Source organism: Coregonus clupeaformis, chromosome 6 (genome assembly GCF_020615455.1).
Source record: "Coregonus clupeaformis isolate EN_2021a chromosome 6, ASM2061545v1, whole genome shotgun sequence".
In the NCBI taxonomy this organism is placed as follows: Eukaryota; Metazoa; Chordata; class Actinopteri; order Salmoniformes; family Salmonidae; genus Coregonus; species Coregonus clupeaformis.
The window spans coordinates 40,944,251-41,011,626 of record NC_059197.1 but is presented as its reverse complement, the minus strand read 5'-3'; the positions used below and the strand labels follow the sequence as shown (position 1 = coordinate 41,011,626).

The 67,376-nt window shown below is 45.7% G+C and overlaps 1 protein-coding gene and 2 long non-coding RNA genes across 5 annotated transcripts in view; all 3 read right to left on the bottom strand.

Annotated features, from left to right (window-relative positions):
• Positions 1–18,222: 18,222 nt before the first annotated feature.
• On the bottom strand, positions 18,223–34,569 carry LOC121567954 (transcriptional adapter 2-alpha-like). The gene is made up of 15 exons (XM_041878359.2): positions 34,434–34,569; positions 33,094–33,200; positions 32,917–32,976; positions 32,676–32,767; positions 32,331–32,488; positions 31,924–32,012; positions 31,517–31,589; positions 31,333–31,396; positions 29,155–29,198; positions 26,199–26,309; positions 25,496–25,567; positions 25,114–25,246; positions 24,628–24,671; positions 19,121–19,200; positions 18,223–18,678 (listed from the first exon to the last, which is right to left on the bottom strand). The coding sequence occupies exons 1-15, from the start codon at positions 34,456–34,458 to the stop codon at positions 18,493–18,495; spliced, it is 1,338 nt and encodes a 445-aa protein (XP_041734293.1). The 5' UTR covers positions 34,459–34,569; the 3' UTR covers positions 18,223–18,492.
• A 26,036-nt stretch (positions 34,570–60,605) lies between these two features.
• LOC121568383 lies at positions 60,606–63,862 on the bottom strand. The gene is made up of 5 exons (XR_006001245.1): positions 63,657–63,862; positions 62,838–62,930; positions 62,596–62,690; positions 62,155–62,300; positions 60,606–61,805 (listed from the first exon to the last, which is right to left on the bottom strand). It is a non-coding gene; the product is annotated as an uncharacterized LOC121568383 (long non-coding RNA).
• A 1,009-nt stretch (positions 63,863–64,871) lies between these two features.
• The window catches only part of LOC121568382, a 6,614-nt gene continuing 4,109 nt past the window's right edge, over positions 64,872–67,376 (bottom strand). For 2 of the 3 annotated variants that reach the window (XR_006001242.1, XR_006001244.1), the window contains 2 exons: positions 65,820–65,866; positions 64,872–65,620 (listed from right to left, as the gene is read on the bottom strand). This is a non-coding gene — a long non-coding RNA (uncharacterized LOC121568382). The remainder of the gene's footprint in view (positions 65,621–65,819; positions 65,867–67,376) is intronic. The other variant, XR_006001243.1, reaches the window with a different exon arrangement.

The window sequence follows — 67,376 nt, the reverse complement described above, 5'->3', positions numbered from 1 at the left end:
CTCTGAGACCTGGCAGAACAGCTGCCCCAGTAGGGCTTTCCATAAAGCCACTGTGATATACACTGTCTTCATTACATCCATACACAGCCATTATCAGGGCTGCTGCATGCCAAAGTCTGCATCCCATGTGGCACCGTCATTCCAATAAAGTGCACTACTTTTGACCAGAGCCCTATTGGTGAAGTAGTGCACTATGTAGGGAATAGGGTGCCATTTGGGATGCAGACAAAGTCAATGTTATTTAAAGAGATCCTGAGGAGGATATTATCCTACCAATAAACCCAAGCATGATGCACGCTCTGATTCATTCCTAATTACGTTCCATGATGATAATCACCAAACTCAATCAACTGTGAAACAAACAGTGGTCTGTCTACCTGGCTGTGCAGCCACAACACAACACAACACTGGTGATTTAGAGCTGAAAAGTGAAAAGCTTTGTGTGTCCCATATGGAGCCCTATTCCCTATGGGCCCTGGTCAAAAGTATTGCACTATATAGGGAATAGGGTGCAATTTGGGACACACACAGGGAGTGGAAAGCTAGTCATACATTGTTCCTCTTTCTATATTGTCATGTCATATTTTACTGAACAGGACAGGACAAGGTGTAGTAGACAGATATTAGCTCATGCTACATGTCAGTGCTTATCAAAGAATCACAGGATAAATGCATAGGGAGGGGAGCAAATTGTGACAGCAGAGCAAATAGTAATGTCCGCCAATAGAATGAAGGAGATAAAAGCCAGCAGTAAGATGTAATAAGGAGTGTTGGGACATAGGGTGAGGGCAACACTGAAAAAAGATTGAGGGGAGAGCGACAGGGGATACGTCCCTAATGGCACCCTATTCCTTATGTAGTGCACTATATCAGGAATAGGGTCCCATTTGGGACACAGACAGACAGTCACAGAGAGGAGAGCATGTGTGAGTGCTGGAGGCTGCAGGGAGAGGGAGACGGAAATGTCAGATGAGTCACAGGCATTCCGGTGAGATGGTTTAATATGGTTCCAGAGCCTCCTGCGATGGAGGCTGAAAATGTACACTCACTGTCACCCAAAAACAACAAGCACCTGCAGCCTCATTTTAGTGGAGCTGTCTGGTCCGAATGGGTGGGTACCACTGCCCGCTACTCAGAGAGGTGCTCAGATGAGGGTGCAGGGTGCACTAGGGCCACAATGACTTGACTGAGGCTGCCTATATAACAGAGTTTGTTTGTAGCAGACTTGTGGACGCAAAGCTATTAAGCAAGCACAGTGACATCTGTCACACCTACTACTGGAGTGTCAAACACTGCACACACAGGCATCTTTCACATAACATTGTAGTATGTACAGTCGTGGTCAAAAGTTTTGAGAATGACACAAATATTAATTTTCACAAATCTGCTGCCTCAGTTTTGATGATGGCAATTTGCATATACTCCAGAATGTTATGAAGAGTGATCAGATGCATTGCAATTAATTGCAAAGTCCCTCTTTGCCATGAAAATGAACTTAATCCCAAAAATTCATTTCCACTGCATTTCAGCCCTGCCACAAAAGGACCAGCTGACATCATGTCAGTGATTCTCTCGTTAACACAGGTGAGAGTGTTGACGAGGACAAGGCTGGAGATCACTGTCATGCTGATTGAGTTAGAATAACAGACTGGAAGCTTTAAAAGGAGGGTGGTGCTTGAAATCATTGTTATTCCTCTGTTAACCATGGTTACCTGCAAGGTCATTGCTTTGCACAAAAAGGGCTTCATAGGCAAGGATATTGCTGCTAGTAAGATTGCACCTAAATCAACCATTTATCGGATTATCAAGAACTTCAAGGAGAGAGATTCAATTGTTGTGAAGATGGCTTCAGGGCGCCCAAGAAAGTCCAGCAAGCGCCAGGACCGTCTCCTAATGTTGATTCAGCTGCAGGATCGGGGCACCACCAGTGCAGAGCTTGCTCAGGAATGGCAGCAGGCAGGTGTGAGTGCATCTGCACGCACAGTGAGGCGAAGACTTTTGGAGGATGGCCTGGTGTCAAGAAGGGCAGCGAGGAAGCCACTTCTCTCCAGGAAAAACATCAGGGACAGACTGATATTCTGCAAAAGGTACAGGGATTGGACTGCTGAGGACTGGGGTAAAGTCATTTTCTCTGATGAATCCCCTTTCCAAGTGTTTGGGGCATCCGGAAAAAAGCTAGTCCGGAGAACACAAGGTGAGCGCTACCATCAGTCCTGTGTCATGCCAACAGTAAAGCATCCTGAGACCATTCATATGTGGGGTTGCTTCTCAGCCAAGGGAGTGGGCTCACTCACAATTTTGCCTAAGAACACAGCCATGAATAAAGAATGGTACCAACACATCCTCCGAGAGCAACTTCTCCCAACCATCCAATAACAGTTTGGTGACGAACACTGCCTTTTACAGCATGATGGAGCACCTTGCCATAAGGCACAAGTGATAACTAAGTGGCTTGGGGAACAAAACATCGACATTTTCGGTCCATGGCCAGGAAACTCCCCAGACCTTAATCCCATTGAGAACTTGTGGTCAATCCTCAAGAGGCAGGTGGACAAACAAAAACCCACAAATTCTGACAAACTCCAAGCATTGATTATGCAAGAATGGGCTGCCATCAGTCAGGATGTGGCCCAGAAGTTAATTGACAGCATGCCAGGGCGGATTGCAGAGGTCTTGAAAAAGAAGAGTCAACACTGCAAATATTGACTCTTTGCATAAACTTAATGTAATTGTCAATAAAAGCCTTTGACACTTATGGAATGCTTGTAATTATACTTCAGTATACCATAGTAACTGAAGCAGCAAACTTTGTGAAGACAATACTTGTGTCATTCTCAAAACTTTTGCCCACGACTGTAGTTTCTAAATAATGAAGACTGGTGGGGTATAACTACTAGATAACAACTCAGTTTGTTTCTCTATGGCTTGTCAATGGCGCCTATAGAGAACCTTGAATCCCACTAATAAATCAAGAACATTAAAACATAGCACGAGAGCTAGATTCTAATGAAATCATTTAGGAAGAATGCTGGATGTGACAGCTAACCCATTTTAGTGTCCCAGTGAGAGAGAGCGCTACAGTAGAAATAGAAGTGCTGCGGCAGAAGCATTGGCAGGGGCTAAGAGAGACCTGCCCCACAAGAGACGTTGGTACACTCTTATAAAAAAGAGTTCCAAAAGGGTTCTTCGGTTGTCCCCATAGGAGCACCCTTTTTGTTTCCAGGTAGAACCCTTTTGGGTTCCAAGTAGAAATCTATGTGGAAAAGGTTCTACCTGGGACCAAAAAGGGTTCTTCAAAGGGTTCTCCTATGGGGACAGCTGAAGAACCGTTTTAGGTTCTAGATAGCACCTTTTTTTTTCTAAAAGTGTACTGCTCTCTCCCAGAACCCTCCACACCCTCCATGCCAGGAGGCCCCTTCAGCTGAGTGGCTTTCCCAGAAAGAGAGACTTCCAGGGGGGTTAGCGTGAGAGGGGACTGGCCTTGGGTTAGGGGGTCAGCCAGGGAGCTTCAATGGTTTAGGTGGGCATGTCTCTAGACAGCATGGCATCTTTCCACATAATTATATGTCGGTACAGTACAGTCTCTATAGTGGAATAAAGGCCTGTGTAAAGACGGCTTAGTAGGACAAAGTTCAGACAGGACCTGATACTCTCCTCTGATAATATGATTAATGATGATGTCTGAGAAAATAAACTAAATCAACAGCCGCACAGTCTGATCCACCCTGATCCTCTGCTCTGTCACATAGCCTTGCTGCAACACTATCCCAACCAAAAGGGAAGAGCCACTTGCGGATTGTTCTGCCATTTATTTTGGGACTGCCATTGACGCATTCTCCCCCTTGGCAGGGAGGTGGTAAGACGAGGCGTGTGGAAAGTGTTTTGTGGTCAGTGATGGAGAGTAGATGTGCTGGACCTGGCTGGCGGTCTAAATTAAGCCCTGGCTGCTGCCATTGATCCCGCAGGCGCCTCCCTCCCTGCATCGCTCCAGCTGTGACCGCAGTAAATAGACCTGGGATCGTAAATGTTTGCAGTGGCAACATGTGAGCAGGAGAGGCTGGGCTCAGCATGGTGACTCCCTGTCACTTTGACCAGGACTACTCCCACATCAAATAACACATTTAGCAGCTTCTAGCTACTGCAAAGAAATAATGTAGAACCTGTGATGCCAGAGCATCAAAGACCTCTAAAGGAGGGAGGTTGCACGCTTCGATGTTGCTCTTTATCTTGATAGGATAAGGATTTAACTGATAATTAATATGCCACTTGGGAGTAAATGTCTGCAATAAGCGTGCCTCATTGAGTGTAAAAACACAGTGTTATTGTGTTAAATGGAATGCAGCTGCTTGCTCTTCGGCTTTCGTTACAGCGACTCAGTCAGTGATGAGCGTGAGCAAAAGGGCAAGTGAAAGAGTGTATGTGCGAGTGTGTGGCTGTCGACACATCTCCCCCCATTGCTCCTCCTTCCACCAGCCAATCCTCTTTTTCAGACTTCAGCTCTAGAATGCCTGAGACCTGGTTGCCAAGGGAACCCAGCATGTTGACAATGGCAGACAGGTTCAACTCTGTGTTAATCACTGCCTAGCAATAATGGCTGAAAGGGGCCAGGCGGAAGGGCAGGGGGATGCCAACGGCTAGAGCTTGTCCCTTCAGCAGGAGCAGGGTTATGTCCCAAATGGCACCCTATTCCCTAAATAGTGGGATATCATATAGGGTTTAGGAGCCTATTGGTCCTGGTAAAAAATAGTGCACTATATAGGGAATAGTGTGCCAAGACTGCTTGTTTATTCAACCAACTGGAAGGAAACATTTCTCTTCCCTTTTCACCGAATAACACTGCAGTTCAAGTCGAGGTTGAAAATCGATACTGAGAAAGACGAGGGATGCTTTAAAACCAAGATGTCCATTTCTTTAGGAGAGCTGTGTTTTTAACCAAGGTCTCTTCAGAGTTTACACAATACTTAGGGCTCTGTAAAATGCATCCTCACTTCAACACCGAGAACTGCACAGAACGAGATCATGTGATGGGAGACCTGACAGGCACTTAACAATGCCTTTGCAAATAAGCAGCGAATAAACATGATTTCCTGTGCATGATCCCTGAAGGGTCAATTTATCTCATCTTACAGTGTCTTGTGCTTACTGTGTATGCGTACACAACAGAGCTGTGAGTACTGTTCATTCAAATACATGTTTGTCAGATGTATTGTAGGCTATTGATTGATCATATCTCCTTGATGACTGAACATAGGCCGACAGAATTGAACTGATTGATCTGGTAGTTGTGCATTAGAAATGCTTCAGATTTGGCACAGGGTAGAGAGTACTAGAACAAGGGTACTGATGCCATCCAATGCATCTCATATATTAACAGCTGTTGTCAGCAAAAAATTAGAAACAGAAGGAGTGTGTGCTGGGGAAAATCCCAAGAGAGCTCTTAAAATCTTAACGCATGTTCCACTTGCATTCTGTGCTGTATGCGTAATGTAGAAAGTGACACTATCCCATCACATGCACTTTAAATTCAATGGATGAATAGAGGTAGAGTTTCCCCCAAAGGAAGTCAGTATCACTTCACCTTTGTAGGGAGGGATGGAGGGATGGATGGGGGAAGGGAGTGATGTTGAGTGCATCTGAACAGTGTGTGTGGGTGAGGAGAGAAATGCTACACTGTAGCTAAACACAGCCTGCTTGGTTTCAGACTGTATCTGGGCCCAGCCTGCTTGGTTCTACACTGTAGCTGAGCCCAGCCTGCTTGGTTTTACACTGTATCTGGGCCCAGCCTGCTTGGTTTTACACTGTAGCTAAACCCAGCCTGCTTGGTTTTACACTGTATCTGGGCCCAGCCTGCTTGGTTTTACACTGTAGCTGAGACCAGCCAGCTTGGTTTTACACTGTAGCTGAGCCCAGCCTGCTTGATTTTACACTGTAGCTGAGCCCAGCCTGCTTGGTTTTACACTGTATCTGGGCCCAGCCTGCTTGGTTTTACACTGTATCTGGGCCCAGCCTGCTTGGTTTTACACTGTAGCTGACCCCAGCCTGCTTGGTTTTACACAGTAGCTAAACCTAGCCAGCTTAATTTTACACTCCCCCCCATGACTAGCAATAGCTCGTTGTCAACAGCTCTTGTAATTTGAACAACTAATCTTACTGATGAGTTTTTTAATTAATCATTGCTGTGTCACGCTTATTCCAAGAAAACCATCCATCCGTTGTATACCGCATTAATCTAACTCAACTGCTGTAATAAATCCATAGAGAGAACTCTCGACAACCCAGCAAATGAACTTGTTTACCTGGCCATGAGACCCTGGTGTCAAAATGAATGTCCCAAAACTTCTTACTGCCTGAAAAATGTTTATTCTTGACCACAGAACCTGATCCTGATTTCCTCCCATGACACCTGCGCTCTGTCTACGTCCTAAATGACACCCTAGTAAATGACACCCTAGTCCCTTTATAGTGCAGTACTTTTGACCAGGGCCTATGGGCTCTGGTCAAAGTAGTGCACTTTATAGGGAATAATGTACAGTTTGGGACGCAGTCTCTCTTTCCTGTTTCACACTCCATCTTCTCACCAGGAGGTAGGCGGGTGGCAGAGTGTGTGTCCCAAATGGCACCCTGTTTCCTATATAGTGCACTACTTTTGACCAGGGCCCATTTGGAACGCAGATAGGGGCTCACGTGGCCCCACAGAGTCACATTGATTGATAGCTAAGCCATTGTACCTGGGAGGCAGCGCTTACACCAACATGCCCTGGGGTGGAAAGAAAGTTAATTAAATCCTGACACCTTTTTCAAACTGTCACATACACCTACCTCACAAGCCGTCTTGAACTGCATTGGTCTTAACGAGGTCCTGCATGGTGTACAGCAGACTGGTATTATAAGAAACTGTGCAGTTGGGGCAAAGGATACTAGTTAGGGACCACAGTAACAGACACCGGTCTTGCTGAACCATAAACAATATTCTAGTATCATAGTAAAAAAGAGGAATAACAACAATAGGCTGCAATATAGACTTCCTGACTTCTTCATCCCTGTAAGCAGAGCACATTTCCAGGCCTCCATTTCAGGAAGCAGCCTCCTCCTTATCATCAAAGGGTGGATCTGGAGCTGTAATCAGACTGTTAGCGCTGGCAGACGTGACACCGCTGCTCCACACTGCTCTGATAATGTAATCAGAGTAGTGGGAGAGGCCGCCGGGCTGGCTGGGTCTAGGTGGTAGTTAGCATTAGTCACATCTCTCACTCTCTCGCTCTCCCACGTCACACCAGGGCCTGTATTCACATAGAGTTTCAAAGTAAGAGTGCTGATCTAGGATCAGTTTTGCCTTTTAGATTTTAAAGGATAAGATTACATGGATGGGGGGGTCTGATCCTAGATCAGCACTCTTACTCTGAAACGCTTTATAAATACAGCCCCAGACCCACTCCACTGGCAGAGAAGGAATCGAATCAGAGATGGAGCCCATTATCAAACTGGGAGTCTGGGAGAGGTAGTCCCCTGTAGCTCAGTTGGTAGAGCATGGCGCTTGCAACGCCAGGGTTGTGGGTTCGTTTCCCACAGGGGGCCAGTATGAAAATGAAAATGTATGCACTCACTAACTGTAAGTCGCTCTGGATAAGAGCGTCTGCTAAATGACTGTTAGTGAATTTCTATCTCTAATTCAACCTAAGCTTGAATCATTACCAGAGGTTGTAAGGCTCTGGTTTTAATCATAAATGATTCAAGGTCCACAACCAGAAAGAATGATCTGTATTTTTATTCATGGAGAGCTCTGGTGCCAAAACCCATACACTCCTGTTTTATACCTCTTGACACACAAAGGCACTTTGCTCCGCCCACCTTTAGGAGGCTTTATTAAACAGTTTCCACCTTTCTCCTTCACCCTGGAATGTTTAGTCCCGCCCCCCTCTGTTAGTGGGTTGATAATTCTAACACAGTTTACACATTTATACTGTATTTGGGGTGAAATCCTTTAGTCATTATTCTTAAAATACAAATTAATCTAACAATCCACCCCTTTGACTAAAGGTCTTCACATTCAGGATAAATGTATTTTACAAGCATGATTAATCTCAGAGATCACGTCAGAACTAATAAACATTTCATCCAATTGCGATCTTTCAGGGTCCAAATCCTCGTCATCCACCAAGCCTGGAGGATCGTTTTTCACATTCCCCTGGTCAGAGTCTGGAGTCAGTCCATCTCTCATCATTGACTGCATTTCACCAACGCCTGACTCACCAATCCTCGGACACAGGGAACAAGACAACAACTACATAATACAAGAATACCCATACAAACACTGACCGCTCCTAAGATGGTGGCTGCTATGGTTTTCCATTTACCAAATATTTCATCAAACCACCCTATCCACGATGTACTAACTTCTGAGTTCTCAGTTCATTCTTCACTTAGTGCAGTTAATTCTGTAAGAGCTCTGGTGACTGTCCCATCCAGTGTGGTGTTGTTAGGGATAAATGTGCAACAATGGCTTATCATTCTATAGACACCGGCCCTTTCTGCCTGATCTAGAACCAACCTCTACTAAGTTATGAGCGGGATGGCGGATAATCGCTCGGAGATCCCCTTTACTGCATCTCTAGTCTGGTCAATAAATCGTTGTTGGTTATAATAGATATAATTTATCCAATCCATATTTTTGTTTATTGTCACCCACCAGAAAAATTTTGTGGTAAAACCCTCCCATATTTGATTCATAGCTTTGTATTCGTCTGGAACACCCGTGGGGATGCCTATACCATCTATCCAAATTGGGCTATTTCCTTCCTGACCTATGTTTCTCCTCCTCCTGATTATTCTTCCTGTCACTGGTCTTTGATGACTAATTCTTACAGGTTTGGACCAACAATACTGGTGCACAAGTACCCACCCATCCTTCTGGTAATGTCTGTCGAATGCTCCCTTTGTTAGTACATGCCCACCACACATCAGTCAGAGGGATGGTAAGGTTCCTAATTTTTCCCCTCCCTTCCTTATCTAAATCAGTCACATTAATTTTCTCCTTACAGCCATTAAAATCACCCAAGTTACGGGTGCCATTTCTATGTCTGTAACACTGGTATTTGCCAGGAGTTAAAGTGAATCTAGGTGGGCTGGCCGAGTAAGTCAACTTTGCCAGCCCAATCCCTGTGCAATTGGGCTCTTTTTGATTGGACCCCAGGTCTAATACACAGGGAAACATTGCCTTTGGCATTGGGGCGGTCAACATTGTCGGTCGCCCAATGGAGCATGCATTACAATTGGTGTCCCCCAAGGCCCTAGCGGTGTACTTCATCCACTTTAACCAGAGATTCTCATCAGGGACCCCCTCCACTTCCCCTTGGTTCCATTCTTGGAGGAGAAAATCTTTCATAGTGGACGGGTTAGTCGAATTGACTCCGTCATCCCTTGACTGATCTACTCGGTCTATTGCTATTAATTGATTAATGACAGTACCTGTGCCCTCCATATCTTTTGATTCCATCAAATGTAATCTTAGACAAGTATCCCGTCCGTATTCGTCCGCGCAAGCCCAGTAAATTCATGTCCTCTTTAGTGACCTTTACTACCATCTCCGTGGGGATATCGTTATACCTTCTTATCCTCCATCTGGACGTCCAGACCCCCCCCGTCTCATATCTCCGTCCCCCAGTATCTCTAAATACCTGAGCCCAGGAACAATCCGCCGAGGGAGCTGAACATAAATACAATGGGATCTTATAATCCCACGTTGCTTGCTTATCCGTCCTGATAAGATCCCTAATCCACATTTTGAATCTTACTCCCCACCCTTCTCTGACTCCTATTTTGTAGATCACTCGTCCTTGACGGTCAGTATGTCGGGTGCTAAGTGGTGCTTGTATGTGGTCTTACCTTCTTGCAGTGGGTAACATGAACCCAGGTTCCTCTCTCTGCTATTCTAATGGCAAAGGCGGTGACCAATATAACCTGATAGGGCCCTTCCCAACAGGCCTGCTTCCAGTTTTCCTTCTAGTGACTGGATGCTCACCAGTCACCTGGTTAGATAGTGGGTCACCTTCTCCTTTAGTTCACCTGTGGGGCACAAAACCTCTGACATACGGGTGTGGTTAATAAACTATCTTTACACATGTTCAGATTAATCTAACAATTTCTGACTGCATTCTCTTTCTAGACTGTATCTAAAAAAATGTTTTTTTTAAAAAGAATTTTGTCCTCTCCTTCGTATATTATTTAATCCTACAATTAGCCTCTTCTCCCCTCTTGACACATAGTTCTGCTCATGTGTCAATATTACCACCTACCTAAACAATCCCTTAGGTAATTTATCAACCAATTGCCATGCCTTTCATTTTTGAGATTGTCTTTTGCTTCTTTATTGCTCCTCCCACTTCCTTTGTCTTTATGGCGGCTAAATTCGACTTTCATTCAGTTCAGAATCAATGAGTAATCCAATCAATCAATCTCTTATCTTGTAAAAACACTTATGTTTAGTTCAAACTCTGTTCTACCCCGGCTCTCACGGGCTTGACCTGAAGACTGATTGTTGGACATGACAAGTCCCTATTTAGGTCACCTAAGTCTTCTGCCTAGCAACAAAGAATAAAAACCTCTATGTTCGTGATTAACCCAGTTATATCTAATAGCCCACCAAAAAAAACCTCATAATCTTTAAATCACGACCAATGTCATATCCCTCTTTACTCTCTACCATTTGGGTAACATCCCTGATATATGCATAAAAAGATAAGACTGTTTGGGAAGAGAGCAACAACATAAACTGTTCTTGCTTCTTAGAGTTCCAAATGATGTTACCATGGGCTGCCATTGCCTTCCCATAGATAAGATCACTTAATTTACCAGTATGCAGTACATAATAGAGTACCCAAGCTTTACAGCTGTCCATCATCACCAAAAAGCTCATCATTCTTCATCAATTTTTTTTTCCCCCCCAAAATTCCTCGAGTATCCAATGATTATTTAATTGATTACCCTAAATCTGCTACATGTGATCTCATTTCAAATGATCCATTATCAATTATTTGTTCAACCCCCTAGGAAAATCTGTCTCCCCTTCTATTGTTCCTGTCCCCTTTGTAAATGTCATATTTCAGTTTTTAGCCAATACAATCACGGTTACATCAAATGTTCCCTCAGTTAATGGTATTTTCTCCCTAATATTTCATACTCTGCTTATTTCCCTAAATGAGATTTAATCCCTTGCCTTTCCTCTACTATCCTTCTATCATTACTGAATCAATGATAATAACTGTAATAACTATCCATAATAATTGTAATAACTATTACAAATTATATTGTGCCCTTTTTCTGATAATGTTATAATTGTAGCCTATTCCATCACTTTAGTTTAAAATATAAGTTTCTTTATAACAAATCCAGAACCCACCACAGGCTGGCGCTATTCCCCCAGCACAACAGCCAATACCACTTGCTTCCCCATAACGAAAATAAATTATCGTTCTAAAATTGACCAACTATTTGTATTTTCCCGCTAACCCATTTCAGTTCGCTATTCAATCTCTTTAACCGTTCTCTCTGATTCGGCCCCAATCAATAAAACAAATACTTGATATCGTTGATAAGCATACACTTAATGACATTCCTACCATCTGAACTATGTACTGTCTCTCACCTCTCCCCCTCTCCTGCTCCTTCCTACATTAAAGGGGAGGCGCGGGACCTTCCCTACAAATCTTCCTTCTTAGGAAATAATGTCATTCGTACTTGTAACATATTTTCATAGACCTCTAGAATACTACTAAAGCTATCTAATGCAACTTTTAATACACGTAAAAACTCTCTCTCCCTACACCCATTCCCCATTGAATAAGTGCGTCTTTCTAGTTACCCCCCAACCACGCCTCAAATATTTTATTCAGCATTTAACCAACCAAATACTAAGTAGTATCCGGTTATCATTCATACCCGCCGTTGAATTCCCTCATACACACAGATTTCACCTTATGCCATTCAAATGCCCAACACAACATAATAGTTCAATGGAACCCTCTATTGGCTCTCTACTATTTATACATTACTTCTATAACCACATTAGTTATGGTCCGATTATCCATTAAACCTTATCACATAACCTTATCACCTAATCAAACAACGGCACAACCTTAAACTCATATCCGCCGGCTGGTAGCCCAGTAACCAAGAGCACCGTGTCAGTAACCGACAGGTCGCCGGCTCCAACTCCCGAGCCGACCAGGCGAAAAATCTGCCGATGTGCCCCCAAGCAAGGCACCCAACCCCCACTGCTCCTGCAAGTCGCTCCGGACCAGAGCGTCTGCCAAATGACCAAAAAATGCAAATGTAAATATTCTCTACTTTCTCACTCATGACGTACGTCTACGTTTGAGTGAGAAAGTTCATACATATGCATCGTTGAAATTTTATAGGTACCTCTCAAATAATCGCTTCGTGGTGTTTTTAGCCAATTCTTAATCGACACAAATAATTTTTTCAAACATTTTACCCGTTGAACCAAAAAAATTGACTGTCCTATCTCCGACACTGCCCTTTCCTTTACCCCTGCAGTCACGATGGTTAAATATTCCTTTGTTACCGTTAAAGCACTTCCTCTCTCCTTCGCACTTAAAAAAGACCCTCGCTGTCTCTAGCCCCTCCCCTCACTGTTTTTTCAAATCCGTTCCACAGTTTACATGCATCTGCCTAATCATAACTTCTAATTTTTCCACATCTAGATGCCCAATAAATCCATACCTCTTCTCCCAAATGAATCCATAAAACATATTTCTTCGATCTCTTCCTAACATATATCTTTCATCCCCCGTTAATTCTCGGACCTCTTTAGAAGATTTATTTCCCATGGTGGAAAAATAAGAAATCCCCCCGTTTAGTAATAATTCAATCCAGAATTATTCTCCTAGGAGCTATTATCAGTGTGTCTCTTGAGCCAATGTTATGATCTGCTTTTGTAATTAACCATTTAAAATTATTTAACCCCTAACCCAGAGTTTTTTATTTAAAACTCCGGTTTCATGAAAAGAGTCAGAACCATTTTTTCTCACGCGACTTATTTTTAGCTCCTTCCTTGAAACAATTATCACGTATTCCGATGGATTCTCAAATCTCACACAACATTATACAATCATTTGCTAAACCTATTTGTAACCTAGAGGTCGTAACTGCTCCAGTTTCATGAAACAGACAGAGTTATAGCAAATCCCCAGTTGTTTACGCGACTTTTGACCTGTTTAATGTATCCATAGCACACGACGAAAATCATCCCCTCCCTGTTTATCGTAACACTGTACCCAGTACAATCTCAATAAAAACTAGTTTACATTGGTGATGGCCAGTCACCCCGTGTCATTTCGGACTAGATTATTTTGGTAATAACTATTTACCTAGGGTCAATTACGGACCCTCCCCGTTTAGTAATAATTATTACTTCCTTTGAGATTTTGGTAACTATTCTCTGCCCTTCACAATAATTACTTATTCTTATACAAGTTCAAATCATTTCACCAAAATCCATGAATAAAAATTACTGACCTTTTCCTTGCAGTTTGGATTTAAATGCTTTTTCAAACTCGTTAACATCTTTATCGTTCATAAGAGTAATCACCGGCCTGTTTATAACCTTAACGTCGAAGGCCAGGACTATTCTCCACGGATGCAATCATCCGCCCGTGCACGGTTTCAGTGTCCTTAGAACGACAAAGACGTATTTAAGCTCCGCTCAAAGGACCACTCTGTTAGTGAATTTCTATCTCTAATTCAACCTAAGCTTGAATCATTACCAGAGGTTGTAAGGCTCAGGTTTTAATCATAAATGATTCAAGGTCCACAACCAGAAAGAATGATCTGTATTTTTATTCATGGAGAACTCTGGCGCCAAAACCCATACACTCCTGTTTTATACCTCTTGACACACAAAGGCACTTTGCTCCGCCCACCTTTAGGTTAGGGGTTAAATAATTTTAAATGGTTAATTACAAAAGCAGATCATAACATTGGCTCAAGAGACGCACTGATAATAGCTCCTAGGAGAATAATTCTGGATTGAATTATTACTAAACGGGGGGATTTCTTATTATTTAGCTGCAACAAAATGGACGCTGTGGTCTGGCTAATCATCCTGAGCTAGGCCCATCTCCCGGCTATCTACCTCTCTGTCAACCGGACGGGACCACCTAGTGTTGACACGGAGCCCCGCCGATCCTACACGACTGGTCTGCCGACGAAATCGTCTGATGTGGTTACGACGTCGACCACGAAGATTCCATCTGCTAGCCCCGGCCCGCTAGCACACGCTAGCCGTGGCCTCAAACTCGCTAGTGCTTTAGCAGCCTCCGAACTATCCTATTGCTGTTCACCGGACCTTATGATAACTCAGCTATACAGCTGATGTCTGCTGGACTGTTCCTTTTTACGGTACTACATCCTGTTTATGTTTAGCCTCAGCCCAAACATGGTTAGCTTATTGTTGTTTCGGTTATTTCTAATTGTACTATTTCACTGTAGATCCCCCAGCCCAGCTAAACCTGCCTTAGATAGCTCCTTTGTCCCACCCCCCATACACGCGGAGACCGACTCAATTGGTGCCTCCAGTGATGCTATCTTTTTCATTGTTACCCAACGCTTAGGTTTACAAATTCAGACAGCTGATGTTCTGAAAGAGCTGCAAAATCTGGACCCCTACAAATCAGCTGGGCTAGACAATCTGGACCCTTTCTTTCTAAAACTAGCCGCCGAAATTGTCGCAACCCCTATTACTAGTCTGTTCAACCTCTCTTTCATAACGTCTGAGATCCCCAGAGATTGGAAAGCTGCCGCGGTCATTCCCTTCTTCAAAGGGGGTGACACTCTAGATCCAAACTGCTACAGACCTATATCCATCCTGCCCTGCCTTTCGAAAGTATTTGAAAGCCAAGTTAACAAACAGATCACCGACCATTTCGAATACCACCGTACCTTCTCCGCTATGCAATCCGGTTTCCGAGCTGGTCATGGGTGCACTTCAGCCACGCTCAAGGTCCTAAACGATATTATAACCGCGATTGATAATAGACAGTACTGTGCAGCCGTCTTCATCGACCTGGCCAAGGCTTTCGACTCTGTCAACCACCGCATTCTTATTGGCAGACTAAATAGCCTTGGTTTCTCAAATGACTGCCTCGCCTGGTTCACCAACTACTTCTCAGATAGAGTTCAGTGTGTCAAATCGGAGGGCCTGTTGTCTGGACCTATGGCAGTCTCTATGGGGGTGCCACAGGGTTCAATTCTTGAGCCGACACTTTTCTCCGTGTATATCAATGATGTCGCTCTTGCTGCTGGTGACTCTCAGATCCACCTCTACGCAGACGACACCATTTTGTATACATCTGGCCCTTCATTGGACACTGTGTTAACAAACCTCCAAACGAGCTTCAATGCCATACAACACTCCTTCAGTAGCCTCCAACTGCTCTTAAACACTAGTAAAACTAAATGCATGCTTTTCAATCGAACGCTGCTGGCACCCGCCCACCCGACTAGAATCACCACTCTCGACGGGTCTGACCTAGAGTATGTGGACAACTACAAATACCTAGGTGTCTGGTTAGACTGTAAACTCTCCTTCCAGACTCACATAAAGAATCTCCAATCCAAAGTTAAATCTAGAATCGGCTTCCTATTTCGCAACAAAGCCTCCTTCACTCATGCTGCCAAACATGCCCTCGTAAAACTGACTATCCTACCGATCCTTGACTTCGCGATGTCATTTACAAAATAGCCTCCAACACTCTACTCAGCAAATTGGATGTAGTCTATCACAGTGCCATCCGTTTTGTCTCCAAAGCCCCATACACTACCCACCACTGTGACCTGTACGCTCTTGTTGGCTGGTCCTCACTACATGTTCGTCGTCAAACCCACTGGCTCCAGGCCATCTATAAATCACTGCTAGGCAAATCCCCACCTTATCTTAGCTCATTGGTCACCATAGCAGCACCCACCCGTAGTCTGCGCTCCAGCAGGTATATCTCACTGGTCATTCCCAAAGCCAACACCTCCTTTGGCCGCCATTCCTTCCAGTTCTCTGATGCCAATGACTGGAACGAATTGCAAAAATCTCTGAAGCTGGAGACTCTTATCTCCCTCACTAACTTTAAGCATCAGTTGTCAGAGCACCTTACCGATCACTGCACCTGTACACAGCCCATCTGAAATTAGCCCACCCAACTACCTCATCCCTATATTGTTATTTATTTTGCTCTTTTGCACCCCAGTATCTCTATTTGCACATAATCTCTTGCACATCTAGCATTCCAGTGTTAATACTATTGTAATTATTTTGCACTATAGCCTATTTATTGCCTTACCTCCATAACTTGCTACATTTGCACACACTGTATATATATTTTCTGTTGTATTTTTGACTTTGTGTTTTCTTTACCCCATATGTAACTCTGTGTTGTTTTTATTGCACTGCTTTGCTTTATCTTGGCCAGGTCGCAGTTGTAAATGAGAACTTGTTCTCAACTGGCTTACCTGGTTAAATAAAGGTAAAAAAAAATATTAAACAGTTTCCACCTTTCTCCTTCACCCTGGAATGTTTAGTCCCGCCTCCCTCTGTTAGTGGGTTGATAATTCTAACACAGTTTACACATTTATACTGTATTTGGGGTGAAATCCTTTAGTCATTATTCTTAAAATACAAATTAATCTAACAATGACTAAAATGTAAATGTAAATGTGTTGCTAACAGAACCTGCTAAGAGAAAGCAACTCAGCACCGATGCTACGATGGAAAGTTGGTTATCATGTAATAACAGCTATTACACATTAATGATAAGTAAAATACACATGTACTGTTATACTTTTTACATAAAACATTTTATTATAGGATAAATAAATACACAGTCATTTTCTTATCTGCTCCTGTGTCACTGACAATTAAAGTACTGTACAAATAGGAAGGTATGTCAGTTTGGTTAGAAGTTAGAACATGTACAAGGCAAGAGTGATGCAAAATGTAGGACCTGAAGTTGATGACAAATTTAGAGATGCACTACAAGACCAAAAGTATGTGGACACTTGCTCGTCGAACATCTCATTCCAAAATCATGGGCATTAATATGGAGTTGGTCCCCCCGTTGCTGCTATAACAGCCTCCACTCTTCTGGGAAGGCTTTCCACTAGAGGTTGGAACATTGCCGCGGGGACTTACTTCCATTCAGCCACAAGAGCATTAGTGAGGTCGGGCACTGATGTTGGGTGATTAGGCCTGGCTCGCAGTCGGCATTCCAATTCATCCCAAAGGTGTTCGATGGGGTTGAGGTCAGGGTTCTGTGCAGGCCAGTCAAGTTCTTCCACACCGATCGACAACCCATTTCTGTATGGACCTCGCTTTGTGCACAGGGGCATTGTCATGCTGAAACAGGAAAGGGCCTTCCCCAAACTGTTGCCACAAAGTTGGAAGCACAGAATCGTCTAGAATGTCATTTTTTGCTGTAGCATTAAGATTTCCCTTCACTGGAACTAATGGGTCTAGCCCGAACCATGAAAAACAGCCCCAAACCATTATTCCTCCTCCACCAAATTTACAGTTGGCGCTATGCATTCGGGCAGGTAGCGTTCTCCTGGCATCCGCCAAACCTAGATTCATCCATAGGACTGCCAGATGGTGAAGTGTGATTCATCACTCCAGAGAACGCGTTACCACTGCTCCACAGTCCAATGGCACTGAGCTTTACACCACTCCAGCTGACGCTTGGCATTGCGCATGGTGATCTTAGGCTTATGTGCTGCTGCTCGGCCATGGAAACCCAATTCATGAAGCTCCCGACGAACAATTCTTGAGGCAGTTTGGAACTCAGTAGTGAGAGTTGCAACCGAGGACAGACAATTTTTATGCACTACGCGATTCAGCACTCGCTGGTCCCGTTCTGTGAGTTTGTGTGGCCATCCAATTTGTGGCTGAGCCGTTCCTAGATGTTTTCACTTCACAATAACAGCACTTACAGTTAACCGGGGCAGCTCTAGCAGGGCAGAAATTTGACGAACTGACTTGAAAGTCACTGAGCTCTTCAGTAAGGCCATTCCACTGCCAATGTTTGTCTATGAAGATTGCATGGCTGTGTGCTCGGGTGTGGCTGAAATAGCCGAATCCACTAATGTCCACATACTTTTGTGTGTGTATATATATATATATATATATATATATATATATATATATATATATATATATATATATATATATATATATATATATAATTTGTACATTTTGTTTTTCTTTCAAACAAAGGAGGGTTATTGAAACGTAGTTCTCACAGCACGTGACAGCATCATTTCACCAAGACAACATGATTATAAAACATATCAGTTAGTGTCCAGTCCAGCCATGATCCCTGCTGTAACAGTCCTGACTCTGGGTGTGTCCCAAATGGCACCCGGCTCTGGTCAAAAGTAGTGCACTATATAGGGAATAGGGTGCCATTTGGGATACAACCTCTGTTTCAGGCTTTCCTAGGCCTTGTTGATGTAGCCCTCCTTGATCAGAAAGTCATAGATCTTGCGTGTCTTGTTGACGTCGATCTTGATGAGTGCCCGGGCCTGTGCCAGCCGTAGACCACCCTGCCGCCTGCACTCGTTCAGCAGGGCCTGCTTGTACTCCAGGTAGGCACCTGGCACCAGACGCACCACCTGGCACAGCTGCAAGCAGCCACAGGACAGAGAGAGACGCCATGTTACATCAACAAAATGCCAGTCATGACTGTGTCCCAAATGCCACTGTATTCCCAATAGAGCAGCGCTCTCCAACCCTGTTCCCTGGAGAGCTAACATCCTGTAGCTTTTTGCTACAACCCTAATCTAGGGCACCTGATTCTAATAATTAGCTGGTTGATAAGCTGAATCAGGTTAGTTACAACTGGGGTTGGAGCAAAAACCTGCAGGAGGGTAGCTCTCCAGGAACAGGGTTGGAGAGCCTTGCCATAGAGTGTACTACTTTTGACCAGGGCCTATGGGGAATAGGGTACCATTTAGGATGCACACTTTCTGTTTAGCCCTTCACGTACTGCCCTGGTGGGGCTGAGAGCCTTACATCCATAGAGATCCTAGAATTCATATGTAATAGAATGGATTCTATATGTACCTCTTTCTCCCTGTCGTTGAGCTTCTCTGTCCCTGGCAGGCCGGTCAGGTTGAGAGGAGGGGCGCTTCTCCTGCCTGTTGCTGTGGAACAATAACACACAGTTAAACAGATCTAAACACCTGACTATTCTCGTATTGTTTTAAGTGACAAACTGACAGTTTGCTAAATCAGTTTTGTTGGAAAATAAAGACAAATATTTACGACAGGCAAATGAGTGTAAATATACCCGTGTGGAAATGACATAGATGTGTCCTACTTGTGCACTTGAGGTTACTGAATGACAACGGAAACGGGGAAGATAAAGCTAGAGACAGATATGCATAGCAGTCCTGTTTGTCGAGTGTATTTCTGGATGAGCATCTCTGAGAATACATTAATGTGACTGCACCTGGGACCATGACAAGAAGAGAGGGAGCGGGGGAAGGAAGAGAGGGAGCGGGGGAGGAAGAGAGGGAGCGGGTGAGGAAGAGGAAGAGAGGGAGCGGGGGAGGAAGAGAGGAAGCGGGAGGAGGAGAGGAAGAGAGGGAGCGGGAGGAGGAGAGGAAGCGGGAGGAGGAGAGGAAGAGAGGGAGCGGGGAGGGAGAGGAAGAGAGGGAGCGGGGGAGGAAGCGGAAGAGAGGGAGCGGGTGAGGAAGAGGAAGAGAGGGAGCGGGGGAGGAAGAGGAAGAGAGGGAGCGGGGGAGGAATAGGAAGAGAGGGAGCGGGGGAGGAAGAGAGGAAGCAGGAGGAGGAGAGGAAGAGAGGGAGCGGGAGGAGGAGAGGAAGCGGGAGGAGGAGAGGAAGAGAGGGAGCGGGGGAGGGAGAGGAAGAGAGGGAGCGGGGGAGGGAGAGGAAGAGGGAAGAGGGAGGAAGGGGAAGAGATGGGAGCGGGAGGTGGAGAGGGAGCGTGGGGAGGAGAGGAAGAGAGGGAGCGGAGGGAGGAAGAGAGAGTGGGCGAAGGAAGAGAGGGAGCGGGGGGAGGTAAGGAAGAGAGGGAGTGGGGGAGGAGAAGAAGAGAGGGAGCGGGTGGAGGAGAGGAAGAGGGAGCGGGTGGAGGAGAGGAAGAGAGGGAGCGGGTGGAGGAGAGGAAGAGAGGGAGCAGGAGAAGGAAGAGGGGGAGCGGGTGGAGGAGAGGAAGAGAGGGAGAAGGAAGAGAGGGAGCGGGTGGAGGAGAGGAAGAGAGGGAGTAGGAGAAGGAAGAGAGGGAGTGGGGGAGGAGAGGAAGAGAGGGAGCGGGGGAGGAGAGGAAGAGAGGGAGCGGGGGAGGAGAGGAAGAGAGGGAGGAGGAGAGGAAGAGAGGGAGCGGGGAGGAAGAGAGGGAGCGGGGGAGGAAGAGAGGGAGTGGGGGGAGGAAAAGAGAGAGCGGGTGGAGGAGAGGAAGAGAGGCAGCGGGGGAGGAGAGGAAGAGAGGCAGCGGGGGAGGAGAGGAAGAGAGGCAGTGGGGGAGGAGAGGAAGAGAGGCAGCAGGGGGAGGAAGAGAGAGAGCGGGTGGAGGAAGAGGGAGCAGATGAAGGAGAGGAAGAGAGTGAGCGAGGGAAGGAGAGGAAGAGAGTGAGCAGGGGGAGGAGAGGAAGAGAGGGAGCGGGGGGAGGAGAGGAAGAGAGGGAGCGGGAGAGGAGAGGAAGAGAGGGAGGAGAGGAAGAGAGGCAGCGGGAGGAGGAAGAGAGAGAGCAGCGGGAGGAAGAGAGAGAGCAGGGGGAGGAAGAGGAAGCAGGTGAAGGAAGAGAGAGAGCAGGGGGAGGAAGAGGAAGCAGGTGAAGGAAGAGAGAGCAGGGGGAGGAAGAGGGAGCAGGGGGAGGAAGAGGAAGCAGGTGAAGGAAGAGAGGGAGCGGGGGAGGGGAAGAAGAGAGGGAGCAGGTGGAGGAAGAGAGGGAGCAGGCGGAGGAAGAGGAAGAGAGGGAGCGGGTGAGGACAGGAAGAGAGGCAGCGGGGAAGAGAGGGATAGAGGGAGCAGGGGAGGAGAGGAAGAGAGGGAGCGGGGGGAGGAAGAGAGGCAGCGGGGGGAGGAAGTGAGGCAGCGGGGGGAGGAAGAGAGGGAGCGGGGGGAAGGAAGAGAGGGAGCGGGAGGAGGAGAGGAAGAGAGGGAGGGGTGAGGGAGCGGGTGGAGGAGAGGAAGAGAGGGAGCGGGAGTAAGAGAGGAAGAGAGAGAGCGGGTGAGGAGAGGAAGAGAGGGAGCGGGAGAGGAGAGGAAGAGAGGGAGGAGAGGAAGAGAGGGAGGAGAGGAAGAGAGGCAGCGGGAGGAGGAAGAGAGAGAGCAGCGGGAGGAAGAGAGAGAGCAGGGGGAGGAAGAGAGAGAGCAGGGGGAGGAAGAGGAAGCAGGTGAAGGAAGAGAGAGAGCAGGGGGAGGAAGAGAGAGAGCAGGGGGAGGAAGAGGAAGCAGGTGAAGGAAGAGAGAGAGCAGGGGGAGGAAGAGAGAGAGCAGGCGGAGGAAGAGGGAGCAGGTGGAGGAAGAGAGGGAGCAGAAGGAGGAGAGGAAGAGAGGGAGCGGGGGAGGAGAGGAAGAGAGGGAGTAGGGGGAGGAGAGGAAGAGAGGGAGGGGGAGGAGAGGAAGAGAGGGAGCGGAGAGAGGAAGAGAGGGAGCGGAGAGAGGAAGAGAGGGAGCGGAGAGAGGAAGAGAGGAAGAGAGGGAGCGGAGAGAGGAAGAGAGGGAGCGGAAGGAGGAAGAGCAGGAGCGGGTGGAGGAAGAGCGGGGGAGGGTGAGGAAGAGAGGGAGCAGGGGGTCGGAGAGGAAGCGGGGGAGGAGAGGAAGAGAGAGGGGGGGAGGAAGAGAGGGAGGAAGGGGGAGCGGGTAAGGAGAGGAAGGGAGGGAGCGGGGGAGGGAGCGGGAGGAGGAGAGGAAGAGAGGGAGCGGGGGAGGAAGAGAGGGAGCGGGCGGAGGAGAGGAAGAGAGGGAGCAGGGGGAGGAGAGGAAGAGGGAGCGGGGGAGGAGAGGGAGCAGGAGGAGGAGAGGAAGAGGGAGCGGGGGAGGCGAGGAAGCAGAAGGAGGAGAGGAAGAGAGGGAGCGGGGGAGGAGAGGAAGAGAAGGAGTAGGGGGAAGAGAGGGAGCGGGAGGAGGAAGAGAGAGCGGGAGGAGGAAGAGAGAGAGCGGGGGGAGGAAGAGGAAGAGAGGGAGTGGAGAGAGGAAGAGAGGGAGCGGGAAAAGGAGGAAGAGAGGGAGCGGGTGGAGGAAGAGAGGGAGCGGGAGGAGGAAGAGCGGGAGCGGGTGGAGGAAGAGCGGGGGGAGGGTGAGGAAGAGAGGGAGAGGGGGAGGAGAGGAAGCGGGGGAGGAGAGGAAGAGAGAGGGGGAGGAAGAGAGGGAGGAAGGGGGAGCGTGGAAGGAGAGGAAGGGAGGGAGCGGGGGAGGGAGCGGGAGGAGGGAGGAAGAGAGGGAGCGGGGGTAAGAGAGGAAGAGAGGGAGCGGGAGGGGAAGAGAGGGGGCAGGTGAGGAAGAGAGGGAGTGCGGGGAGGAAGAGAGGGAGTGGGGGAGGAGAGGAAGAGAGGGAGTGGGGGGAGGAGAGGAAGAGAGAGGGAGCAGGGGGAGGGAGCTGGAGTAAGAGGAAGAGAGGGAGCGGGGGGAGGAAGAGAGGGAGCGGGGGGAGGAAGAGAGGGAGCGGGGGGAGGAAGAGAGGGAGCGGGGAAGGAGAGGAAGGGAGGGAGCGGGAGGAGGAGAGGAAGAGAGGGAGCAGGCGTAAGAGAGGAAGAGGGAGCGGGGGAGGAAGAGAGGGAGCGGGGGAGGAAGAGAGGGAGGAAGAGAGGGAGCGGGTGCAGGTGAGGAGAGGAAGAGAGGGAGTGGGTGAAGGAAGAGAGGGAGCGTGGGAGGAGAGGAAGAGAGGGAGAAGGAAGAAAGGGAGCGGGTGGAGGAGAGGACGAGAGGGAGCGGGGGGGAAGAGAGGGAGCGGGGGAAGAGAGGGAGCGGGGGAGGAGAGGAAGAGAGGGAGCGGGGGAGGAGAGGAAGAGGGAGCGGGGGAGGAGAGGAAGAGAGGGAGCGGGGGAGGAGAGGAAGAGAGGGAGCGGGGGAGGAAGAGAAGGAGCGGGGAGGAAGAGAGGGAGCAGGAGAGGAAGAGGAAGAGAGGGAGTGGGTGAAGGAAGAGAGGGAGCGTGGGAGGAGAGGAAGAGAGGGAGAAGGAGGAAAGGGAGTGGGTGGAGGAGAGGAAGAGAGGGAGCGGGTGGAGGAGAGGAAGAGAGGGAGCGGGGGGGAAGAGAGGGAGCGGTGGAGGAAGAGAGGGAGCGGGGGAGGAGAGAAAGAGAGGGATTAGGAGGAGGAGAGGAAGAGAGGGAGCGGGAGAGGAAGAGAAGGAGCGGGGGAGGAAGAGGAAGAGAGGGAGCGGGTGAGGAGAGGAAGAGAGGGAGCGGGTGAGGAGAGGAAGAGGAAGAGAGGGGGCGGGGGGAAGAGGAAGAGAGGGGGCGGGGGAGGAGAGGAAGTGAGGGAGCGGGTGAGGAGAGGAAGAGCGGGAGCAGGGGAGGAGAGGAAGAGAGGGAGTGGGGGGAGAGGGTGAAGGAAGAGAGGGAGCGGGGGAGGAGAGGAAGAGAGGGAGGAGAGGAAGAGAGGGAGCGGGGAGGAGAGGAAGAGAGGGCGGGAGGAAGAGAGGGAGCGGGAGTAAGAGAGGAATAGAGGGAGCAGGGGAGGAGAGGAAGAGAGGGAGCGGGGGGAGGAAGAGAGGCAGCGGGGGGAGGAAGAGAGGCAGCGGGGGGAGGAAGAGAGGGAGCGGGGGGAGGAAGAGAGGGAGCGGGGGAGGAAGAGAGGGAGCGGGAGGAGGAAGAGAGGGTGAGGGAGCGGGTGGAGGAGAGGAAGAGAGGGAGCGGGAGTAAGAGAGGAAGAGAGAGAGAGGGTGAGGAGAGGAAGAGGAAGAGAGGGAGCGGGTGAGGAGAGGAAAAGGAAGAGAGGGAGCGGAGGGGAGGAAGAGAGGGAGCGGAGGGGAGGAAGAGAGGGGGGCGGGGAGGGAGGAAGAGAGGGGCGGGGGGAGGAGAGGAAGAGAGGGGGCGGGCGGAGGAAGAGAGGGGGCGGGCGGAGGAAGAGAGGGGGCGGGCGGAGGAAGAGAGGGGGCGGGCGGAGGAAGAGAGGGGGCGGGCGGAGGAAGAGAGGGAGCAGGGGGAGGAAGAGAGGGAGCAGGGGAAGGAGAGGAAGAGAGGGAGCGGGAGAGGAAGAGAGGGAGCGGGAGAGGAAGAGAGGGAGCGGGGGATAGGGCGGGAGGAAGAGAGGAAGAGAGGGAGCGGGGGAGGAGAGGAAGAGGAAGAGAGGGAGCGGGTGAGGAGAGGAAGAGAGGGAGCGGGTGAAGGAAGAGAGGGAGCGGGTGGAGGAAGAGAGGGAGCAGGGGAAGGAAGAGAGGGAGCGGGAGAGGAAGAGAGGGAGCGGGAGAGGAAGAGAAGGAGTGGGAGAGGAAGAGAGTGAGGAGAGGAAGAGAGGGAGTGGGGGGAGTGAGAGAGGGAGCGGGTGAGGAGAGGAAGAGAGGGAGCGGGGGAGGAGAGAAAGAGAGGGAGCGGGGGGAGGAGAGAAAGAGAGGGAGCGGGTAGAGGAAGAGAGGGATTGGGTAGAGGAAGAGAGTCCTTACCTGATGTGGTGATGGTGGTGACAACAGGAGTGATACCAGCATCACTGTGGAGAGAGAAGTGTCACTACAGGCAGTGCACACACACAAACACACTTCTCACTCTCCGGGATCCTCGTCCACAGAGAGAATGAATCATCACACACACTAGCAGTTCTGTTTTTTTTCTTTTTCATGAAGAATAATTATCAGAACATGGAGAACACCCAAGAGTTGGGCTTAGGATAAACCACAAAACAACAAGAACAGCTCTACATAAAAAACATCAACAATCACAAGCCCACAGTAATAAACTGCAGAGGAGATGGGTGGTATCTCAGTTATAGCCCAGCGCTAGTACCCCTGATTCAAATAGTCAACTAATCATCTAGCCCTTGATTAGTGGAATCAGGTGGGCTAGTGTTGGACTTGAACATTAATGTATAACCACGTGGTCCAGAGGAATGGATTGTGGAACACTGGACTAAAGGGTAAAAGGACGGGGCTCACATGGCAGCCTGTTTGCTGAGCCACTGCTGGCAGGCCCGTCCGTCCTGAATGTACTGCAGCACATCAACTAGCATGGTCCTCTTCCTCCGCTCATCCTCCCGCACGTGCTTCACACGCTCATACACCTTGGCACCTGCAGGGGGGCACAGAGGAGGGAGGGAGGGGGTTACTGGTGCAGTCAGTCAGCCCTGGGTCCTGGCTGACACAAGGAAGTCACTAATGAGGCTCTGTCCCAAATTGCACCCTTTTCCTACAAAGTGCACTACTTTTGACCACAACTGTATGGGCTGTAATAGGGAATAGGGTGCCATTTGGGACACAGCTTCTGAGGGGGACTGTCTGAAGTAGGGGGGACAGGGTTAGATGGGTAGACTGGACTCACTGCAGAAAGACTGGATCCCTGCTCTCCTGTACTCCTGCAGCCTGCAGATCTCTCTCCTCAGCTCAAACTCCACTGAAAGACAAGGAGGACATGAGGTCAGAAAGGCCTGTCCACTCACCTCACCGGTCTGTACTGCAGAGAGGGAGACAGACAGACAGGCGGACAGACAGACAGGCGCAGAGAGATAGAGAGGGAGACAAACTCTTTATCCCTACGACAGAGAAAGCTGAACTCTTCACCCCTCAGACCTGTGCTTCCCAACATCAGAGCTGAACATCAGATCAGTGTTGTAGCCAGGGCAGGGTCTCTACCTCTACTGCTGCTCTCTCTGACACAACAAAGGAGTAACGCCATGCTATCCTGAAGCCCCAGCCCTTTAATCAGAACGAGTTGATGTCTCAGACACACACACACACAGAAACACGCCTCTCGCTCACAGGGAGTTCACACATCCAGTCATGTGACCTCCAGCAGGCCAACCATTGGGGTCTGCTGCTGCGTAAGGACAGGAGATAATCTGACAGGCTCATTACCACGGCGATGAGCTTAGTGTTACCCACAATATTAAAGACGGGATCACAGGATGTGTGACTGCTGTCTGTGTAGAACGGAGGGAGAGGAGTTGGAAGAAACTGAATTCTATTGGTGTTAACATCAAATGTCTACTGTGTGTGCATGTACAATATAGCAATGTCATACTCACATGCATGACTCTCTATGAACTTGTCGTGTTCGATGGGGCCCACCACCCTGGCGAAACGTCTCATAGCATCATACAGATCCTGTACCTCCTTAGGGTAGCGACGCTCCAGTACTGGAAGACAAAAACACAATGGTCGTGAGACGTAGCTGTTATTGTAGAGCAGGGCTGCCCAACCCTCTTCCTGGAGATCTACCGTCCTGTAGGTTCAGTCTAACCCCAACCTTACATTCAGCTAGTTAAGGTCTTGGTGAGCAGCTGATAAGTAGAATGAGGTGTGGTAAATTAGGGTTGGACTGTAAACCCAGTAGATCTCCAGGAAGAGGGTTGGGCAGCCCTGTTGTAGAGAATATGACAGCAGTGATCTGTATTGGAGATCTGTATCATATTAAATCTTGTTAGATTAGAGGCTTTTGAGGAACACCAGAGGAGGAAATGTCCAGACATTGCAAACTGAGTGACCCCCTTGCATCAGTGAGATACCCTGCTGTGGCCGTGAACGGTTTAAAAGCTCCCCTGATGGGCATTTCACCACGTACCACCCTACTCACCCCCCCTTCACAAAGTTCGCTGCTTCAGTGTTATGAGATATTTTTGTATACTATGGTATACTGAAGTATAATTACAAGCATTCCATAAGTGTCAAAGGCTTTTATTGACAATTACATTAAGTTTATGCAAAGAGTCAATATTTGCAGTGTTGACCCTTCTTTTTCAAGACCTCTGCAATCCGCCCTGGCTTGCTGTCAATTAACTTCTGGGCCACATCCTGACTGATGGCAGCCCATTCTTGCTTAATCAATGCTTGGAGTTTGTCAGAATTTGTGGGTTTTTGTTTGTCCACCGCCTCTTGAGGATCGACCACAAGTTCTCATTAAGGTCTGGGGAGTTTCCTGGCCATGGACCCAATTTCCGATGTTTTGTTCCCAGAGCCACTTAGTTATCACACATGAATGGTCTCAGGATGCTTTACTGTTGGCATGACACAGGACTGATGGTAGCGCTCACCTTGTCTTCTCCGGACAAGCTTTTATCCGGATGCCCCAAACAATCGGAAAGGGGATTCATCAGAGAAAATGACTTTACCCCAGTCCTCAGCAGTCCAATCCCTGTCCCTTTTGCAGAATATCAGTCTGTCCCTGATGTTTTTCCTGGAGAGAAGTGGCTTCTTTGCTGCCCTTCTTAACACCAGGCCATCCTCCAAACGTCTTCGCCTCACTGTGCGTGCAGATGCACTCACACCTGCCTGCTGCCATTCCTGAGCAAGCTCTGCACTGGTGGTGCCCCGATCCCGCAGCTGAATCAACATTAGGAAACGGTCCTGGCGCTTGCTGGACTTTCTTGGGCACCCTGAAGCCATCTTCACAACAATTTAATCTCTCTCCTTGAAGTTCTTGATAATCCGATAAATGGTTGATTTAGGTGCAATCTTACTAGCAGCAATATCCTTGCCTGTGAAGGCCTTTTTGTGCAAAGCAATGATGACGGCATGTGTTTCCTTGCAGGTAACCATGGTTAACAGAGGAAGAACAATCATTTCAAGCACCACCCTCCTTTTAAAGCTTCCAGTCTGTTATTCTAACTCAATCAGCATGACAGAGTGATTTCCAGCCTTGTCCTCGTCAACACTCACCTGTGTTAACGAGAGAATCACTGACATGATGGCAGCTGGTCCTTTTGTGGCAGGGCTGAAATGCAGTGGAAATGTTTTTTTGGGATTAAGTTCATTTTCATGGCAAAGAGGGACTTTGCAATTAATTGCAATTCATCTGATCACTCTTCATGACATTCTGGAGTATATGCAAATTGCCATTATCAAAACTGAGGCAGCAGACTTTGTGAAAATTAGTATTTGTGTCATTCTCAAAACTTTTGACCACTACTGTATATTGAGTGGACTCTGGTGGCTTTGCAGACATGGTGATTTCTTGGATAGTTCTATATTCTGTACACAGTGAATGTGGGGTAGTATGACAGCAGCTCAAGGCTGGCGGCCCACACATCTTTGTCTATCTGCAAGCTGGCAGCTGAGTTCCTCATTTATTTGGAGGCTGTACAGTGATAGGAACGTGTAGATAGAAGCAAAACACACACAAACACACAGGTAGAGTCAATGTCCTGTGATTTTAAACACTCCATAACAGGAATGGGCTCGATTGGTGGTCCTGAGGTACTGATGCCTATAAGGAGAGCGAGACTGGTGGTCAAACTGCCTGGAGCAACAGCATGATCAGCCCAGGCACGACACTGTGAGTCACCCAGGCTTGGACACAGCTTCCATTACCGTGTGACACACACACACTTTTCGACAGTCTCCATGACAACCAGGCTGCAGCTCCATGGCAACTCTGGGTTCTCTTCTGTCTTGAAAGACTAGCGAGATAAGAGGAGAGATGGGGAGGAGGAGGGCCGTAGTGACTGGAGGCTGGTAAATAATAAATAAAACATAAGGGTGTCCTCTTCCACCCCTAAAACTACAGCCAATTTCCCAGGGCATCACCTGGAGATAGCGCTGCACTGGGCGGTAAAGGAAAAAGAGGAACTGATTGGATAAATCTATTCAGGGAGTGTCTTGCCTTCCCATCTACCATGAATAAAAAGCGGGACATTAAAATTTATTATATTACCAAGCTAGATGAAACGCTGCCCATGGAGAGAGGATCAATAAGAGCTCATAAAGCTCCAATACAGTTGGTCATTAGGCCTGCAGTGTTCATTTCATAGGTATCTATTCATAGTGGAGCAATAATTATGCTGTGGCACTGTCTAAATTTCCATCGTAAATAAGAGCACAAGCAGTGCCTCTAGTGTCCCTAGGGTTACTGTTGATCATTATTGCAACCGTGTTGTTTACATGCAACCATGGATACATAATGCATATTCAGTCTGGGTGTTATATTAACGCCTGGTCTCCTGGTAATTCTGCAGCCCAGCTCTAATCTGTTAGGAGAGCACTTACTCTGGAACTTCCGCAGGTTGATCAGTCCATGGTCCCGGATGATCCTGTAAGACAAAACATAAAGACACCAAAGCCAAAAATATGGACACCGTCCATTGGTAAATACCAGCCAACTCTCAGGCCGGTAGAGAGAGTGAAAACAGCAGAGGGTTTAGACTGACATTTATTGAATGAGTGATTGTACTATATAGCTGCTAAACCTGAACCACATACACTACATGACCAAAAGTATGCAGACACCTGCTCTCATTCCAAAATCATGGGCATTAATATGGAGTTGGTCCCCCCGTAGCTGCTATAACAACCTCCTCTTCTGGGAAGGTTTTCCACTAGATGTTGGGACATCGCTGCGGGGACCTGCTTCCACTCAGCCACAAGAGCATTAGTGAGGTGGTGCTCTGATGTTGGGCGATTAGGCCTGGCTCGCAGTCAGCGTTCCAATTCATCCCAAAGGTGTTCGATGGGGTTGTATGGACCTCGCTTTGTGCACGGGGGCATTGTTATGCTGAAACAGGAAAGGGCCTTCCCCAAACTGTTGCCACAAAGTTGGAAGCACAGAATCGTCTAGAATGTCACTGTATGCTGTAGCATTAAGATTTCCCTTCACTGGAACTAAGGGTCCTTGCCCGAACCATGAAAAAACAGTCCCAGACCATTATTCCTCCTCCACCAAACTTTACAGTTGGCACTATGCAGTCGGGCAGGTAGCGTTCTCCTGGCATCTGCCAAACCCAGATTCGTCCGTCGGACTGCCAGATGGTGAAGCGTGATTAATCACTCCAGAGAACGCGTTTCCACTGCTCCAGAGTCCAATAGCGGCAAGCTTTACACCACTCCAACCGACGCTTGGCATTGCGCATGGTGATCTTAGGCTTGTATGCGGCTGGAAACCCATTTCATGAAGCTCCCGACTAACAGTTCTTGTGCTGACGTTGCTTCCAGAGGCCGTTTGGAACTCGGTAGTGAGTGTTGCAACCGAGAACAGACGGTTTTTACGCGCAACACGATTCAGCACTCGGCTGTCCCGTTCTGTGAGCTTGTGTGGCCTACCACTTCGCGGCTGAGCCGTTGTTGCTCCTAGACGTTTCCATTTCACAATAACAATACTTACAGTTGACCGGGGCAGCTCTAGCAGGGCAGAAACTTGAACTGACTTGTTGGTAAGGTGGCATCCTATTACAGTGCCACATAAAAAGTCACTGAGCTCTTCAGTATGGCCATTCTATTGCCAATGTTTTTCTATGGAGATTGTATGGCTGTGTGCTCGATTCTATACACCTGTCAGCAACGGGTGTGGCTGAAATAGCCAAATCCACTAATTTAAAGGGGTGTCCACATACTTTTGTATATATAGTATAGCTTGAAGGTGTGGTTGTGACATAGAACAGCTTTGCAACAAGTAGCCTTCCTGTGCTGTGAAACAGGACCTGACAGTGGGGCCTACTGCGTCTGTAAACTCTGTGGCCGTCAGGTCAAGGGTCACTGCTTTGGGCCTCTGTCAAGTCACCAGCTGGGGGTGGGGGCAGCTTGAGGGGCAGGGGACAGGCTAGCAGGGGAGCATTTTCTACATCCCAAATGGCACCCTATTCCATACATAGTGCACTACTTTTGACCTATGTAGGGAATAGGGGTCCATTTGGGACGTAGACAAACATGCAGGGTACTGGGAGCTCTGGCCAGCTAACATACAATCCACACCCCACATGCCATTCCACAGAGTTAAGGGAGCAGCAACTCGTTAAGTTTGATTTAGTGATGGATGTATTACCACATGAATGGACTCACCACCGTGGCCAAGACCAGTACTGACACACTGAAGGGGGCTGAGGAGTGTGACAATTCATGAACGTCTCAAATTCATCTAAAAAGGTGGCCAGTTCAAAGAATACTCAAATTTGACAGTTGTGTAACGTTTAAGCCTTTCAGAATTCATGGCAACCGGTGATTCTGAACCAGTGCTTCAGTGATTATGCTAATAGGCTAGTGTTAGTAAAGTGTTGTTACTTGTGTAGGTATCACATTTCTGATTTTGGAAAGCAATTAAATGTTTTTGTGTTAACATTTGCTGAGTGTTATGGGCATATGATGAAGGGCAAGGATTCAAAGATATCAGGCCATCTAGTGGCTGAATATGCCCATTACATCATCAGAGTTAAAAGCAAAACATTTCAAACTTACTTCTTTCTTCTTTCTCTCTCCTTTAACCTTGAATGGTATATGTCAACAACGGCAACCTTCAGCGCTAGATAGAACCAAACAAATATGTCAGACAAGGCATTGATGATATTTTGTACAATAAACATACACTTCCAATCTCTATTGAAAGCGGGGTTGGACTTTTCTTTCAGCACTTTCAACTCACCATGTAGTATGTCCGTGTCATCATCCACAAAATCTATGTCTTTCAGATCCCACTCAGCATAGTTGTCAAATTCCTAGACAGAACGACAAATAACAGGAGGGGATCACAGAAGGACAAGGAGATGAGTCAGAGTTCAATAAGACTGCAGTGAGGTGGCCCTCTGGAGAACTAATATCTTAATTCATGCATACATAAGCAGGGTGGCAAGGGTTCTGTCTTGGTTATCTATAAGTACTTACTATGATTCCAATCATAATGTGCCAGGAGTATGAGGACATACTCATTATGACATGGGGAAATGTTCTTTGCAGAAGAACAAAAAAGGTGAATGTCTATGTCTTTGACTATGGCTTGTGAGATTGGAACTACTAAAGGCATGGATGCTTTAAGAACCTAGTTCCCCTCACCTCCATGAAGTCTGCTCTGGCAGGCATGTATCCAGCCATGTCTCGAGACAACAGGGAGTCAAAGGTGGGCCTGGGGGGGTCGTCAGTGGCTGGGAGGAAAACCAACATAGTACTTTTACCTTGTGCCCTGAAAAGGCCCTCATGACAAACAAACTGTGTAAGAAAGCAAGCATAAATGAGGAACGATGTAGTTGCATATCAGATAATAAATGACAAAAGCCATGTATTCCTCCCTGCCTTTATCAGCTGTACATCAAAAGAAAATATACTTTTGTGTATGAAGCATAGCCTAAATTGTATTTTTGTATGGCTTCAGAATTCTATAATAACTTGTATGGCAATCAAACTCTCCTTATTACTATGGAGGGAGAAATCCAGAGGAGTAGATGTGTTTTGTGTATACTAACGTTTGAAGGGAATGGCTGTGTCTGCAGTACGGGCCTCCTCTTTTTGTCTGAGATTGAGCAGGGTGGAGGAGAACAGGGGGTTGTTGATGAAGTTCTTCATGTAGTGGGCCTCACACTCCTCCTTGCTTTTGGTGCGCATCTGATACGCCACATCCTGCCTGTGTAGTCAAATGGGAAAGTGACAGTTATGTTTTTGTTATAAATTTCAACATGTTTATATTGATATTGGCAGACAGTACACGTGAGGGCTGCTACGAAACAAATCACAGACTGCAAATGGCCCCTAGTCTGCTTGGTTTGTAATATATGACACTTGAGAGAGAGGGAGAGAGTGTGGGTACTAACCAGTTCCCAAAGCCACAGTCCATGACAGCCTCCAGCAGGGCCATCTCCTCCTGTGCTGTCCAGCCAGGTTCCAGCACAGGGAAGTCTGACGTCTGTGTGAGGGAGGAGGCATGGTATTGAGCATGGTCACTATTGTTTAGCCAGAAACATACTTTTGGTAAATAATGGATGACTTAAGAGTCAATATTATAATATGTGTTACTCAGAATAGATGACAGGACAATTAACACCAATACCTTACCATGATTTCATACTTGTGATCGCTCTCATGTTTCTTGAACTCAAACCCTCTGGTAAAACACTGAAACATATTTTTGGGGGAAAATGTAGTGTCAGTAGAGATGCAGAGTTATCAAGTTAGGCAAAATGTATTAACAGTTTTATGCACATGCCCGAGGATGCAATGTGCACCCCTCACCTGGAGACAGAGAAGGAAAGGTGAGGGTCCACACTCTGCACATTTTATGTAGGGTTCCACCAGGTTAGATGAGCAACCTCGACATCGGGGCTTGTCAGAAGGGTCATCTGAAAAATAAGTCAGGTTAGATGACCAACCTCGACATGGGGGCTTGTCAGAAGGGTCATCTGAAAATAAGTCAGAGTAATGTCGCAAAACTGGCCAATTCTACTGGTAACCACACACACAGACGTTAGATACTAGAAATCTTCTGTTAAAATCTGTATTATTGGGCAGATTTAAAGCCAGCATCAAGAGGGCACGACAAAACCTATTCCTCCTAAGGAGACTGATAAGATTTGGCATGGGTCCTCAGATCCTCAAAAGGTTCTACAGCTGCACCATCGAGAGCATCCTGACTGGTTGCATCACTGCCTGGTATGGCAACTGCTCGACCTCCGACCGCAAGGCACTACAGAGGGTAGTGCGTACGGCCCAGTACATCACTGGGGACAAGCTTCCTGCCATCCAGGACCTCTACACCAGGCAGTGTCAGAGGAAGGCCCTAAAAATGGTCAAAGACTCCAGCCACCCTAGTCATAGCGCCAAGTATAGGTCCAAGAGGCTTCTAAACAGCTTCTATCCCCAAGCCATAAGACTCCTGAACATCTAATCAAATGGCTACCCAGACTATTTGCTTTGCATTGCCCCTGCCCCGCCCCCCCCCCCCGCTACTCTCTGTTTATTATCTATGCATAGTCACTTTACTAACTCTACCTACATGTACATATTACCTCAATTATCTCGACTAACCGGTGCCCCCGCATATTGACTCGGTACTGGTACCCCCACTTGCTATTATTTTTACAAGCTGCTCTTTAATTATTTGTTACTTGTATTTTTTTTGGTTATTCTTTCTTAAAACTGCATTGTTGGTTAAGGGCTTGTAAGCATTTCACTGTACATCTGTTGTATTTGGCGAATGTGACAAATACAATTTTATTTGATTTAGCAGTAGCTAACTAGTTAACGTTGGCTAACAACACATAACTAGCAAGTTAGCGTAGGTACTTCAAGTCGGATACTAGCTGACAATTAAGTAGCTAACAGTGATGCATTGGTTAGCTAGCTAGCTGGTTGAATCAATTAGCTACATGAAAGCAAATACATAGTTAGCTAAAATGGTTAATTGTTATCTCGCTAGCTAGCTGGGCTAGCCTTCTAGCTAGCTATATTTAGCTAACGTTACGTCAGTGCGACGAGCTGAGCAGATAGCTAGATGGATAACCATATCTCGTGCAAACTCGTTTTAAGCCGTGTTTGTGCGCTGTTTTTATCTGTGCAATTTAGCCAACACTTACTTCCAAAAGATGCCAAGCGGTCCATAAGGTCAACCAAACAGCTAAAGCCCGAATATGTTGTTTGTTGCCAACGTATTGCTTCGCGTTCGATTCAGCGTGTCTGAAAAGGCAGCATTTGCGCAACTTTGTTGATTCTCTGGCTAAATGGATGCACTAAATTTGCGCAAAAGCTGCACCGTTCATGCTCAAAAGTAAAACATTTCGAAGGTTAACTAATCTATCAGAAAACACCGATTATCTGCGACCAGAGTGGGACCACCAAAGCTAACTTTTTTTAAATGATTTTGAGTGGAACATGAAAATACCATCCCAATGCTAACATAATAAAATATATTTATTTAGATACAAAAACGTGCATGGCTTGGCTACTGCAATCACACACACATACAACGCCTTCAGAAAGTATTCATAACCCTTGACTTATTCAACATTTTATTTTGTTACAGCCTGAATTCAAAATTGATTAAATTAATATTTTTTTCTCACCCATCTACACACAATACTCCATTATGACAAAGTGAAAACATGTTTTATGTTATTTTTTGCAAATTAATTGAAAATGAAATACAGAAATGTCTCAATTACATAAGTAGAATACCCATAACATGATGCAGTCACCACTATGCTTGAAAATATAGAGAGTGGTACTCAGAGTTTTGTATTGGATTTGCCCCAAACATAACACTTTGTATTCAGTAAAAAACGTGAATTGCTTTGCCACATTTTTAGCAGTATTATTGTATATTTTTTAGGGTGTAGATCAGCTTGAATATCTGCATCATTTCCAATCCCCCATATATATATATATTTTTTGTACAGTACCAGTCAAAAGTTTTAGAACACCTAATCATTCAAGGGTTTTTCTTTATTTTTTACTATTTTCTACATTGTAGAATAATATTGAATACATCAAAACTATGAAATAACACATATGGAATCATGTAGTAACCAAAAAAGTGTTCAACAAATCAAAATATATTTGATATTTGAGATTCTTCAAATAACCACCCTTTGCCTTGATGACAGCTTTGCACACTCTTGGCATTCTCTCAACCAGCTTCACCTGGAATGTTTTTCCAACAGTCTTGAAGGAGTTCCCACTTATGCTGAGCACTTGTTGGCTGCTTTTCCTTCACTCTGCGGTCCGACTCATCCCAAACCATCTCAATTTGGTTGAGGTTGGGGGATTGTGGAGGCCAGGTCATCTGATGCAGCACTCCATCACTCTCCTTCTTGGTAAAATAGCCCTTACACAGCCTGGAGGTGTGTTGGGTCATTGTCCTGTTGAAAAACAAATGATAGTCCCACTATGCCCAAACCAGATGGGATGGCATATCGCTGCAAAATGCTGTGGTAGCCATGCTGGTTAAGTGTGCCTTGAATTCCAAATAAATCACAGACAGTGTCACCAGCAAATCACCCCCACACCATAACACCTCCTCCTCCAGGCTTTACGGTGGGAAATACAAATGAGGAGATAATCCGTTCACCCACACCGCGTCTCACAAAGACACGGCGGTTGGAACCAAAAATCTCCAATATGGACTCCAGACCAAAGGACAAATGTCCACCGGTCTAATGTCCATTGTTTGTGTTTCTTTCCCAAGCAAGTCTCTTCTTCTTACTGGTGTCCTTTAGTAGTGGTTTCTTTGCAGCAATTCGACCATGAAGGCCTAATTCACACAGTCTCCTCTGAACAGTTGATGTTGAGATGTGTCTGGTACTTGAACTCTGTGAAGCATTTATTTGGGCTGCAATTTCTGAGGCTGGTAACTCTAATGAACTTATCCTCTGCAGCAGAGGTAACTCTTGGTCTTCCATTCCTGAGGCGGTCCTCATGAGAGCCAGTTTCATCATAGAGCTTGATGGTTTTTGCAACTGCACTTGAAGAAACTTTCAAAGTACTTGAAATGTTCCGTATTGACTGACCTTCATGTCTTAAAGGAATGATGGACTGTCGTTTCTCTTTGCTTATTTGAGCTGTTCTTGCCATAATATGGACTTGGTCTTTTACCAAATAGGGCTATCTTCTGTATACCCCCCTACCTTGTCACAACACAACTGATTGGCTCAAATGCATTAAGAAGGAAAGAAATTCCACAAATTAACTTTTAACAAGGCACACCTGTTAATTGAAATGCATGCTAGGTGACTACCTCATGAAGCTGGTTGAGAGAATGCCAAGAGTGTGCAAAGCTGTCATCAAGGCAAAGGGTGGCTACTTTGAAGAATCTCAAATATAAAATACCCTACATTTAGATTTGTTTAACACTTTTTTGGTTACTACATGATTCCATCTGTGTTATTTCATAGTTTTGATGTCTTCACTATTATTCTACAATGTAGAAAATAGTAAAAATAAAGAAAAACCCTTGAATGAGTAGGTGTTCTAAAACTTTTTACTGGTAGTGTATGTACAGTATGTACACCCCTCACATTTTTGTAAATATTTGAGTATATCTTTTCATGTGACAACACTGAAGAAATGACACTTTTCTACAATGTAAAGTAGTGAGTGTACAGCTTGTATAACAGTGTAAATTTGCTGTCCCCTCAAAATAACACAACACACTGCCATTAATGTCTAAACCGCTGGCAACAAAAGTGAGTACACCCCTAAGTGAAAATGTCCAAATTGGGCCCAAAGTGTCAATATTTTGTGTGGCCACCATCATTTTCCAGCATTGCCTTAACCCTCTTGGGCATGGAGTTCACCAGAGCTTCACAGGTTGCCACTGGAGTCCTCTTCCACTCCTCCATGACGACATCACGGAGCTGGTGGATGTTAGGGACCTTGCACTCCTCCACCTTCCGTTTGAGGATGCCCCACAGATGCTCAATAGGGTTTAGGTCTGGAGACATGCTTGGCCAGTCCATCACCTTTACCCTCAGCTTCTTTAGCAAGGCAGTGGTCGTCTTGGAGGTGTGTTTGGGGTCGTTATCATGTTGGAATACTGCCCTGCGGCGCAGTCTCCGAAGGGAGGGGATCATGCTCTGCTTCAGTATGTCACAGTACATGTTGGCATTCATGGTTCCCTCAATGAACTGTAGCTCCCCAGTGCCGGCAGCACTCATGCTGCCCCAGACCATGACACTCCCACCACCATGCTTGACAGTAGGCAAGACACACTTGTCTTTGTACTCCTCACCTGGTTGCCGCCACACACGCTTGACACCATCTGAACCAAATACGTTTATCTTGGTCTCATCAGACCACAGGACATGGTTCCAGTAATCCATGTCCTTAGTCTGCTTGTTTTCAGCAAACTGTTTGCGGCCTTTCTTTTGCATCATCTTTAGAAGAGGCTTCCTTCTGGGACGACAGCCATGCAGACCAATTTGATGCAGTGTGCGGCGTATGGTCTGAGCACTGACAGGCTGACCCCCCACCCCTTCAACCTCTGCAGCAATGCTGGCAGCACTCATACATCTATTTCCCAAACACAACCTCTGGATATGACGCTGAGCACGTGCACTCAACTTCTTTGGTCGACCATGGCGAGGCCTGTTCTGAGTGGAACCTGTCCTGTTAAACTGCTGTATGGTCTTGGCCACCGTGCTGCAGCTCAGTTTCAGGGTCTTGGCAATCTTTTTATAGCCCAGGCCATCTTTATGTAGAGCAACAATTATTTTTTTCAGATCCTCAGAGAGTTCTTTGCCATGAGGTGCCATTTTGAACTTCGAGTGACCAGTATGAGGGAGTGTGAGAGCGATGACACCAAATTTAACACACCTGCTCCCCATTCACACCTGAGACCTTGTAACACTAACGAGTCACATGACACCGAGGAGGGAAAATGGCTAATTGGGCCCAATTTGTACATTTTCTCTTAGGGGTGTACTCACTTTTGTTGCCAGCGGTTTAGACATGAATGGCTGTGTGTTGAGTTATTTTGAGGGGACAGCAAATTTACACTGTTATACAAGCTGTACACTCACTACTTTACATTGTAGCAAAGTGTCATTTCTTCAGTGTTGTCACATAAAAAGATATACTCAAATATTTACAAAGATGTGAGGGGTTTACTCACTTTTGTGAGATACTGTATATACAGTGAGGGAAAAAAGTATTTGATCCCCTGCTGATTTTGTACATTTGCCCACTGACAACGAAATGATCAGTCTATAATTTTAATGGTAGGTTTATTTGAACAGTGAGAGACAGAATAAATAAAAAAAATCCAGAAAAACGCATGTCAAAAATGTTATACATTTATTTGCATTTTAATGAGGGAAATAAGTATTTGACCCCCTCTCAATCAGAAAGATTTCTGGCTCCCAGGTGTCTTTTATACAGGTAACGAGCTGAGATTAGGAGCACACTCTTAAAGGGAGTGCTCCTAATCTGATATAGAAATTAAAATATATACAGGTTAAAAGTAATGACTAAATGTTCCACCCTTAAATATAGTTGTGAAATGTTCTTGTTTTAAGTATGATTAGTACTTTCTTAGTAGTGACTAATTATTACACTCCGAAACTGTGTGAGATGTGTTAGAATCTACTACCTGGTAACGTGTGAGTGTAGGACCAGTAAAGATTATGACATTGTGTTACTATTTAGCAATGTGAGTAAGAGTTAGGCCAGACAACAAAGGACAAGGAGAACTGTCTACAGACAACTGAGAAACCAAGATAAAGGGCCCTCCCAATTTAGGGAGGACAGAGACTATGATAAGAACATGTGTGTATGTATGTGTGTGTGTGTGTATGTGTGTGTGTGTGTGAACTGATGGTCAGGAGAGCAGTTTTAAAGTGGAAAACTACAGCCCGCCTAAAGAGGGGAGGGATTTTTGTATGACGTGTGTGTATAAAAGATGGACTCTGAAATTGTGATAACAGAATTCTCAATGAATAAAGGCCTGAATATGCAGACCGGGACTCTGTCCGTTTCTTGATCCTAAAGCATTACAACCTTTTGGGAGACGCACAGAGACACTGAAATAGTTTGTTAAATTATTCTCATAACATAATCTCAGCTTGTTACCTGTATAAAAGACACCTGTCCACAGAAGCAATCAATCAATCAGATTCCAAACTCTCCACCATGGCCAAGACCAAAGAGCTCTCCAAGGATGTCAGGGACAAGATTGTAGACCTACACAAGGCTAGAATGGGCTGCAAGACCATCGCCAAGCAGCTTGGTGAGAATGTGACAACAGTTGGTGCGATTATTTGCAAATGGAAAACACAAAAGACCTGTCAATCTCCCTCGGCCTGGGGCTCCATGCAACATTTCACCTTGTGGAGTTGCAATGATCATGAGAACGGTGAGGAATCAGCCCAGAACTACACAGGATAATCTTGTCAATGATCTCAAGGCAGCTGGGACCATAGTCACCAAGAAAACAATTGGTAACAGACTAAGCCGCAAAGGACTGAAATCCTGCAGCGCCCGCAAGGTCCCCCCGCTCAAGAAAGCACATATACAGGGCTGACTGAAGTTTGCCAATGAACATCTGAATGATTCAGAGGAGAACTGGGTGAAAGTGTTGTGGTCAGATGAGACCAAAATCGAGCTCTTTGGCATCAACTCAACTCGCCGTGTTTGGAGGAGGAGGAATACTACCTATGACCCCAAGAACATCATCCCCACTGTCAAACATGGAGGTGGAAACATTATTCCACAACTTTAATCCCTCCACAGCCTCATAGAGGATCTAGATACATTTTCTAACCTCTCTGGATTACAACCAAAGTATGATAAATGTACTATATTACGTATCGGATCACTAAAAAATACAATTTTTACATTACCATGTAGTTTACCAATAAAATGGTCTGATGGTGATGTGGATATACTCGGAATACATATCCCAAATGAAATAAATGATCTCACTCCAATACATTTTAATAGAAAGTTAGCAAAAATAGAAAAGATCTTGCTACCATGGAAAGGTAAATACCTGTCAATTTGTAGAAAAATCACCCTGATTAACTCTTTAGTATTATCCCAGTTGACCTATTTGCTTATGGTCTTGCCTACGCCTAGCGAACAGTTTTTTTTAGTTATATGAGAAAAAAAGATTCCATTTTATTTGGAATGGCAAGCTAGACAAAATTAAACGGGCCTATTTATATCATGAATATGAATTCGGAGGACAGAAATTATAAAATATTAAAGCATTAAACCTATCACTAAAAGCTTCAGTCATACAAAAGTTATACTTAAATCCGAACTGGTTCTCTAGCAAATTAATAAGATTGTCTCACCCAATGTTCAAGAATGGCCTTTTTCCCTTTATTCAGATTACAACCTCTCACTTTCAGTTATTTGAAAAGGAAATAATCTCCCAAATATCACTATTCCTAAAACAAGCCAAAGAAAGTTAGTTGCAATTTCAATTGAATCCTCCAGAAACGACAGAACAAATAATGCAACAAATATTGTGGTTAAACTCAAATATACTAATTGATAAAAAGCCAGTATATATTTTTTTTATGTTTAAAAAAGGTATAATCTTCGTAAATGATATCATTGGTAGGACTGGTGGAGTTATGTCGCACATGCAGCTAACAAAAACATATGGAAATGTCTGCTCTACCCAAAATTACAACCAAATAATTGCAGCATTACCGCAAAAATGAAAGAGGAAAGTGGAAGGGGAAAAAAGTAAGGAACCTGCATTAAAGAACATAATTGGTTAAAGAAAATTGTGATAAATAAAAAAGTACACCAGTTTCATTTAAGGACCAAAGGATTGACAGCCGTTCCATATAGATTGCAAAATAGTTGGGAATAGATTTTGATGTACCGATTCCATGGCATAGTGTTTATAAACTGATACGCAAAACGACGCCGGATTGAAAACTTCAAATTTGTTAAATTCAATTATTATACATAATTCTTGCTACCAATAGAATGTTATTTATATGGGGGATACAATTCCTGACATTTAATCCTAGTAAAAATTCCCTGTCTTAGGTCAGTTAGGATCACCACTTTATTTTAAGAATGTGAAATGTCAGAATAATAGTAGAGAGAATTATTTATTTCAGCTTTTATTTATTTCATCACATTCCCAGTGGGTCAGAAGTTTACATACACTCAATTAGTATTTGGTAGCATTGCCTTTAAATTGTTTAACTTGGGTCAAACATTTCGGGTAGCCTTCCACCAGCTTCACTTAATAAGTTGGGTGAATTCTGGCCCATTCCTCCTGATAGAGCTGGTGTAACTGAGTTAGGTTTGTAGGCATCCTTACTCGCACACGCTTTTTCAGTTCTGCCCACAAATGTTCTATAGGATTGAGGTCAGGGCTTTGTGATGGCCACTCCAATACCTTGACTTTGTTGTCCTTAAGCCATTTTGCCACAACTTTGGAAGTATGCTTGGGGTCATTGTCCATTTGGAAGACCCATTTGCGACCAAGCTTTAACTTCCTGACTGATGTCTTGAGATGTTGCTTCAATATATCCACATAATTTTCCTTCCTCATGATGCCATCTATTTTGTGAAGTACACCAGTCCCTCCTGCAGCAAAGCACCCCCAAAGCATGATGCTGCCACCCCGTGCTTCACAGTTGGGATGGTGTTCTTCGGCTTGCAAGCAACCCCCTTTTACCTCCAAACATAACGTTGGTCATTATGGCCAAACAGTTCTATTTTTGTTTCATCAGACCAGAGGACATTTCTCCAAAAAGTACGATCTTTGTCCCAATGTGCAGTTGCAAACCATAGTCTGGCTTTTTTATGGCGGTTTTGGTAGCAGTGGCTTCTTCCTTGCTGAGCAGCCTTTCAGGTTAGGTCGATATAGGACTCGTTTGACTGTGAATATAGATACTTTTGTACCTGTTTCCTCCAGCATCTTCACAAGGTCCTTTGCTGTTGTTCTGGGATTTATTTATTTTTGCACCAAAGTACGTTCATCTCTAGGAGACAGAACGCGCCTCCTTCCTGAGCGGTATGACGGCTGCGTGGTCCCATGGTGTTTATACTTGCGTACTATTGTTTGTACAGATGAACGATTAGTTACCGGAGTGTAACTCCAGTTCTATGAGTGGAGCGGAGCCCCATAGGGGAGCTCTGCTCCTATTGGTTTACCCTCTGCCCTAAGGCAGCATCAGCCTGAGACAAAATTATGCACACACCTGCAGCCAATAGGAGTACAGGTGTCCCTATAAGAGGGGATGCCTCCTCTCAATCAGCCTCCCGAGATATTTTTCTTCAGCGAGACTAGAGAGGGTCGGCAGGGCCTTAAGTCCTATGGGGCTCCGCTCCACTCATAGAACTGGAGTTACACTCCGGTAACTAATCGTTCTATATCGTGGAGCTCCGCCCCATGGGGAGCTCTGCTCCTATTTGTTTAAAGCGGAGCCTAAGCCCCCAAAATGTACTCCCTGCCGAGCCCAACACTTCCCATCGAAACGAAAAGGTCAGGCCTAGCAATGGCTGCGACCAAGTCCCGCAGTACTGCAACTAAAAACCCATACGGGCGTCACAATATACCACGTCATCGGTTAAAGACCCGCCCCACCTAGTCCAATGGCAATGCCAATGACTAGTGGGCAGATCACCAGAATAGAAGCCATACTACTCTGTACTAGCAGATAGATGTGCCTCAATATCCTGTGAAAACACTACCAACCACTAATGGAATGACACAAAGTGTCACTCTACATTGTGAATGCGGTAGACCGCCTCACTCACTCAATGGAATCCCAAAGATTAGTAGGCAGGAACAAAACATGGGTCATACTAAACTGAACAAGCAGATAGATGACCTCACATTCTGTCAATCAACGCATGCCTCTACTGTACTGAACCTGTCAGTCAGGAGTCATGCAACAAAATATGTTTTCTTATCCAAAGCGGACCTGATGGAAACCTTGTCCATAGTCCTGCTTTTTTCTCTCTTCCTAGCTCAAAATCTCCCTTCAGCTATGCTGAGTACAGACCGAGCCAAAGAGTTAGAAAACACCTCTGTCAAAAACGTCTTCCTAACCAAAGCGGACCTGATGGAAACCTATGTCCACAGTCCTGCTTCTCTTCTCTTTCTTGCTCAAGATCTCCCTTCAGCCACGCTGAGTACAGATCGAGCCAGAGAGTTAGAAGACATATCTAAGAGATAGAAACGGATAAATGGAGACGGCATCGACCATGATGCTGCTCTACAGATATCCTCTACCCCTGTTCCTCTGAAAAGGGCAGTAGAAGCCGCTACTCCACGAGTGGAGTGAGCTCTGATACCCTGAGGCAATTGCCGCCCCGCTGCCTCATAAGCTGTCTCAATGCCTTCACAAAGCCAGTGAGACAACCGCTGTTTTGAAAGTGACACACAAACAACTGAGGCGATGACCTAATCGCTGCTGTGCGCTCGACGTAACACGCCAAAGCGCGTACCGGGCACAGGCGATGGAGCTTTTCCTCACTCCTCTCTCTATGAGGAGGAGGAGAAAAAGCCCACAGCTCCACGGTCTGTGACCTATATGAACTCTTAATAACCTTCGGCACAAATGCCGGGTTAGGACGTAACACTGCTCTGCTCAGGTCACCATTGATGGCCAGGCAGTCAGGTCTCGTCGAAAGAGCACACAAATCACTGACCCGCTTAGCTGTAGTCAAAGCGAGCAACAGTGCTGTCTTGATAGACAGCATCTTGAGGGGTATTTGATTCAATGGCTCGAACGGCGACTTACATAGCGCTTCGAGTACCAAAGCCAAATCCCACTGAGGAAGCGTGACTCTAGGTGTTGGCCTAAGTCGCCGCGTTCCTAATAGGAAGCGTTTCACTAGAGGGTGGCTAAAGACATTGTCTCTTCCAAACCCCTCATGACAAGCTGAAATCGCTGCTGCAAACACCCTAATAGTGGCAGGCGATTTTTGCTTATCAAACATGAGCTGTAGAAAAGAGAGAATACTCTCCACCTGACAGCTCATGGGGTCTACACCTTGTGTGACACACCATCGTGAAAACACGTTCCATCTACTGGCATACATCTTAGAAGTGGAACTGGCACGTGAACCCTGTATGGTCCTGATCACTGCATCAGATAACCCACGGCGCTCTAGCCTGTCCCTCTCAGCAGCCAGGCCTTCAGTGGTTGGCCGATTATGGGCAATTTCCCTATCGTACCTCCCGCCTGAGACAACGCGTCCCGTCGATGTGGAATTGGCCAAGGTGGCGCAATCAACATCTGACTCATCTCCGCAAACCAAGGAGCCCCGGGCGATCGGGCGCTATCAGTATCACTGACAGCCCCCTGACCTCACCCTGGCTAGCAGTGGGAGAATGCAGGACAGCGGAGGGAATGCATACAGGAGAACTCTCAGCCACGGTTGGTGCGCAAAGGCGTCCCTTCCCAGTGGTGGTTCGTCCTGTTCCCTCAGAGAGAACCACAGAGGACATTGCGCGTTCACGCGTGACGCGAATAGGTCCACCTCGGCTCTCCCGAATTGTTCCCAAATCTGGAGAACATTGTCCGGATGCAGACACCACTCGTCGTCTCGAGGACCCCCTCTTGACATGAGGTCTGCTCCTACGTTCAAGTAGCCCGGAATGTGTGCTGCTCTCAATGAGCGAAGGTGCTCATGAGCCCACAGCCACAATTCCTCTGCCGCCCAATGGAGAGCAGGAGACCTGACTCCTCCCTGGCGATTTATGTGAGCTACTGTGGTCCGGTTGTCTGACCAGACCAGCACATCGCGACCCCGACGGGTAGACGCGAAGTGGGTCAGAACCAGTCGAACCGTTTCCAACTCCAGGAGGTTGATATGACGACCTGATTGAGGCCACACACCTCCTATCGCTTGTGTCTGACATGTCCCTCCCCATCCCGTCAGGGACGCATCCGTGAATACTGGGATGTGAGAGGACACCTTTCCTATCGGGACTCCGTGCGTGAGAACGCGCGGGTTTCTCCAATAGTTCAGGTCTGCACTGAGCGAGAGGGGAACCACCACCAACCGATGACGTTGACGCAATGGGTCTAGTCTTAGTTGGGCGAACCATCGCTGCATCCTGCGCATATGCAGGAGTCCCAGCGGAACCACAGAGTGGGCTGACGACATGAGACCCAAAAGTGACATGATCGACAGCGCCCGTCACCGTGTGATTCGGACGACACTTCCTTAGGGCTAGCAACAAGGCTACCCTTCGAGGGTCCAAATTCGAGCCCTCATCCTCACAGTGTCTAGCTGTATCCCCAGGTAGACAATCTGATGAGTGGGCCAGGGCACGCTCTTTTCCAATTCACAGCAAACCCCAGACTTGTGAGATGCATCACTGTCTGTGTTGTATGAGTGATCGCCAGCTCTGCTGACGGGGCGAGAACCAGTAGGTCGTCCAGGTAGGCTAGTAGCCGTATTCCCTGACGACAAGCGGTTCCAATGCCGCCTCCACACACTTGGAAAATGTCGAGGTGCCAGGGCGTACCCAAATGGCATCCTCGTGTATTCGTACGCCACCCCCTTGAAAGGCGAACCACAGAAACTTCCTGTGACGCGGCTGACCCGGCACATGAAAGTACGCGATCCTTTAGGTCTATGCTCGTACAAAAGTCCCCTCTCTGGACACATTCCAGCAGACGTTTTGTCGTTAGCATTCGGAAGGGCCGTTTGGTTATGCTCTCGTTGAGAATGCGTAAATCCAAAATCGGCCTCACTCCCCCCGTCTTTTTGGGCACTAGGAAATAAGGCGAATATAGCCCTTTGTTCCTTTGCTCCCGGGGAACTACTGTCACCGCCTCCTTCGCCAAAAGTTCCGTAATCTCTGTCATCAGAGCGGCCACTTTGTCTGGCGTTTTCATCACCGTCTCCACCACTCCCCTGAACGGGGGTGGGGTCCGGTGGAATTGGAGAGCATAACCCTTCTGCAACGTCTGTTCTAGCCAGCGTGAGAGGGTGCAGCTTCTTCGCCACTGCCAGCAATGCAAAGAAAGCGGCTGAGCACGAAGCTGTGGTGCATCCAGTAGGAAGGACCTGTATTCCTCTATGGCCCTTACTGCCACTGTTCCCCAACATCGAAGTGGTGGAACAGCCCAAGGTGGGCCTCCCGTGAAAGGGAGAGGAACCATCAATGCGTTCTGAGAGAGAAAGAGGAGCAGGGACGTCGGTTAAACTCGTAACCGTCGTATTCCTGCCCTCCTTGAACGCATCGCGGGTCTGAATTGCGCTGACCGAGGTCACAACCTGCGGCAGGGCACCATCCCCAGCAAGCGATTGCGTCATCTTAGGTGACTGCAATTCACTATCAGAGCCCTTCACTACAGTACTCCTAGAAGTCTGTAGTATGAGGTCTCTATGAGGTAAAACAAGGCGGCGCCTTGATACCTTCTTAACTTTCACCTTCTGTGTGTGTTCAACTCTGCACCCCTGGTGGGTTGATTCACACTCAGTGTGGTGAGTACTAGCTCGTTCTGTCAGGGGAGCCGATACGTTGGTTATACCCATAACCTTAGTAATCCGCCCCTCCGTGAACGTAGCATGGGTCTGAATCGCATTAACCGAGACCTTGGTCTGCGATAATGCGCCGTCCCCAGATAGCTGCTGTGTTACAATGCCTGGGGGCGCCGATACTCTGGACACCTTCGTGACCGCGGTAATCGGGCCCTCCGTGAACGCAGCATGGGTCTGGCTCGTACTAGCGGAGACCTTAGTCTGTGCTAGTGCGCCATCCCCAAATAGCGGCTGCGTCCTCATGTCAGAATCTGACCGGGACTGCTGCCTGCTATGTAAAACACTTCTTATACGTGAAGTGTGATGTGACGACCTGATTGAGGTCTTATGGATACCTACTCTATGTGCCTGTTCAGCAACGCACCCTCGGTGGGCTGAACGGCTCTTAGAGTGGTAAGGAAGAGAGGGTGAGATTTGAACGCTCTCGGACGTATTATGGAAAAGGAGCTCTTTTTTGACAAAGTCAGGTGGAGCCAACTCTTTATTAAATACATCAACAAAGGCATTTACATCAACACCCATCCCTTCAACCGAAGGGTGGGGGGGAACAGTGGGCGCTTTCGACACCATCGATGCGTCCTCCATCCACTCCCCCGCGTCCCGTCACGTACGCCTCCTCTTGCCTCCCTTGGAGGGCCAGGTCGGCGTCCTCGTCACCTCCGTCGCTGGCTGTAGTGGGGCTACCGTAGCTGCTGGAAGGGCGGGGCCCATTCCCTTGCTGCTCGTGGCCGCCGGATGACGCCGATTACGCCACCTCGCCGTAGACCCCGGTCTACTTGGAGGGGCGGAGGTAGATGGCCTTTGGGATGGAGCGGGGCCGAGTCGTCCTGCCAACGGCAGGTGCTTGGCCAGCTGTTTCTTCTCCACATCCAGCTTGGAAAAACGCTCCGTCGCCTCTTTGACTGCGACCCCAAAGAGGCCGTCGTCAGAGAGGGGGGCGTTCAAAAGAGACGTCCTGTCTGCCTCTTTCATGGATGTCAAGGACAACCAGAGGTGTCGTTCCCCGACCACGGAAGTGGCCATGGACCTCCCCGCGCAGACTGCGGACGCCTGTGTCAGGTGGAGTATGGCGCCAGAAATTCTGGACGCCTCCTCCACCTCCTCCGGTGCCAGCTCTGTCTTGCCCGTGGTTAAACGGGACAGAGAGGCCGCCAAGAGGGCAATGTTGTTAGCTGCTGCTACAGCTTGGGCTCCCAACCCAAAGGACTTCTCTAACAGCGACGCTGTGAGTCGGTCCTTGTGGGATGGCAACGTGGCCTTCTTGGAAGAGGGCCAAGGGCTCGAACCCGGTACGAGATACGCCGCCACGGCGCTCTCTAACCTGGGGATTCCCTGACCCTGGAACCTTCCTTCCACTCTCGTGAATGGGAGATACGCTTTTACAGGCGAACGCGCCGCTAAAGGTGCCTCCCACGAGCCCTCAACGTACCTAGCCAAAGAAGGCATGGCAGGAGCCACTGGCTCTGCCGCCTTCCTTGGCCTGGAATAAGGACCGCCCTCCATCATATCAACCTCCGGTGCAGAGGGAAGAGGGGGCAGCCTTATCACCAGCCGTTGAGCAGCTCTCTCAATGAGACCCGGAAAATCCGATCTCAGAGAGGCTGCGGCGAAAGAGAGAGCTTCTGATCTCTCAGAGCTCGTATCCCCTTCGCTATAAGGACTACAAGCCCTCTCGCTCTCCAAAGGAAAGGGGGGCTTGAAAGTATGAGGGATGGGGTCCGACTGTTCCATTGGAATGCCAGACCCCTCCTCAAAGTCCTTATCTTCCCCTGAGTCTGCGCCGTCGGACGACGCCTCTGAAGCAGAGGCTAGTATCGATAGCACGTCCTCAAGGGGGATGTCCTCCCTGAAAAACGCCCAACGCTGCTTCCTCTCCTTTAAAGAAAGGAGGGCGCAGGAGGCGCAATTCGGGGGACTGCAGACGCCTTCCTTGGCATGCTGGGATCCCAAACACACGAAACACAGGTCGTGGTGGTCACCGGCCGCCATGGAAGTGCATCTGCACTGAGCTCTGAAAAGAGCTTTTGGGGGGTGGAAAAATCTCCCGGGTGTGCTCATTTAGACGACGTTGATGACTGGAATATCAACGGCGTTTTTGATCCTGAGTCTTGTGCTTCGTCTCTTCTTGGCTCTTCAGTCTAGTCATCCAGTCGCTGAAGAAAAAGGGAGGCTGATTGAGGGGAGGCATCCCCTCTTATAGGGACACCTGTACTCCTATTGGCTGCAGGTGTGTGCATAATTTTCTCTCAGGCTGATGCTGCCTTAGGGCAGAGGGTAAACCAATAGGAGCAGAGCTCCCCTATGGGGCGGAGCTCCACGATATAGAACGTGGTACCTTCAGGCATTTGGAAATTGCTCCCAAGGATGAACCAGACTTGTGGAGGTCTACAATTTTTTTCCTGAGATCTTAGCTGATTTCTTTTGATTTTCCCATGATGTCAAGCAAAGAGGCACTGAGTTTGAAGGTAGGCCTTGAAATACATCCACAGGTACACCTCCAATTGACTCAAATTATGTCAATTAGCCTATCAGAAGCTTCTAAAGCCATGACATCATTTTCTGGAATTTTCCAAGCTGTGTATGTAAACTTCTGACCCACTGGAATTGTTATATAGTGAATTATAAGTGAAATAATCTGTCTGTAAACAATTGTTGGAACAATTACTTGTGTCATGCACAAAGTAGATGTCCTAACCGACTTGCCAAAACTATAGTTTGTTAACAAGAAATTTGTGGAGTGGTTGAAAACAAGTTTGAATGACTCCAACCTAAGTGTATGTAAACTTCCGACTTCAACTGTATAAGCTGGAATAGAGGCCTAAGCGTTGTTGTTCACTAGTTTACTCCAATTAGGGAAGTGGTGGTGGGGTTGGAAAGTAATAAAGGGAAATCTTTTTTTTTTAAGGATATGTATATATATGTATGTATATGTATTTATATATATGTATGTGTACATGTATGTGTATGTTTATGTAAACTCAGCACCCTGTCTTTCAAAGATAATTCGTAAAATTCCAAATAACTTCACAGATCTTCATTGTAAAGGGTTTAAACACTGTTTCCCATGCTTGTTCAATGAACCATAAACAATTAATGAACATGCACCTGTGGAACGGTTGTTAAGGCACTAACAGCTTACAGACGGTAGGCAATTAAGGTCACAATTATGAAAACTTAGGACACTAAAGAGGCATTTCTACTGACTCTGAAAAACACCAAAAGAAAGATGCCCAGGGTCCCTGCTCATCTGCGTGAACGTGTCTTAGGCATGCTGCAAGGAGGCATGAGAACTGCAGATGTGGCCAGGGCAATAAATTGCAATGTCCGTACTATGAGACGCCTAAGACAGCGCTACAGGGAAACAGGACGGATAGCTGATCGTCCTCGCAGTGGCAGACCACGTGTAACAACACCTGCACAGGATCGGTACATCTGACATCACACCTGCAGGACAGGTACAGGATGGCAACAACAACTGCCCGAGTTACACCAGGAACGCACAATCCCTCCATCAGTGCTCAGACTGTCCGCAATAGGCTGAGAGAGGCTGGACTGAGGGCTTGTAGGCCTGTTGTAAGGCAGGTCCTCACCAGACATCACCGGCAACAACGTTGCCAATGGGCACAAACCCACCATCGCTGGACCAGACAGGACTGGCAAAAAGTGCTCTTCACTGACGAGTCACGGTTTTGTCTCACCAGGGGCGATGGTCGGATTCGCGTTTATCGTTGAAGGAATGAGCGTTACACCAAGGCCTGTACTCTGGAGCGGAATCAATTTGGAGGTGGAGGGTCCGTCATGGTCTGGGGCGGTGTGTCACAGCATCATCGGACTGAGCTTGTTGTCATTGCAGGCAATCTCAACGCTGTGCGTTACAGGGAAGACATCCTCCTCCCTCATGTGGTACCCTTCCTGCAGGCTCATCCTAACATGACCCTCCAGCATGACAATGCCACCAGCCATACTGCTCGTTCTGTGCGTGATTTCCTGCAAGACAGGAATGTCAGTGTTCTGCCATGGCCAGCGAAGAGCCCGGATCTCAATCCCATTGAGCACGTCTGGGACCTGTTGGATCAGAGGGTGAGGGCTAGGGCCATTCCCCCCAGAAATGTCTGGGAACTTACAGGTCCATGAGGAGGAGATGCACTGCAGTACTTAATGCAGCTTGTGGCCACACCAGATACTGACTGTTACTTTTGATTTTTGTTCAGGGACAAATTATTCCATTTCTTTTAGTCACATGTCTGTGGAACTTGTTCAGTTTATGCCTCAGTTGTTGAATCTTATGTTCATACAAATATTTACACATGTTAAGTTTACTGAAAATAAACACAGTTGACAGTGAGAGGACATTTCTTTTTTTGCTGAGTTTATATGTATATGTATATAAAGAAAAAGAAAAAAAAGAGAGTGATGGAGTGCTGCATCAGATGACCTGGCCTCCACAATCCCCCGACCTTAACCCAATTGAGATGGTTTGGGATGAGTCGGACTGCAGAGTGAAGGGAAAGCAGCCAACAAGTTCTTAGCATATGTGGAAACTCCTTCAAGACTGTTGGAAAAGCATTCCAGGTGAAGCTAGTTGAGAGAATGCCAAGACTGTGTAAAGCTGTCATCAAGGCAAAGTGTGGCTACTTTGAAGAATCTAAAATATACAATATATTTGTATTTGTTGAACTCTTTATTGGTTACTACATGATTCCATATGTGTTATTTCATAGTTTTGATGTCTTTACTATTATTCTACAATGTAGAAAATAGTAAAAATAAAGAAAAACCCTTGAATGATAGGTGTGTCCAAACTTTTGACTGGTACTGTATATATACACTATCGTTCAAAAGTTTGGGGTTGTGACAAGTACTGAGGATACGATGAGGCGGGACGCAGACGCAGGAATCAACAATGTAAAGGTTTACTTAACACTGAGCAAGAGAACAACAAAGAGCGAGTACACGACAAGACACTAACAATCACACACAACACAACACTGAATAGTCCAGGGCTATATAGGGGTGGTGATCAGATGATGAGGTGCAGGTGCGTTGGGTTTCCATTCCGGTGTTGCCGAGGTGGTGCGCTCAGACCAGTGGCTCAGTAGACCGGCGAATCAGAGCGCCAGAGGGGAGCAACGGGAGGAGACGTGACAGGGGTGATAGATTAATTATTAATGACTAATTATTACACCCTGAAACGGTGTATAATATGTTAGAAATGTGTGAGTGTAGGACCAGTAAAGGCTATGGCATTGAGCCAATATTTAGCAATGTGAGTAAGAGTTAGGCCAGACAACAAAGGCAACTGAGAAACTAAGATAAAGAGGCCTCCCAATTTAGGGAGGGGAGAAACTGTTATGAAAACATGATGCAGAATATTGTGAGAACGGCAATAACTGAGTAAAGCAGGGAGTAGGATATGTGTGTGTGTGTGTGTATGTATGTGTGTATGCATGTGTGTATATGTGTGTGTGTGTGAACTGAAGGTCAGTAGAGCAGTTTTAGAGTGGAAAACTACAGCCCGCCTACAGAGGGAAGGGATTTCTTTTTGTATGACGTATGAGTATAAAAGATGGACTCTGAAATTGTGATGGCAGAATTCTCAATGAATAAATGTCTCTGACTATGCAGACCGGGACTCTGGCCGTTACTTAAATCCCAAAAGACTTACAACCTTTTGGGAGACGCACAGAGACACTAAAATAGTTTGTTAAATAATTCACATAACAGCTTGGTCCTTCGAGCCGGATTCCAATACCCTGTTTCTGTCATTCCAGGTAACTCTGAAAACCGTCGACGGGCGAATGATACATTCGTAAATAGAAAGTCCTGCCCTTTGACATTAAGGGTTAAAACAGGCCAGAGGACACCTGATTAATGACAGAGACGGTGACGGAATCTAAACCTACATTGAATCTCGGCTGCAAGGATAAGGTCAGTGGTCTTTATTCATTACTTGGTGAAATTGATTTGAGAACTTGCTAAAATATTCAAAAGTAGCAAATTGATCAATGCGTAGCCATTTTAAGTGAAATGTAGGGGACTGTCAGGAATGATCAAGATTACATTGTGAGGATAGACTCCTCCGTAGAGTAGGAGATAATTCTGGTGGACTAGTCAACCTGTTGGTGGGTCCGTAACGATTCACGGTAATAGGCCATTACCAAAAGAAACTACCCGGTGTTGAAATAGAAGGAACTATTAAAAGTACACCTATGGGATGGAACCTGTAAGAGATTATTGAACAGTCAACAAATAATCCGGGTTAAACAAATACAAAAAATACACCAGAAGGAATTAAAATAGCATGTGTGAGAAATAGAATATTAGTAAAGTCAAAAGTCACAAACAACTGTAGATTTTGCTGTAACTCTATCCGTTCTGGAGCCTTATAAACTCCAGGTTACCGATATAACACCAATAATCATGTAAGGTTGTATACGTGTGAGACCTAATGTTTGCTCAAAAGTCACATGAATAATTCCAGGTGGTTGTATAGAGGAGGGAGAACCCATTCCTGTTGTATGAGACTGTCAGGAATTATCAAGATTAGATTGTGGGGATCAATCCCTCTGTAAAAGTATGAGATAATTCTGGGGGACTAGTCAAGATTACATATACAGGAAGGGGTGATTCAAGGTGTTGTTGTGTGAAGCTATTTTGAATTACTTGTTAAATTGACTTGTTATATAGAAGAGGTGGCTAAGGGATTTTTAACAGTACCAACCATGGGGGGGCAAATCCTCACAAGAGGTCCCAGAATTTACTGGGGACGTGGAAATACTTGATGTAATTAAAATGGAATCCAGGGATAGAAGAAATCTCCATTATGTAACCAGGTGGAGGGAGAGGTATGGTTTTGAGGGACGTCTAGACGCAGATAAACTCGAATCCATGCTTAAACAGATACATAAGGTGTGTAAATGAGAAATAAGCAGTGAGAGAGAGAGAGAGTAGGAGGGGGCCAGTACCCACTGATAGCCTTACCTAATCTATTGACGGGGAATGAAAGGGGCCCCAGCAACCTTAGATGTATACAGTAATAATAATAATATGCCATTTAGCAGACAGGCCATGAACACAGAGGACGTGGCCAGAGCGGTAGAAGGAATGACCCACCCCAAAACAGGAATAGTAAGGTTTGGGCTGCCGTTAGAGGGCAGTGGGTTTCAGGGGATGCCCAGAGGACACTTTTGCCATGGGCCGATTACGGAGAGTATGTTGGGAAAATAACTGAATTGTGTAATAGCCTCAGAGAGACATGCAATCCATCATGAGCAGAATAACAGACAGGACAGAGCCAAGAAAGAAGAGGAAGATGCAGACTAACTAATTGCCACTCTGGGAGAGATGGCGGGTAGAACTAGAAACTTAGGAGAGAGAGGAGATAAGGCAGGAAAGAGTGAAGGCCACGTGGGGGGAATAGGGGCTTTAACTGTAACAAGGGAGGGCACTTCGCCAAAGAATGTGAGGCCCAGTGTAAATACTGTGGCAAGATAGGCCATAACTTTTCCCGCTGCAAACATAAAGGAGAGGGCAAGAAGGGAAACCGGGGAGAGAAAAGAGAGAAGAGAGAGAGAGAATTCCATCCCCCAGCTTTGAGCGTGAGGAAGAGGAAGATAAGGCGTGACTAGTCCTTGAGGGAGAAATAGTAGACTCTAGTGGGGGGAAGACTAAGGAACCCTTTGATCCAAATTGTGAGGTGTTTGAATTGGCTACTATTGACTTAGCACTTCAACAGGAACAGAAACCTTATTTGACATTGACAGTAATGGGTAAGAAAATTAAATTCCTTTGTGATACGGGAGCCTGCAGGACAGCAATCTGTGCAACAGACAAGCCAGATGGAGTCAGGATTGATGGGGAGAAAATCATAGTGCGATCTGCCTCTGGTCATCAATTTATTGAAAGGTTATCAGCCCCAATAACCCTAAAACATGACCAATCAGGATGAGAGGCAACCATTCCCATCCTGATATCTAAGCTGTGTCCGGTAAATTTACTAGGACGTGATGTAATGACTAAATTGAATATGGCCGTCATTTCCACTGAGAGGGGAATGAAAGTACACATAGTCAGAGACAATATGGTGGTCTGTGGGGAAGGGGAGCCATGTTATTGGTATAGGCAAGATTTGTTAAGGGGGGAATAACTGATATTCCCCGAACCTTGATGGAACTTGCTGATGATGTAGTACCAGGCCCCACTAAAATGTCCCCCGATGACCTACACTGTACTCTCTGGTATAACAAACACCCAGGTCCAGATGCAATCTATGAGGAAGCATTATTTAAAACCACAGAAAGGACTATAGCCTTGAAATGGTTTCACTATGACAACACCCACGCAGCAGTGGAGGTGGAACTAGAGCCCCAAAGTTCAGGGAAAGATGGAGCCCACATGTGTCCCTAGCAAAGGAGCCAGCAGAGGACTGGAAAGACATGGGCCAGTGGGTATCCAAAGGTAAGAGGATCACTGATTGGGTCAATATTGTGAGTGGCGATCAACACAGCCCATCCACAGATAGTACATTTAGATGAGAATAGCAGATGCTGAGGAGTGGAATACCTGTTGACAGAACAACAGGAGTCAGACTTAAAATAAGTACCAGAGCATTTGTGGTCCCGGGGTCCAGCAGACGTAGGATTAATAAAAGGGGTAATTCCAGTACAGGTGATACCCAAATCTAATCATAGGCCATATCAGAAGCAATACCCTATGAAACCAGAAGCAATAAAAGGTTTGCAGTTTACCAAGAGCAGATTGGGAGGGACCTTGAGGGAGGGCCAATTCCCGGGGAGATAGTGAGGCCAGAAACAAAGGTGCAGTGTCCTGGAAATCACAGTCTGTTTTGTTTTTTTCAGTTCTGCTGGGAGTACATTTGATGATGGGGTTTTGTGTTGATTTAGAGACAGTGAGACTATTAGTCAATACCTAGGAGAGAAGAGAGGTTACGGTAGCAAAGACAGACAAGAAGGAAATGGTAATAGTGGAGACAGGAGTGAGTGGAAGTGTTACAATTGTGACAAAACGGGACATTTTGCTAGAGAATGTGAGGAACCGTGTAGTTACTGTGCAAGGAAAGGGCACCAGTTAAGAAACTGTAGGCAGAAGGGGAAGAGAGAAATCAGGAGTCCTCATGACCTGGCTGTTTGGTTGTTGTTTTTTAATTGGGGTTTTCAAATAAAAAACAACACACCTAGTATGATGTTTATAAAGGGTTGTTGTTTCAATTTTGGGGGGTTTTCAGCAGGTCAAGGGTGATAGGTCTTAGAGGAGCACACAGTGAATTTTATGGAGTTATTTAGGTTTTGGCTGAGTTTGGGGTATATTTGATTTCTTATGAGAATGAATGTCATGAGGATTAATGAACACTTGGGATAAGTAACATTTATTAAATATTTAGAATAATGGTAATGTTTGGTATACTATGGGATGGAATTTCAATTGCCTCTGAACTCTGTTTTAACTTTCTGGTGTTAATTAATCATCCACACTGGTAAATTCTAAAGGCATGAGAGGAGGACTTTAAGATAGTTTATTTTACCAATAAATAAAAATAAGGGATGTGCAATTGGATGATAAATTACCAATATTACCTAAGTGATTGTTAGGTAGGTGATAATATTGACACATGGGCAGTGACATGTGTCAAAAGGAGGGATGGATGGTAGAACAGATTAGACAACACTTTGTTGCACATGGGATTACTAATTATAAAAAAAAAAAAAAAAAAAAAAATGTATAACAAAAACAACTTTTGTTCAAGATGTGTTATCTGTGCTCAAAATAATCACCAGGGCAGAGAAAGGGCACCTCAGGGTGAGTATCCTCCGGCTAAGTACCCTTTCCAGCAATTGGAAATGGATTTTATAGAGTCATCACGGAGTGAAGGGAAGAAATTTAGAGTAACCCCAGATAAAGATGGGTTATCCCCCTTTGAGAAAGTGTTTGGAAGACCTTACAGAATGCCACAGTTGGCAGGACCAGACAGGCAGACATAGAACTAGAGAGCACCCTAGCAGAACACGTGAGAAGGTAGTTTATTAACCACACCTGTATGTCAGAGGTTTTGTGCCCCACAGGTGAACTAAAGGAGAAGGTGACCCACTCTATCTAACCAGGAGACTGGGTGTGGATCCAGTCCCTAAAGAAGAAAAACTGGAAGCAGCCCCGTTGGGAAGGTCTATATCAGGTCCTGTTGGTGACGGCCTTCGCTGTAAGAATCGCCGAAAGATCCACCTTGGTGCATGTCACTCACTGCAAAAAGGTAAACCCAGTTACACCTGACGAACAAACACAGAGTTAGGAGAAAGAACCGATCACCACTAGGGCTCGGGGGTTGGCTCCTTAACGAAGATTCCCTTACCCTGTCTGATCATCCCTGTGTGAGTTCGAGTAGAAGGTAAAGCAATGGGTTGGCCTCTGGCATCTGACATGTTCTCAGGGCGAGGGTGGGGATTCACAGGTCTCCTGACGGTAGGTAGCTGTCTGATTGTGGGGGCCATATTCCTAACACACTCAAACCCTCCTGATCCGCCAGAAGTAGTAGTTAACCTAACAACAAGTTGATAAAATAATACCTTAACACAGTCTATGAAGGCATAGGAGACAACTAGACGTAGGGAAAGGGGAAGTACTAGGGACTGTAGGGAAGGACATCACCATATGTATGTCACCATGTATATCCTGGGACTATGTAGTTGCTCATACCAAGCGGGGGGATATGTCAATCTCCATACACAGTTTAAGGACAGGTGTAGTATTGTGAAAGTAGGGAATTACCAGAAATGGCAGTGCGACCCATATAAGGGTAGGTACTGTCTGAAAGTCTGAATTACGCTAAAACAGGTTACAGACCTGAACAAGTGAGATATCCTCTTCAACTGGGGCACCCTATATTGTAAACCTCTCTGAGGGAGGTAGTCAGACCGGGGCTGTGGTGAAGGAGTCTTGTAGTAACTTGCACTATCTGTATCCCCCCGATAACAAAGTCACCCCGACCTAGGTTGCCTCCGTTTGAAGTCTCAGGGATTCTTATTGTTTTTCTAGGACTAGTAAGATAGGATACAGGGTTGGGCATCTTAGCTCCTGCTCCCACACAGAGAATGTCACAACTAAAGAGACCATGACTAATCTCTCCTCTTTGTTGCAGCCAGAGGATTTTAGGAACCAAAACCAGGCCCGTGCTGACATCTGATGGTTGTGTGGTGATAACAGATTGTGAACTCACCTACATACGCAAACAATCAAACGTGTCAGAGATTGGTGAGTTGTCACGTAGAAAGTGGGACCTCCTCCCGGGATCCTTTGATGAAAGGAAATATATTGATGGGACAGGAGTACCTCGAGGGGTTCCAGAAGAATTCAAAGCTAGGAATCAAATCGCAGCTGGGTTTGAATCAAGTCTTTTCTGGTGGTCAACAATTAATAAAAACGTAGATTGGATGAATTATATTTACTATAACCAGCAAAGATTTATAAACCACACTCGTGATGCAATAAAGGGATTAGCTGAGCAGACAGCGGCAACTAGCTTAATAGCATGGCAGAATAGAATAGCTTTAGATATGCTTTTGGCTGAGCGGGACGGGGTTTGTGTTCTGTTTGGATATATGTGCTGTACTTTCATCCTCAAACAATACAGCACCGGACGGGTCCGTGACCAAAGCGCTTCAGGAACTCACCACGCTGACGAACGAACTGGCTGAGAACTCTGGTATTGATAGCTCCCTAAACGGTTGGTTTGATAACATATTTGGTAAATGGAAAACTATTGTTGTAACTATTCTGGGTGAAGTTATAGCTTCTATGGGTATACTTGTTCTTTGTGGATGTTGTCTTATTCCCTGTGTCTGAGGGTTGGTGAGAAAGGAGATGGAGAAGGTGGTTTCCCAACAGATGGTGAGATACGGTCCAATCCCAGACTCCGACCTAAGGAATGAAAGATATGACCTACCAGGCTTGGTGGAGGACGACGACGATCCAGATAGTTTGAGACTGGATGTTTTCCTAGAACTATAAATCTCTAGTTTAAAAGTTATTGTAATGATCTTTTGTGTATTAAAGTCTCGTTTTGAGCATGATGTACTAGTTACCATTGCTAAAAAGTAACGTTACGCTTTTAATCATGGGGTAACACTGATGAACCTGTAATGTTGTTATATGCAAACCAACTTATATACTTCAATGAGTGTGATTCATTTCTATAACAACATATATTTTGTATGTGTGTAATATTTAGTCAAAGGGTGGAATTGATAGATTAATTATTAATGACTAATTATTACACCCTGAAACTGTGTATAATGTGTTAGAAATGTGTGAGTGTAGGACCAGTAAAGGCTATGGCATTGAGCCACTATTTAGCAATGTGAGTAAGAGTTAGGCCAGACAACAAAGACAACTGAGAAACTAAGATAAAGAGGCCTCCCAATTTAGGGAGGGGAGAAACTGTTATGAAAACATGATGCAGAATATTGTGAGAACGGCAATAACTGAGTAAAGCAGGGAGTAGGATATGTGTGTGTGTGTGTATGTATGTGTGTATGCATGTGTGTATATGTGTGTGTGTGTGAACTGAAGGTCAGTAGAGCAGTTTTAGAGTGGAAAACTACAGCCCGCCTACAGAGGGAAGGGATTTCTTTTTGTATGACGTATGAGTATAAAAGATGGACTCTGAAATTGTGATGGCAGAATTCTCAATGAATAAATATCTCTGACTATGCAGACCGGGACTCTGGCCGTTACTTAAATCCCAAAAGACTTACAACCTTTTGGGAGACGCACAGAGACACTAAAATAGTTTGTTAAATAATTCACATAACAAGGGGTCACTTAGAAATGTCCTTGTTTTCGAAAGAAAAGCAAATGTTTTGTCCATTAAAATAACATAACATTTATCAGAAATACAGTGTAGACATTGTTAATGTTGTAAATGGCTATTGTAGCTGGAAACAGCTGATTTTTAATGGAATATCTACATAAGCGTACAGAGGCCCATTATCAGCAACCATCAGTCCTGTATTCCAATGGCACGTTGTGTTTGCTAATCCAAGTTTATTATTTTAAAAGGCCAATTGATCATTAGAAAACCCTTTTGCAATTATGCTAGCACAGCTGAAAACTGGCCTTCTTGAGACTAGTTGAGTATCTGGAGCATCAGCAATTGTGGGTTCGATTACAGTCTCAAAATGGCCAGAAACAAATAACTTTTGGAATATTTGTTTTCTGTACAGGCTTCCTTCTTTTAACTCTGCCAATTAGGTTAGTATTGTGGAATAACTACAATGTTGTTGATCCATCCTCAGTTTTCTATCACAGCCATTAAACTCTGTAACTGTTTTAAAGTCACCATTGGCCTCATGGTGAAATCCCTGATCGGTTTCCATCCTCTCCAGCAACTGAGTTAGGAAGGACGCCTGAATCTTTGGAGTGACTGGGTGTATTGCTACAACATCCAAAGTGTAATTAATAACTTCACCATGCTCAAAGGGATATTCAGTGTCTGCTTCCAATAGGTGCCATTCTTTGCGAGGCATTGGAAAACCTCCCTGGTCTTTGTGGTTAAATCTGTTTTTGAAACACACTGCTCGACTGAGGGACCTTACAGATAATTGTATGTGTAGGGTACAGAGATGAGGTAGTCATTCAAATGCATGTTACACTATTATTGCATACTGAGTGAGTCCGTGCAACTTATTATCTGACTTGTTATGCACATTTTTACTCCTGAACTTATTTAAGCTTGCATTAACAAAGGGGTTGAATACTTGTTGACTCAAGATTTTATTTTTAATTAATTTGTCAAAATTTCAAAAAACAGAATTCATCTTTGACATTATGTGGTATTGTGTGTAAGCCAGTGACAACAAAATGTGGAAAAAGTCAAGGGTTGTGAATACTTTCTGAAGGCACTATAGATAGGCCTACGTACAGCTATCCTCTTTTAGAATCTGAGAGTAAAATACTTACACACTCGTCTCTAACATGTAGGCTCAGCATTCCCAAACAGTCCCATTACAAGTCAGAATGTTGAACAAACTTCATTTCAACTTACTTTACCTGTTGTCTGCCGATTTTGTCCCTATTTCGGAGTTAATCTGATGCAAAATATCAGCAGAGAAGTGTTATCAACCCGACCTTCAGTACTGTTGTGGAAAGCTCGATCCAAAGATTAAGGCAGAGACTATTTAATAATTGTATAATAGAAAAATCTTTAACCAAGCAGCTGCGAGGGACATCTATCTCTGATTTCACAGGTAAGAACTCAAACTCTAAATGGTTACATGTCCCTTATATAGTGGGAGGTGATCAAACAATCATATTGTTACACAACAGTTATTTTATACAAGCAACAGTTCCAGAACACAATGGCCTTGTGTTAGGGTGCAGACATAACAGGAGTCTATGCAAGGCATAACATCACAGTTCAACACAGAACTTATCCCTTGAGAAGTTACAATAGCTCACCCCAAATTTTGCCACCACAATTCCCCCTTTGATGCCCTGGAAACCATAAGCATCACCATACATTATTAATCTGATCTATTGTCAGACAGAACTTAAAACCTTCTGGTTTTTGGGAAATTGGCATTTTACACAGAAAGGGGTGATCTGAATGGAACTCCTGAAGGTAACTTAATAATAACAATCGGGGGATCAAGGGAGGTTCATAGGGATCGGGGTCATTTCAATGGCAGTAGGCCCTATCTTCTCCAATAGGGACATCTGGATCCCCAATAAAGAATGAAACGGGTGAGATCCGTCAGGTCATTCAAGTTTACTTCTATGGTCATGACGATCTGGTGGGGAAGATATACTGCTGTTTCACACAACCTCCTCACCTAGGTCGTAATGCATGAGAACAGGCAGAATGATGGCACAAGGACTCCAACCAGGGCTAGGAGACATTGCAACACGAGACTTCATCTCTTCTTCCAGGGCTACTGCAGCTCATCATCCCTGATGTGTTTTCACTGCTGCAACAACAGGACAGAACAGGTTAGAAGCACTCATGAAATGACTGGCTGTTTATATCTGACTGAGAGTGACTCCATGCATTTGGTAAACACCACCACAGTTTAATCAAAATTTTAGATCTATGATAGATCAATCGTAACATGATGGTATGCTTTCTACATGGGATCATTTCATTTAGCGGTAGCTGTGAATTCACGCTAGATGATTCTTGTGTTCATTGTGTGATATTAATATGTTTATTAATGTTGCTGCTCTGTGTGCCTCCATGCTGTTTAAGCTATAACTAGACACCTTGTTTGATTGAAGGTATGGTTGTGCTTTTGTTCCCTCACTATAGTGAAACCCTACCATCATTGAAGAAGCTGGTGTTGAGGTGAATGCTGTGAGGTAGAGCTGCCTGGACACAGTCTGGAGATGGTCCTATTGAGATGAAGCCTGGATGAGGAGGTATGTTCACAGCAGCCACCCCAGCCTGAAATGGGACCACCGCTGTTCTGAGGAGATTAGAAGATATTCAAGGTAAAGTGATAACAATTTGTGTGATATGATATCATACAATGTTCACCCTTCATGTGGCAATTAGTACGATTTTGAAATCTCAAAAGACAAACAAGTAGACTGAATATTTTCTAGTAGGCTATTTTAATTCCACTAGGTTTACTTACTCCTATTTTTAGGCACAGTAATGATAGAGCTAGGTAGAAAATATTGGTTTATTTTTCAAGACACCTCCTGGTTCCTTAGCATCACCAAATCCCAATCATTAAAACAAATACACAGACAACTCACGAGGCTGTGATGTTACATCTCCAAGGAAATAACTGATTTTCATAATACACTTCTGTCTTGGAGCCAGATTGGTCTTCTTTACATTGTTGTGGGATCTAGAAAAATGGTCATAGTCACCTATTTGATGTTACGGCAAATATAAGCTAAATGATTTACACATTCAATTAATCTGTTATTGTAACATTTGAAATTCAGTGATGAGTAGTTGGACAGTTCAGTAGTTTAGTAGTTGAAACCAATACCGTTAGAGGTTGGTGAGGTTGGCAATCGTCACGATTCTCACCCTCAGAGGGGCTGGCCCCTGGATTCTTCTCATACTGGCCCTCACTCTGGGTCTGCAGCATCACAAAATGTGTTCATAACTTTAATAACCTCTGTACTGAATAAAACATCATAAGTCTCAAACGAGCTTGAGGGTCAATTTCCTCCATCATATAGTTAAATTGTTGTAGTTTACTCATTTGGAACTCAATGAATTTGTAGCAGTTCTGCATGTGTTGGCTACCTTGGCCAAACCTGACTTCAACTATGGTCTCTGAGGCTCTTCCCTGTGCTATGCTCTGAGGGATGAATGGTCCCTATAGTCTACACTATTGTGCAAAATGACCAAATATTGTAAAATTATAGCAAAAATGCTACCCAGTTTCGTTATTAGCTTGCACTTGTTGAGTAGCATAGCACAAACAATATGCTGTTGACCGCCCAGACAAAAATCTACATGAATGTAGGTCAATGTTCTTAATTTCTATATGTACAGAGATATACATAAAAATAGTATTTCTAAAGACAAAACACTACCTTTTTGGCATTGAAACATGTATTCCCCATGTTTTGAATTCGGTGTGGATAAGGAAAGGGATTTCCCACAAACCTACGTCACTACGTTGACTGTACGTTTGGCGTCACTGTGCGTCATTTCCTTAATCTTAACTCTTAGTATTTAGTAACTATGTAATAAACCGTATATATTTTTAAGACATTTTTATATTTTGAATGTGTAACTTATCAATAGTTTAAGATATTTAACTGATTGAAACCATACAATACATCAGTTTCCTTACCGTGGAGTGGTTCCATTCTCCCAACTTAAAGTCTTATGAATCCTTGAATAAGTTAATTACTGTGCCAAATGTTGTTCATTGTCCTATTCCCGAGTCAAATAAGGCTGTATATGCTGTCTGGGAGCTTTTGAAAAAGTATTCTTCCAACTAAAACCTGTTTCGCTTGAAGGAGTGTCCTCCTTCAAAGATAGATAAAACAGGAAGACACTTATGGGATGTGCAAATGCCTGCATTATTACTCACTGCACTATTTAACTCATGCCAAACATATTTTCTGGTTTCATAACATTGACTGTGCTCTGTGCGGTGCTGCTAAGTTCCCATTCGTGTCATGACTGAGTTAAAGCTGTAGCTAGTTATGTGTCAAGAGGAAATGAAACATTGTTCAGAAGTAAACTACCATAGTCATCATTATTGAGAAACAAACAGAATTTAGGCCTACTTTGTTTATTTAATAAAACTAGCTTGTATAGACAATATGATTGTGGGACCAGAAGAGAACTGTGGAACCATTGACATTTTGCTGATCATCATTCATTGTTTCATTTGACTTGATGAGGTTTATAAGACTCCCACGTATTTGTTGTAATGTCAATAAGAAGGCATGAGAAACAATTCACATTAAGTTGACATACATAACTAACTCCAACTCCAACCTTGACGGTAAACTACTTGTCTGTCCTTCTGTGACCATTCTTCTTCTCGCCACAAGGTGAGGATCTCATACCACTCCTGAAGTCAAATGAGAAAATGGCACAGCACAGTGGTGGTCTCACACTCACGCTCACGCTCACACTCACACTCACACTCACTCAAAAGCTAAATAAAGGCCCAGGTCTAGAGTGAGAGGCTCCCCTCCTTTCCCCCTGAAATTGTACTCTATGCCCACACTGACATTGCATTATGCCTGAGTCTGTCCTATTTCAAAATCGTCTGACGTATAATGCAATATGCTTGCCTGGTTACCAATCTGTTTAGCTAACATTCTACTCCTTGTATTCGGTGTCATATGCCATATGTTAGTGGCAAGGAGTGGAATGATAGATAAACAGACTGGTACCCAGAGTAGCTATATGCTGTTAACTGTTTACTTATGAATAAACATCAGCAAGGTGTTATTAGGGGTGGTGAGTCAAAATATCAATTGGCTTTTACAGATTTACTGACAGCTATCCCTAGGAACCAGAGGGACAAAACATTCACATTTTTGTTCTTTATTAACTTAACTTAAAATAGTTGTTTTATTATTATTTACAGGAACGTTACAAACTGTACAATACATTTAAACAACACAGGAGCAGGAAGCAAAGAAAATAGGAAGGCTATAGTATGTGTATGTTATGGTCAAACGTTTAACATGATGTCTTGCGTGACATCAGCACTTAGAACGCTGTTGTGTGACAACCACCACTTCCTGACCCTCTTTCTTTGTTGATTAACATAATTTTGCTGTCTGTGTTGTTCAGTTATGCTGATGCTCAGGCAACATCACGCCACTTTAGCTCAGTCTTCCATGAATGTCTATTCTCCTTTCCAATCCTGTTTGTCCTCGTCCACTATGTTCGGTTCTTCATACCAACGCTCGATCAGTCCTGAGGGCTCCACATCTACCGAGACATGCAACCAGACATAGCAGATTTGCTTTAGTTATTTCTTATCTGGACAGCTTCAAAGTTAATGCTAACTGTCTGTAGGAGCGATCCATTTTCAGGAACGGGGGGGTGTACCTAATAAACTGGCCAGTGGCTGTATATTGCACCTCATAATTCTGACAAAGATTGTTTAGTACACAGCTACTCTTGTGGCTGTACTGTATGTGCTGATTGAAGTCCCATGCCCCTGACCTTGAGTGAGGTAGTTGTTTACATTAGGATATGTACGAGGTAGATGCACATGGTCAGATGGTCTTGGAGTGAAGATTGGAAAAGATTGTTCATCTACCGCCACCAGATCCAACATTTCTCCTGAATACAAGGGAAGATCAAATCTCAATGATCAAGCACAAACCTGGCACAGCATAAACCTTTTCATAAATTAGATTAGAGGAATATAATAGGAATCTTTATCATGGATTCATAATGCAGTTCCAGGTGAAAAATCTTGCCAAATATTGGTTTGAAATATATTACATTACTGTTTCATAATAACAATTGGTAAACTCACCATTATTTTCAGACAGACCTCTGTCTGCTTCTGCAAGGTTGTTTGTTCTAAAAAATAAAGAAAGTAACCTTTACTTTCAAATTGTTTATAAAACCAGTACCACATAGTCCTACCTGCTCATCATGTAATGTATGCACACATGACTGTAAGTCGCTTTGGATAAATGCGTCTGCTAAATGGCATATTATTATTATTATTATTTCATCACTGTTTCCCTCCAAGTAAAATTAACCTCATACACTGCTCAAAAAATTAGGGAACACTAAAATAACACATCCTAGATCTGAATAAATGAAATAATTTAATTAAATACTTTTTTCTTTACATAGTTGAATGTGCTGACAACAAAATCACACAAAAATTATCAATGGAAATCAAATGTATCAACCCATGGAGGTCTGGATTTGGAGTCACCCTCAAAATTAAAGTGGAAAACCACACTACAGGCTGATCCAACTTTGATGTAATGTCCTTAAAACAAGTCAAAATGAGGCTCAGTAGTGTGTGTGGCCTCCACATGCCTGTATGACCTCCCTACAACGCCTGGGCATGCTCCTGATGAGGTGGTGGATGGTCTCCTGAGGGATCTCCTCCCAGACCTGGACTAAAGCATCCGCCAACTCCTGGACAGTCTGTGGTGCAACGTGGCGTTGGTGGATGGAGCGAGACATGATGTCCCAGATGTGCTCAATTGGATTCAGGTCTGGGGAACGGGCGGGCCAGTCCATAGCATCAATACCTTCCTCTTGCAGGAACTGCTGACACACTCCAGCCACATGAGGTCTAGCATTGTCTTGCATTAGGAGGAAGCCAGGGCCAACTGCACCAGCATATGGTCTCACAAGGGGTCTGAGGATCTCATCTCGGTACCTAATGGCAGTCAGGCTACCTCTGGCGAGCACATGGAGGGCTGTGCGGCCCCCCAAAGAAATGCCACCCCACACCATGACTGACCCACCACCAAACCGGTCATGCTGGAGGATGTTGCAGGCAGCAGAACGTTCTCCACGGCGTCTCCAGACTCTGTCATGTCTGTCACATGTGCTCAGTGTGAACCTGCTTTCATCTGTGAAGAGCACAGGGCGCCAGTGGCGAATTTGCCAATCTTGGTGTTCTCTGGCAAATGCCAAACGTCCTGCACGGTGTTGGGCTTTAAGCACAACCCCCACCTGTGGACGTCGGGCCCTCATACCACCCTCATGGAGTCTGTTTCTGACCGTTTGAGCAGACACATGCACATTTGTGGCCTGCTGGAGGTCATTTTGCAGGGCTCTGGCAGTGCTCCTCCTGCTCCTCCTTGCACAAAGGCGGAGGTAGCAGTCCTGCTGCTGGGTTGTTGCCCTCCTACGGCCTCCTCCACGTCTCCTGATGTACTGGCCTGTCTCCTGGTAGCGCCTCCATGCTCTGGACACTACGCTGACAGACACAGCAAACCTTCTTGCCACAGCTCGCATTGATTTGCCATCCTGGATGAGCTGCACTACCTGAGCCACTTGTGTGGGTTGTAGACTCCGTCTCATGCTACCACTAGAGTGAAAGCACCGCCAGCATTCAAAA

Excerpts from the sequence above, each read along its gene's own strand:
- LOC121567954 (XM_041878359.2), bottom strand. The coding sequence starts at position 34,458 with ATGGACCGCTTGGCATCTTTTGGAA. Across the intron at positions 32,489-32,675 it reads GACTGTGGCTTTGGGAACTG|GCAGGATGTGGCGTATCAGA; the intron begins GTTAGTACCCAC and ends TTGACTACACAG. Across the intron at positions 29,199-31,332 it reads GAGAGAGAAAGAAGAAAGAA|GATCATCCGGGACCATGGAC; the intron begins GTAAGTTTGAAA and ends TTTGTCTTACAG.